The sequence below is a fragment of the Lithobates pipiens genome, unplaced genomic scaffold (genome assembly GCF_037356315.1).
Source record: "Lithobates pipiens isolate NorthernLeopardFrog02 unplaced genomic scaffold, aLitPip1_a1.2 Scaffold_23, whole genome shotgun sequence".
In the NCBI taxonomy this organism is placed as follows: Eukaryota; Metazoa; Chordata; class Amphibia; order Anura; family Ranidae; genus Lithobates; species Lithobates pipiens.
Window position 1 is genome coordinate 75,429,827 of NW_027507785.1, and position 72,089 is coordinate 75,501,915.

Consider the following 72,089-nt stretch of genomic DNA (forward strand, 5'->3'; position numbering starts at 1 on the left):
TTGGCAGGGGGCGGGCCTCCTATATATGCTGAGGTAACATGCCACGGGGGCGGCTGAGCATACCTCCCAGCTGTCCCTGATTTCGAGGGACCATCCCTCTGTCCCTCATTCCTCCTCATTTGTCCCTCATTTTGGTCTGATCTATATAGTTGTATATAAAATTCACTTTTTATCTTTCCCAGTGCTAAACCTTTCATCCAGTTTCTAAATTGCTGCATTTGTACATTTTAAAAGCCAATTTAAATGAATAGTAGAGGTAAAAAAAAGCACTTGTGGATTTAATTACCTTTTTTTGGTTAATTCTCTCTTAAGGGGGTGTGGCAGGGGCGTGTCCTATGCCTACATATATTTGCTAGTAGGTGTTCCTCATTCCCATCTCAAAATGTTGGGGAGGTATGGCTGAGTGAAGTGATTAATGGAATACTAGGCAGCAGCAGGAGGGCACCCCCATCTGGGAGGTGGGGTGTACGGATCACAGGAGGCGGCCCAGGGAGAGCTGTGAGGGAACTTTGCCTCTACACGGTCATTGGCAATGTCTTTGTCACCACATGGTCGGTAGTAAAGAACTCCTGGAGCAGAGAGGCAGATGAAACTGTCAGAACGTATGGTCTGGTGAAGTTCCTCATCAAGGGCAGTGGAAGGTCAGGGAGTGTTACCACAGTAGAGGGCTGGATGTGGCAGGAAGTCTACTTCTACACGGTCATTAGCAAAGTCTTTTTCATTTACACAGTGAATGATGCAGAGTCCTGGATCAGAGGAGAGACTGTGGGGATCTGTGTCAAATCGATGTAGCCTGAGGGCATGGGATTTGCAAGTTGGGCAGGCTGGGAACAGTAGTCCACCATCCATATCAATGCTTTTAAACTACTAGGCCTCTGGGGAGAGATATTGCAGGCCTCAGGCCTAGAAGCAGCAAGCATCCAGAGCCTGTTTAGGGGCTTATTCAGAGTGGGTCCTTATTGCCCAAAGGAAGAAGATGTGACATTAACTTACCTAAGTATTAATAAGTTTGTGCAGGAGGAGGAGTTCTAAGACCATCGCTGTTACATGGTCAATAGTGATGTCTCCATTCATTACACGGTAAAGGATAGGGAATTATTGGAAGTAATAGTCTGTGGGAGTTAAGCAGAGCAAGAGCAACAGTCTGCATGGAGATGCAGCAGGAGATTCATACTCAGTATAAATGTACATCCAATCTTCTGGCTCTAACTATGTGCTGTTAGTGCTTAATTTTAAAATATGATGGCAATTAAAAATTCTATGGGCATCCCATATACCCTTTCCCCAACCAGGTTGTACCCCCCAATAAAAACAAACAAACAAAAAACAGCAAAAGACTGTGCATCGTCTCTGGAAGTGATGTATGAAGTCTGGCAGCGGGGTGAATTGGTGGATTGTTTGTTACTAGCGTTAACTACATTGCTACACTAGGTAAGGAGTCCAAAGAATGTATGAGTAGATTCCAACACCAGAAGCTCAGTGCTTGCGGTATATCTTTTGGCACTGATTATCTACTCTTCACCGTAGAGCAGTGGTCTCCAAACTGCAGTCTATGGGTCAGATGTGGGCCTTTGTTTGCCTTTATCTGGCCCTTGGAACACTATCCCTCCCACTGACACGAGGTACTAGTCCTCCCACTGATACCAACAAAGAGGGACCATTACTTCCACTGACTCCAACGGTAGGGTATAATTCCTCCCACTAATACAAACGATGAGGCACTATTCCTTCCACTGACACCAACAGTAGGGTATCTTTCCTCCCACTAACACCAACAATGAGACACCTTCCTTCCACTGACACCAATAGTAGGGTCAGAGTTGCCAACCTTCCAGTCAGAAATTTACTGACATGAAACCCAAAATTTAATGGCACAGCCAAGTTTTTACTGGAATTTCCAAAAGTTACAAAATTACAGTTTTAAGCGAAAATTTTGGTATTTAGGCTGCAAACCAGTACAATATGAAATTAGCATTGTGATTTAAGGTAGATATTAACCACTTGCCGACCAGCTGCCGCAGTTTTACTGCGATAGAATGGCATGACTGGGCAAAACCAAGTTATGCAACGTCACTTCGCCCTGTGGCCACTAGGGGCGCACACTGCTCGCCCTCGGAGCCGATGCAATGTGACCGCCGGGCTCCCGCCGGGCTCCCGCCGGGCTCCCGCCGGGCGGCTCCTGCTATCGCATCGTGACACACCGAGAACCGGGATCTGTGTGTGTAAACGTAAAGTTGCAATAATTTTTGAGATTTTTAATGTAAAAAAAGGTCACCTTTAAAAACGCTTATAAGAGTTTGAACGTGGGTTAATGTCAGGATTGGAATTGCGCAGAATGTAAGAGGTAAAGTGATGCCGCGTACACACGATCAGAATTCTTGTCGGAAAAAGCTCTGATGGTTTTCCCAGCGGAATTCCGACGGAATTCCGCTCAAACTGTCTTGCCTACACATGGTCACACCAAATTCCGATCGTTTAGAATGCAGTGACGTACAACACGTACGACGGGACTAGAAAAAGGGAGTTCAATAGCCAGTAGCCAATAGCTTCCATCTCATAGTATCATAGTATCATAGAATCTGAGTGTGCGTGATTTTTGGCGTGTCGGAATTGCATACACACAATCGGAATTTCCCTTCGGGAAAATTGAGAACATGCTATCAATTTTTGGCTGGCAGAAATTCGGACAGCTAAATTCCGATGGAGCATACTCACGGTCGCATTTTCCGATGAAAAGCTCTCACCAGTCTTTTTCTGGCCAGAATTACGATCGTGTGTACGCGGCATAAGAGTAATGCCCTGTACACATGGTCGGACATTCCGACGGCAAAATCCGTCTGATTTTTTTCTGATGGATTTTGGCCCAAACTTGTCTTGCATACACACGGTCGCACAAAGTTGTCGGAAAATCCGATCATTCAGAACGAGTTGAAGTAAACCACGTATGACAGGACTATAAAGAGGCCAGTAGCCAATAGCTTTTGTCTCGTAATTTATTCTGAGCATGCGGGCACTCGGAATTGTATAGACACGATCGAATTTTAAACGATCAGATTTTGTTGTCGGAAAAGTTTAGATCCAGACCTCAAACTTTGTGTGTCGGAAATTCAGACGGAAAAGTCCAATGGAGCCCCCACATGATCAGAATTTCTGACAACACAGTCCGATCGTACATTTTCCGTCGGAAAGTCCGACCGTGTGTACAGGGCATTACAGTTAACATTATTATAGGGGTTGGTGTTAGGGCTTGAAGGTGGGTTATCATTAGGGTTGGGATTACAAGGAGGGCTTGTGTTAAGCTTAGGTTACAAGGGGAGTCAATGTGAGCATTGGCGATTGGGTTTGCAGGACTAGTGTTGGGATTGGTATTACAGAGAGGGTAATGCTGCGTACACACTATTCCAACAATTCCGACAACAAAACCGTGGATTTATTTCCGACGGATGTTGGCTCAAACTTGTTTTGCATACACACGGTCGCGCAAATTTTGTCAGAAATTCTGATCACCAAGAACGCGGTGACGTACAACATGTATGATGGCACTTTAAAAGGGAAGCTCAATAGCCAGAGCGCCACCCTTTGGGCTCCTTCTGCTAATCTCGTGTTTATCTCAGAAGTTTGGTGAGAGACGATTCGCGATTTTCGGCCTCAAACTTTTCGGTCTGGTTCGTATCTGTTTTTCAGTGCGTTCTATTATAGTTCACTTCTGTTTTTCAGTGCGTTCTTGTCCGTTCATTTCTGAGGATTATATTAAGGTAAGTTTTCTTCTTTAACATCACATTCTATGTAGTTAATGTTTGCTAATGTATTGCATTTCTTTCATCATTCCCTAATTACCATGACTGTAATATGCTGTGACTGTCCTCTTTGTCTTCATGTATGCTGGAAGTTTTTAAAGTTCCTTTTTTGTCCTTCATGCATATTTGCCTTCACTAACCTCCCCAGCATGCCCATACACACCTAGCCTAGTCACTTAATGTATTTTGTCAGATCCATAGTAGTGTTTTATCCTAAAGACAGGGGGTGTGTACAAATGTTATTTGTGTCCTTAAATTCAGGCAGAGTGCAAGAGGCTTTTTTTTGGGGGGGGGCCCAAACTCATTTGGGACCCCCCCCCCAACTGCTAAGTCAACCGATAACAAACCTCTATCTGCTGACTTTGCCAAACCCATACATACTACACTATACCTACCTCTTTTGTGTTCCTATTTATGAATGAATTCACCAAAGCATATAGTGCAAGGGCCTGCCTGAATACTTTCAAATGGTACCGTTTAAAGTTTTGTTAAAGTTTTGTTCTCCCATTATCTTTATAGATAATTGCAGAATGTAAAATTGTGCTTCAATTTGGACAGTGTGTATTCATATTTTTGTATTATGACACTTCTTACCTGTCCAGTGGGCTGCCTATAGTAGTAACACACATTATGTATGCATTCAGCTCTCAATGAAGTGGAGAGAGTTACCTGTCCAAAACATCTCCCCCCCCCCCCCCCTCCTAAAAATTTTACAATGGACCATCAGAAGGGGTGAGGAATCTGATAAGTGGACCTTATACTTTTGTCTTTAAGACCCCTTTTACACTGGGGCGTTTTTCAGGCGTTTTTCATGCGCTTTAGCGTTAAAAAAAGCGCCTGAAAGAAGCCGCAACTGCAATCCAAATGTAAAAGCCCGAGTGCTTTCACACCAAGATCTCTTTCACACTGGGTCGTTTTTCAGGCGCTTTAGCGTTAAAAAAAGCGCCTGAAAGAAGCTGCAACTGCAACCCCAATGTAAAAGCTCGAGTGCTTTCACACCGAGGCGCTGCGCTGGCAGGGCGTCAAAAAAAGTCCTGCAAGCAGCTTCTTTGCAGCGCTTTTGTTGGAGCGGTGAATACAACGCTCCTAAAGTGCCCTTCCCATTGAAATCAATGGGAAGCGCCTGTAAAACGCCTGGAAAAACGCTATTGGCAGCAGCGTTTTGTGGGCGCTTTTAACCCTTTATTTGGCCACTAGCAGCGGTTAAAAGCGCCGCAATAACGCTCGAAAAACGCTGGTAAAGCGCTGCTAGTTTAAGCAGCGCTTTACGAGCGTTTTTCGGGCGCTGACATTGTGAAAGGGCTCTTAAAGCACTTGGGCTTTCACATTGGGACTGCAAATGACACTTCTTTCAAGCGCTTTACAGGCGTTTTTTGTAACGCTAAAGCGCCTGAAAAACTCCTTAAAAACACCCCAGTGTGAAAGGGGTCTAAATACTCCTTAAAATAAATGTTATACTAATGTTGGCAAAGGATGTTTGTGTCTAATCTGCTTTCAATGTTATGTGCAAAAGAACTATTTTTTTTTCTTGTTTGTCTCCACAGTTTCCTTCAAACCCACAGGAATGGCAGACTGTGGCATCTCACTTTGCCCAACGGTGGGACTTTCCCAACTGCAGAGGGGCAATCGATGGGAAACACTCCACATTGTCCCACCCCCCAACTCGGGGTCATACTATTATAATTACAAAGGGTTTAATAGTATTGTGATGTTTGTGGTGATGTCGGCGACATGTGAGTTTTTGTATGTGGACGTGGGGAAGAACGGCCGGATGTCAGATGGTGGAGTCATCACCCAGATGGAGTTTTACAGATGGCTCCAGAATGGTGGCTTAGGCTTGCCACCTGCGGAAGACAGTGCGGCTGGTCTTCCGTTTGTGTTCCTCGCCCTCCACCCAGGAAGAAGATGTGGAGGAGCCCAGCTCGAGTCAACTTTAGCATCGTTCAATGTATTTATCAAAATTGTGTGTGATTAATGAACAATAAACTAAAACTATGTCCCATTTTCATACACAGGAAAGTCTCAGCCAGGAGGAGGCTGTAGAAAGTGGCAGCTGGGAGGTGACCAGGCCCAGTAGCCTGACCGAATTGCAGGGTTCCTCCACTCTGCCTTCCAACAAAAAGGCCCAGGAAGGGGAAGAATGTGGAGGAGTTAGCGCTTGGTTTGATTCGACAGGCTACTGCGGTCCTCACAACAACCCCCAATGTTCAAGAGGCTTTTGCCCTTATGACTGACAGCAAGATGCAGGAAATGGAGGTGGGCCAATGCCTCATCAGTGAGCAGCTCATATTTCAGGTCCTAAATAAGGGGGTGAGGGGAGAACTCACAAAAAAAGTCACATATGGGAGTTGGACAATACTCAGCCTGGAAGCAAGCGTGGAAGGAAGAAAAGAGTGTGATGGCCTGGGTTCAGTTTGGTCTGACAAAAGACGCAGGCTGTTGTATGACCACAGCCTCGGGACATATATGTCATCTGCTGCTGTCCTGATCTCTCCGAGTCCTGGACCAGATTGTGCTCCCTATTAAATGGACTCCTCAGACTTCCAATTTTGCCTGTCAAATAATGAATGTGTGCCCTGGAGTACAAAGGCTTCACAAATTTCAACAGTTTATTCAGCGTTTCATTCCTCTTTATTTTGTTATGACCCCTAATAAATTCCTATTTTGTTTTGAGAAATACTTGGCTATGTATTTTACTTCAAAAAAGGACAGTTTGTGGCAGGTACATTTCAAAAATACAATATCAAATAAACAAGGGACACCAACCAACCATTTTGAGGTTAAAAAATACAAGATAATAATGGTGTTGTGGTAACTTGACATACAAAATGAGAAAAAATATTATGGAGATCACTAGAAAAAATAAAAATAAAAAATCAGGAGATCTTGATTAAACAAAAAAAAAAAGTCGATCACTATAAAAAAATATTCTAAACTTTATTTTGGAGATCTGCCGTAAAATAAAATAAAGATTATTCAGATCACGAGAAATAAGAAAGAAATCAGTTTATCAGAACTCTGTGTGATTATCAACAGCAAAACAACCTCATTATTCTAGCATTATAAAGAAGAAGATTTAAAAATTTGCAGCGTGACGAATGTGCTATATCCATTACGAACACTAGTTTTACCAGACCGAGCGCTTTCATCTTGCACTTGATTCAGAGCATGCATGCAATTTTGTGAGCCGGAATTGTCTACACATGGTCGGAATTTACGACAACGGATTTTGTTGGCGGAAAATTTGAGATCCAGCTCTCAAACTTTTGCTGTTAGAAATTCCGACAGCAAATGTCCAATGGACCCTACACACGGTTGGAATTTCCGACAATGAGCTCACATCGGAAATTCCAACTGTGTGTAGGCGACATTAGTGTTAACGTTAGGGTTACAGATAAAGCTAGAGTGAAGACTGGTGTTAGAGTCTAAAGGTGGGTTAGTGTTAGTGTAGAGATTACAAAAAGGGAATGTTAAGGGTATGGATATAGTCAGAATTAGTGTGAGGATTGATGTTAGGGGGTTGAAGGAGATTTACTGTTAGGGCTGGGATTACAAGGAGGGTTAAGATAAGGGTTGGGGGTTACAGGGAAGTTTACAGCATATTGAATTATTTTCTAAACATTGCTCTGTGCTTCAACAGATATAGTCCCACAGTGCTTCAGGCACATTCAGGCAAGACCATCTGGTATATCACACAGAGACTTTCAGTGTTCATGCATCACGGCAGGAAGCACATGTGACAGGCAGGGTATTCTAATCATACATAAAACACACAGAGTGCACTGGCCTTGTGAAGTATGTAAAATTATTTATTAAATAGAATGTGAATACTACTCACAAATATAAGGAATCAATCCACATATTAAAAAAAAACATCCACTAGGCAACATGAATATATGTATTTATGCACGGGGTATTTAACCGGTTCCCGACCAGCGCACGGCGATGTACGTCGACGGAATGGCACGGGCAGGCATATTGGCGTACAGGTACGTCCTATATTCAATGCCGCCCAATGCTGCCGGCGGTGCGCTCCCGCGCTGGTCGGGACCCCCGTGAGTCTGGTCGCGGGACCTGCGGACTCAATCGCCGCGGGCATCCCCGCGATCGTCTCACGGGACGGCTGAATGGAGGAAATGCCGTGTAAACAGCATTTCTCCATTCTGCCTAGCAACTAGTGACGCTGATCTCTGCTCCATGTGATTGGAGCAGAGATCAGTGTTCACTAAATGAAAGCCCAACCCCCCCACAGTAAGTAACACACCCCTAGGAACACTTAACCTACACTGCCACCCACTGGTTAACCCCTTCACTGCCAGTGTCATTTACACAGGAATCACTGCATTTATATAGCAGTGATTACTGTATAAATGACAATGGTCCCAAAAATGTGTCAAAAATGTCCGATGGGTCCCCCACAATGTCGCAGTCACAATAAAAATCGCTGATCGCCGCCATTACTAGTAAAAAAAAAATAATAAAAAATTATTAATAAAAATGCTATAAAACTATCCCTATTTTGTAAACGCTATAACTTTTGCGCAAACCAATCAATAATCGCTTATTGCGATTTTTTTACCAAAAATATGTAGAAGAATACGTATCGGCCTAAACTGAGGGAAAACATTTTTTTTTATATATTTTTGGGGCATAGTTATTATAACAAAAAGTAAAAAATAATGCGTTTTTTTCAAAATTGTCGCTCTATTTTTGTTTATAGCGCAAAAAATAAAAACCGCAGGGGTGATCAAATACCACCAAAAGAAAGCTCTATTTGTGGGAAAAAAAGGACGTGAATTTTGTTTGGGAGCCACGTTGCACGACCGCGCAATTGTCAGTTAAAGCGATGCAGTGCCGAATCGCAAAAAGTGGTCTGGTCTTTGACCAGCAAAATGGTCCGGTCTGTAAGTGGTTAAGTACATGAATTTATGCACAGGGTAAACGTCCAACAGCTACCAACATTATCCAATAAGTTGCTATCCACAACTAATGCTGAAAATGTTTGAAGCATTTCCAGGGTAAATAATCAACTGCTACATCTTTAAGTGCCTTTTTTTTTTTTGGGGTGGGGGGATTTGATTCAAATATGTACTGTGCCTTGAAAAAGTATTCATACCCCTTGAAGTTTTCCACATTTTATTATGTTACAAACAAAAAACGTAAATGTATTTTATTGGGATTTTATGTGGAAGTTAAATGATAAATGGTCTTAAATTTTTTTTTAGAAATAAATATGTGAAAAGTGTGGTGTGCATTTGTATTCAGCCCCCTTTATTCTGATACCCCTAACTAAAATCTAGTAGAACCAATTGCCTTTACCCAATTAGTAAATGGTCCCCCTGTGTGTAATTTAATATCAACATAAATACACTGTTCTGTGAAGCCCTCAGAGGTTTGTTAGAGAACCATAGTGAACAAACAGCATCATGAAGGTCAAGGAACACACCAGACAGGTCAGGGATAAAGTTTTGGAGAAGTTTAAAGCAGAGTTTGGTTATAAAAAAATATCCCAAGCTTTGAACGTCTGAGCACTGTTTAATCCATCATCTGAAAATGGAAAGAGTATGGCACAACTGCAAACCTACAAAGATATGGCCGTCCACCTAAACTGATAGGCTGGTCAAGGAGAGCTTTAATCAGAGAAGCAGTCAAGAGGCCCATGGTAACACTGGAGGAGTTGCAGAGATCCACAGCTCAGGTGGGAGAATCTGTCCACAGGACAACTATTAGCTGTGCTCTCCACAAATCTGACCTTTATGGAAGAGCCACAAGAAGAACGCCATTGTTGAATGAAAGCCATAATAAGTCCCATTTGCAGTTTGCGAGAAGCCATGTGGCAGAGCAAACATGTGGAAGAAGGTGTTCTGGTCAGATAAGACCAAAATTGAAAATTTTGGCCAAAAAGCAAAACGCTATGTGTGGTGGAAAACTAACACTGCACATCACCCTGAACACACCATCCCCACCATGAAACATGGTGGTGGCAGCATCATGATTTGGGGATGCTTTTCTTTAGCAGGGACAGGGAAGCTAGCCAGAGTTGATGGGAAGAAGGATGGAGCCAAATATACAGCCAGAGCTACAATGGATTGGTTTAGATCAAAGCATATTCATGTGTTAGAATGGCCCATTCCAGACCCAAATCCAATTGACAATCTGTGGCAAGACTTGAAATTTGCTGTTCACCGAGGCTCTCCATCCAACCTGACAGAACTTGAGCTATTTTTCAAAGAACAATGGGCAAAAATGTCCACACTGTAGATGTGCAAAGCTGGTAGAGACATCCCCAAAAAGACTTGCAGCTTTAATCGAAGCAAACGGTGGTTCTACAAAGTATTGACTCTGGGAAGCTGAATACAAATGCACACCACACTTTTCACATATTTATTTGTAAAAAGTAAAAAAAAACATTTATCATTTTCCTTCCTATTCCCAATTACCGTATTTATCGGCATATAACACGCACCTTCATTTTAGGAGGGAAGTTTCAGGAAAAAAAAATTTAATTCAGAACTTTGAAGCAAAATAAGGGTCAGTACCCATCAATGCAGCCTCACCATTGCCCATCTGTAGCCTGATCAATGCCATCTGCAGCCTCACAATTGCCCATCGATGCAGCTTGATGAATGCCCATCTGCAGCCTCACAATTGCCCATTGATGCAGCTTGATCAATGCCCATCTGCAGCCTCACCATTGCCGATTGTTGCAGCTTGATGAATGCCCATCTGCAGCCTCACAATTGCCCATTGATGCAGCTTGATCAATGCCCATATGCAGCCTCACAATTGCCGATTGTTGCAGCTTGATCAATGCCCATCTGCAGCCTCACCTTTGCTATGAATGCAGCCTGACCAATGCCCATGTGCAGCCTCACCTCAGATTACTGCTGCCTTGAAGAGGAAAGGAATGGGGGTGGGATGAGTGTCGTCAGATTACATACAGCGCAAATCTCCTGTTTACTCTGGAGCCTCTTTAATAAAAAGTTCTATGATAGACAGAACACTGGTCCAATGCTGGCCCAGGAGACAGGACTTCATATTGGAGAGGCCGCTGAGTAAACAGGAGATTCTCGCTGAATGTAATCTAACGTCTCTCGTCCCGTCCCATTCCCTCCTAGGCAGCCCAAATTGCAGTATTGGCGTATAACACGCACACACTATTTGCACCCGATTTGCAGGGTGAAAAAGTGAGTGTTATATGCCAAAAAAAATACAGTATGTTCCACTTTGCGTTGGTCTATCACATAATATCCCAATAAAATACATTTCTGTTTTTGATTTTTACATGACAAAATGTGGAAAATTTCAAGGGATATGAATACTTTTTCAAGGCACTATATCTATACTGTATATGACTCTGGCGATAATGCATGCTACGTGTTTTCTAAAATCAACCCAAGGTAAACAAGCCATCTCATTATACATCAGATATGTCAATCTCTATATGGTAAACTAAGCCCACAAATGTCTTGATAAACTATCTGCTGCACATTGGATCAAAGTTTCTCAGTGTGATGTCAGGGGGGATATAACACAGGTTTTGGTGAATTAGATGGAAATTCTGCTGTTATTTTTTCAGCATCATTAGTGCTTTATATAGAAAACAGACCCAGATGTGGGAATAACATGGGCTTTTAGATGACAACTTCAGCATGAAGGAGCTTATAATTCAGGACTAGTTGAAGGAATAATATGTCTGAAACCTGGTAGCACAAATACCTGCAGTCACAATGTGATTTTTAATGAGTCACCTTTATCACAGGGACAACTGGTAGATCAACTACAATCCTAATATGTATAGATATCTATTTGGCATGTATAAACAAAATAACTGAAGATAACACCTGAAAATGTATAAAAATACAGCAAAAACAAGGACCAGTAAACAGCTCTATAACAGAGGAATTAATAATGACTTGCATTAGTATCCTCTCTATTTTCCGTTGTATAAGCTTGGCAATTCTGATCCAGTTCCTGCCAATTTTGTTACTGCCAAAATTTGGCACTTTTGTTTTGAAGTTTGAGGGGCTGCAAACCACTGCTTTGGAAATACCTGGGAAAAGGTTTATGAATTGATCTGAAAAATTGGTAAACTATGAAGTTGAAAAGCTGAACCAGCTCCCACTTTCTCTACGATAAAATAGATGGCTGAGTTTCAGACAATGGCTCATATTGGCTAAACTGAGAACTAAAAAAGTATTGATTAGAAGGGAATTTGAAGGGTTTAAAATGGTATGTTAGGGGTTAGGTTAAAGTAGAACAACAGTTGGAATTTTATTTTAGGCTTTAAATAGAGGGAGGTTGGGATAGAACCTCTCCATAAGACTTAGATGAGCAAGTTTGGGGTGCAAGAACTTGATCGACCTGCACAGAGTCCTAACTTCCACCCGACAGAATACTTTTTGGCGAATCAGAATGAAGACTACAAACCAGGCCTTCTCATTTACATCAGTGTCTGACCTTACAAATGCGCTTCTGGAAGAATAGTCAAATATTCCCATGGACACACTCCTAAACTTTGTGGATAGCTTTCCCAGAAGAGTTGAAGCTGTTATAGCTGCAAAGGGTGAGACAACTCAATATTGAACCCTATGGACTAAGACTGGGATGCCATTAAAGTTCATGTGCATGTGAAGGCAGGTTTCCCAATACTTTTAACAATATAGTGCATATACTTAAACATACTTTACAAATTCCACCCCTAGCCCAAGTCCAACCCTCTTAAATAAAGAGCAGACCACAACAGGGAGACTATGGGCACCATCAAAGGTCACAGTCTGGGCCCATGTGCACACAAACCACCTACCTCTCCACAGTCCTGCTCTGCTCCACGAAAAAGCCAAACTCAGCATTATTCCAGTCCACCCACAGATAACAGTCTATGGTCCATTGATTTTTCTCAAAAATATACACTACCTACCTCCTATCAGTACCCTATTATCTATTACTTATCAGTGCCCCTATCAGTACCCTCATTATTAAAAAGGGTAACTATCATTTTTTTCCCCCCATACATTGTACAGGTTTTCAGTGTTATTGTTTTACACAATTTATCTTTTACAATGAGTGTCTGGATGGAGGGGGACTCAGCAGCGGAAGCTGCTCTTCACTAAAAGCAATAGTTCCCCCACCCCAATATCCCTATAACATTTTGTGCCACCAAAAAAAAAGAAACCCACACACTTATGCTCTGGTCTGCTTTCCTTCCTTATTTAGAAAAGTCCTGTTTGGGATAAGGGCCTAACAAACATCAGTCCTCATTTCTTTACACGTTGCCCTGTTTGAATAACCACTCTATATCTCTGACAATTGGATACTGCTCCACCATTAAAGTGAGATCTGAATGCATGACATTGTAGGGTATGGCACTGGATGCAGTTCCCCATTTTAACCACAAGACGCCACCACCAATAATGCGGGGCATGCTGCTTTTTTTTTTTTACAAATTGGTGGATGAGGGCTCGGATATACTTTAACTCTAGTTTCAAAATTTTAAAGGGAATTTCTTCCTTTACAATCTCTGATTGGAAGCAGAACTACTAAATCCTGGGTGATAAATACACCTGTATTACCACTGGTTCTTCATATCTGTCATCCGATAGTCAATACAAATGAATAATTCCTGTACTTTTATGTGAATCAACGTATTTTACAAAGTAACTGTGTGACTGGAGCAGATTGTTCTAGTTTTCCTCACTCATATTCATCACAGTGGAATTGAAAGGAAATTCGAAGAATAATTATCCCCCTTGAGCATAATGCTGTTAATCTATATCAGCTATTAAACGCACGGATGTGATGGCTGGTGAAGGATCCAATCTGTAAGTTTTCTCCTCTTGCAGGCAGACCCTGATATAATGCTCTGACTGCCCATCCATCATAATTAATTACTGTGTCATAATTCTTGGTCATCCTGCGTGGCCACAACAAGATAAAGGAGCCATTTAAGATAAAAATGCTTTTTACGCAGGAAGTTACATCCAACTATAGAACATGTCTTATTTATTTACTGTTACACAGCGTCTGGTTATTTGAGGGCAATCTCTTAACACTAGATTCTACACCATTAAATGTAATGTAAATATATAATGTCGATTACAATTTCAAATCAGATACTCAAAATAGGCAATAGATCGATAGAATTTTGAATGAAAATTCTTAGGAAAAAAAGACGAAAATTCTCAGAACCGTCTCAGAGCATTCAAATGTCATTCGAAAGATTTTGTTTGCTTTTAACATTTGATTTTGCAATGAATGTACATTACTGAACGTAAACCACATACACTTAGAAATGTGTTAGTTCGAGATCAAAATTTTCATCCTGCTCCTTCAAATTTTCTCATCACTGCAATCAAAAAAAATTTGATTTGACCCATTAATGATTAGAAAAATGTATAAACTTTCTTAAAGCATTATTTTCCTAAATATTATCGTTTGAAATTCTACCCATCTATGGCGAGCCTAACCACTTTCTAACTGGGCCATAGCCGAAAGACAGCTACAGAGCAGCTCTGTTGTTCCAGAAGGGCCTCCATGGATGTCTTCACAGAACCAAGCCTCTCATGTGCCACCTTTGGACACAGCCGATCACAGATCGTGGTAAAGGGCCAATCATAGTGGCCCTTTATCACGTGATCCGCTGTGTCCAATCAGTGATGATCAGAATGTAAACAGAATTGCTGGTTATTGGCAGTGATTTCCTCACATGCTATCACAGCGTGAGAAGAGGAGAGCCGGTAACCGGCAATCCTGACAGGGGACAAGCACACAGATAATTATGCACTGATCATCAGTGCAGCCCCCTCAGTGCCATCAATACTACCCATCAATGCCATCAATGCTGCCCATCAGTGATGTCAATCAGTACTGCCCATCAGTGCCTCCTCATCAGTGCCACCTATCAGTGCCGCCTATCAGTGCCGCCTATGAGTGCCACCTATCAGTGCTGCCTATCAGTTCCCATCAGTGCCACCTATCAGTGCAGCATATTAGTGCAGCCATATCAATACATTCTAATCAGTGTCTTCTCATCACTGCCACTTATAAGTGCAGCCTCATCAGTGCCTTCTCATCAGTGTCCATCAGTGCCGCCTCATCAGTGCCTTCTCATCAACGCCCATCAGCACAGCCTATCAGTGCCCATCAGTGCAGCCTCATCAGCGCACATCAGTGAAGGAAAGAAATTACTTTTTTGCAAAATTTCCTAACAAAGTTTTATTTTTATTTTTTTATTTTTTTTAATGTTTGTTTCTTTTTTAGTTTGTTTAGCGAAAAAAAAAAAAATGTGGTGACTAAATACCACCAAAAGAAAGCTCTATCTGTCCAAAAAAAGATAATTTAGTTTGGGTACTGTGTTATATGGCCAGGCAATTGTAATTTAAAGTGCGACAGTGCTGAAAGCTGAAAATTGGCCTGGGCAGGAAGGGGGTATAAGTGCCCAGTAAGCAAGTGGTTAAGAAGAAGCTGGAGCACTATGGGGTGGATTTACTTTAAGTTCAATTGTATTTGTGATAGAATTGTCCTTAAATAAATTTTCCCAAATCCCTGAGAGCTCCCCACCTGGACAAATGCCTTACTCCTTGATCCAATGACCTTTCTTGTGCAGCCCTGTTCGGGGACACACAGCCTGTCCAGCAAAAACAACCCCTAACCTCTCAGAGCACAGTTTGCTGTGACCCCATTGATCAGTATGGGTAAGCTCTACTCTGCAAGACCATTGGAGGCATACATGAGTACCTGTACTTGCCAGGGTGGACAGCACTTGCAGGGCAGGGGAAAGTTATTAAAGGACGGTTGTATCAAAAGTCTGAAGGACCTGAGTCAATGGGCTTTGGTCTTGTGTCAATGGCTTCAGTGTGACAGTTTGAGACAATTCTAAAATTATTCCCAATTCATTCACAGGGGCATTTGACCTGCAGTTGATATCCTTCTATACAGCATTTAACCTGCTTCAAGTGCATTTTGCATTCCTATAGACCCATATACGTATATGTTAGACTAGACTACAGTTGTTCACAAATTATCTGCCCAATTGAGATGGAAACTGACCTTCTGGTTTTCACCTCTGGCAGTGTTGGAAGAAGTATTCATATTATATATATATATATATATATATATATATATATATATATATATATATATATATATATATATATATATATATATATATATATATATATATATATATATTGATGACCCTGTACTGCACTAGTGACAGTATGTAAAAAAAAATTGTATTAAAAAAATAATTAACTTCAAATAAGTGGCTGTGCCTCTTACTAAATGCCTCAGGCTATCTAGTTTTCCAAAAAGGGGTCATTGGGGGGTATTTGTATGTGCTGGCATTTTAGGGGCCTCTGGAAATTAAGCTGTCAGTACATCAGATTTGATACATTTTCAAATAAATATGCCATCGTTTGTAAATGTTATAACTTTCACACAAACCAATTAGTATGCACGTATTGGGATTTTTTCTTTTTTTTTTCTTTTTTTTTTACCAAAGACATGTAGCAGAATACATTTTGGCTACATTTTATGAAGAAATTTGAATTTATTTATTTATTTAGATATGATTTATAACAGAAAGTAGAAAATATTTTCGGTCTTTTTCCATTTATAGTGCCGAAAATAAAAAAACACAGTGGTGATCAAATACCACCAAAAGAAAGCTCTATTTGTGTGAAAAGAAATGCTAAAAATGATATGATAGAAATGATGAAAAATTGTACTTGCGTGTGTTGCATGATAGTGTTGCATGACCACGCAATTGCCAGTTAAACAAGCGCAGTACTGAATAGCAAACGATGCCCTGGTCATGAAGGGGGTAATACCTTCCAGAGCTGAGGTGGTTGAACAGGTTCCTACTTATGAACAACGTTCAAACCACAGAGACCTATTTATAAAAGGCGCTCAAACCACAGGGTCTTACTTCTTTTTTTTTTTTTTTATTCTTTATTTAAATTTTTCATTTAAGTTGCGTACAAAACATAATCAAGTATTATAAAAGAAAACCATAGGACCAAAATACATTCATGCCCTTAAATTTTTCACATTATCCTGGTTTTCTTTCTTTACTTCTCGAGTTCTTCTAAAATATCTCCCTCCCACCCCTCTCCCCACCCCTACCGACCCATTACCTCGTTAAAAATCATAGATTGTCTAAAGATTTTCCAGTATTTCCATTTCACATGGAATCTCTTTCTTTCTCTTTCTTCCTCCATTCCCAGCCCTTCAATACTATACATTTCCTCAACTTTTCCTAGCCATTCCTTTACTTTGGGTGCTTCTATTTCTTTCCATTTTTTCGGAATCAGGCTTTTTGCCACGTTTATTAATGAGCTTGTGAGGGAATTCCTATACTCCTTAATTGGGGTATCTACTGCATGGAATAGGCATAACCATGGGTTCTCAGGTAACTGTATTTTAGCTATTACTTCTATATATCTTATTATTTCTCTCCAATATTCTTTAATCTTGGGACAATCCCACCATATATGGGCCAAACTTCCCGTTTGTCCACAATTCCTCCAACATTTCCCAGATTGTCCCTCCTGGTACTTTGCCATTATATCTGGGGTCCTATACCATCTTACTAAAATTTTATAATTTGTTTCTATCATCTTACTATTTTCCGTGGATCTGTGCACCATCTTCAATATTTTTTCTATATTTTGGTTTTCACCCCGTGCTCCTATCTCTTCTTCCCATTTTTGAATGAAAGTTGGTACCTCCGCTTCACATTCCCGTCTCAAGACCTTATAAAGCTGGGCAATACCTGCCCTTGGGGATTTCCCCTCACATATCCGCTCCAAGGCAGTCAAATTTTCTCCATCTCTAAGCGGTTGTGGTAGTCTTGAGACGAAATGTCTAAGCTGCAGGTATCGCCACTCATTCAAATCCATCCAATCATTTTCTTTCTGTAATATTGCTAGTGTTTTCAATTTCCCCTCTTTAATTATGTGTCGTAATTGCATATTATCTTGTTTTATCCATTTCCCTCCTATTGTACTTTTACCAGGTGCAAAAAAATCATTATCTTTTAAATAAATTAAAGGGGAATTATATTTCCACTTATTATGTTTGTGTATTCCCTCCCATACTCTAAACACATTTTTTGTGACCAAAGGTGTTGTCTTCCCTAGTGATCTATATTTTAAAGGAGTCCAGATTTCTCTACCTAAATTTGTGCCTGATAAACTGTGTTCTATTTTTCCCCATCTTTTTTTACTTTCTAATTTTGCCCATTCCACCACCCGTGTTAACACTGCTGCTTCGTAATATTTTCTAAAGTCTGGGACATTCAGACCCCCCTCGTCTTTTCCCTTTTGCAAAGTCTTCAGTGGGATTCTAGGTTTCTTGTTGTTCCAGATAAATTTAGAAATTAAAGAATTTATCATTTTAAAATATAGGGGGGGGATATATATTGGTAATAGCTGAAATTTATAAAGGATTTTAGGTTGAATAATCATTTTTAAGGCATTAATTCTTCCTAACCATGACAGGGGCTTTGTTCTCATTCTCCTTATTTCTTCTCTCAATTCTTCTAGAAGGGGGATATAGTTTATTAGGTACATTTTTTCTATTGATGCAGTCAGTTTAATCCCTAAATATTTAATTTCCTTTTGCCATAGAAATGGGAATTCTCTCTTAATGTCAAGTTCTTCTCTCGGATTTATATTTACGTTTAAGATTTCTGACTTGCTTGGGTTGATTTTAAAGTTAGATAATTCTCCGTATTCCTGTAAAGCCTTTAACAAGATTGGCATGGAGATTCGTGGGCTGGATACATAAAACAGAATATCATCCGCGAATGCGGCTGTCTTATGTATTTCCCCCTCTATCTCAACCCCCTTTATATCTGGGTTTCTCCTTATCGTCTCCAGGAGTGGCTCCAATGCCAGAACGAACAATAGGGGGGACAGCGGACACCCCTGTCTAGTCCCATTGTTCATTCTGAAGGCTGTTGATAGTACCCCATTAACTCTTACCACTGCCTTGGGGCTGTTATATAGTGCCTTTATCCACTTCAAAATTTTGGGACCAAACCCCATTCCCCTTAGGGTACCCATCATGAATCCCCAGTCTACTCGGTCAAAAGCTTTCTCAGCATCTATTGATAGGAGTAGACTGGGGATTCTACTCTCCTTCATCCTCTGAAGCAGTAATAATGACCTTACTCCATTATCTTTTCCTTCTCGCCCCTCAATGAATCCCACCTGATCTGCATGGACTAAGCTAGGCATTAACTTCTTTATTCTAGCGGCCAATATTTTTGCGAACAATTTAATGTCCGTATTGAGTAGTGAGATCGGTCTATAGTTTGAGCATATTGTATTCTCTTTTCCCTCTTTCAATATCGTGGAGATTGTCGCAGTGGAGGCCTCCTCGCTCAGTCCATATTTTGTACCTAGTCCATTATAATATGCACATAAAATTGGGGCTAGTATGTCTCCAAACTTTTTTAGATATTCTATTGTATAGCCATCAGGCCCTGGACTCTTTCCTCCTTTGGTCTCTTTTATTGCCTGTATTACTTCTTGGACTGAGATTGGATTCTCCAATTCCTGCGCCAATTCCCCCGGTATTTTAGGGATATTTGCTTGAAATATATAGTCTTTGATTTTTCCCCTTCTCTTCATCTCTTGCTTTTCTGTCTCTTTTTTTCTCACGGAATATAACTGCCCATAATATTCTCTAAAAACTTCTGCTATTTCCTTAGTTTTATAGACCGACTCTCCCTCTTTATTTAATATTTTCTCTATATAATTCTTCGATCTTTTTTTCCTCAATATCTTTGCTAAGATCTTACTATTTTTAATGCCGCTATAATATCTCTCTTTATTAATCCTATTATATATCGTCCTCATTTCCTGTTCCATTAATTCCCCGAGTTCCTCTCTTTTCATAGCCAGTTTATGTAATAGGTCCACTACCTGTCCACTTTCCCTGCCATTTGCCTTTTTATGTTCTTGCTCTAATCCATGGATTTCCTCCCTCAACTCTCTACTCTTTTTAATACCTTCTCTCTTCCTATTTGTACCTAGTGAAATATATATCCCTCTTATATAAGCTTTATGTGTCTCCCAAATAATATTTTCCATATTCTCTTCATTTAAATTAGTGGTAAAAAAAAACTCCAATTCCTTTCTAATTATTTCCTCTCCCTTCTCGTCCAACAGTTCCCTATTCAATTTCCAGGAAAAAGGAGATTTCTGAAATCCTGGGATTCCAGGGTCTTACTTCTAAACTGCGTGCTATTTAGAAAAACTGTGTTCAAATCATGGGTTCCAGTTCTAAATGGTAACTTATTTAAAGTGGTTGTAAACCCTTACAACACACTTTGACCTACAGGTAAGCCTAGATTAAGGCTTACCTGTAGGTCCAAGAAATATCTCCTAAACCTACACGGTTTAGGAGATATTTGCCGAAAGACAGGCACCGCTGTCTACGGCGCATGCGCACTGAGCGCGCCGCGGTCAACGACGATAAGCCGCGAGTGGCGGCTCCCGTGCGCATGTGCGGGAGTGACGTCATCGCGGCTTCGCTGAATGACAGTGGCGGAGCTGCGAGACCCCACCGAGAAGATGGATGCGGCGGACTACAGGGGACAGCGGTGACTTTGCTGGCTCCTGTGTCAGGTAAGTGACACATAATGGACTACTATGCGATGCATAGTAGTCCATTATGCTTTACCTTTGCAGGGAATAAAAGAGGAAGCAAACTCATCAGGGTTTACTTCCTCTTTAAAAATGGGGTTCCTATTTATAAATATAATTCCAACCATGAGGTCCTTTTTGAAAAAAATGTCCAAATGTAATTGATTTTAATCCACATTTTATTGATAGTGGCCACTGCTTATGCGTTTTCATCATTTTTTCCTCAATTTTAATTAATCCTATTTGTTAGTTTTTACATTTTTATTTTGTAAGCTTTACTGGTGCAGGGACTAATGTTTGTTGTAAACATACAGTGTATTCTGCAATGTGTGCAATACTGTGTAATCTATAGATCAGTGCAAATTGCAATATAAATTAAGAAAACAAATAATAAAAGCAGTGCGCTTTCATGCTCTACGGGTAAACACAGGTTAAATAATTTTTTTTTTTTTTTTTTTTATAGGCTTTGTTTAATATTAATCCCAAAAATAAGTGCCTATATGTTAACCAGTCAATTTTTACATATTATTTTCCAACGATTTACATACCTTGGGGTGCAGCAGGGATTGTTTCTTCTGCCGACATACCTTCTGCTGAAAGGCTCTCCTGTTTTTTTATCTCAGAAAGTTAGGAGGTAGTGCAATGTACAGATATAAACAGGTTAAAATCATCTCCATGGAGGTTTTTTTTAAATATTAATCCCCAAACATCCTGTAGAATTCTTTGAACCGCTAGACTTGTAAAAATACTGCTTATTATTTTATAATGGTCCTCGCCTCTTACTATGAAGAAAAGATCTTTCAACAGTAATGCAGTGGCCTTTTGCACAGGAACGACAGCGGTAAATATGAAATGATGCCTTTTATTTAATAGCAGTAAAAATTCAGAAATGCGAAGTCTGAAGTGATTAGGCTTTAGCAAGGGAAGTGACAGAATCATCTCTCATGAGTATTGATAAGTGTGAGGTTTCAATGGAATTGACAGCTCTGCAGTCTTCTATTTATGGGAGGCTATTTGGGGCACTGGTTGGCTGTGAGATCAGCCAAATCATCTCAGGCTGATAGTCTGTAACTTTTCAGAATATATATATATATATATATATATATACATACACACACACACACACACATACACACACACAATATATACAGTATCTCACAAAAGTGAGTTCACCCTCACATTTTTGTAAATATTTTATTATATCTTTTACATGTGACGACACTGAAGAAATGAGGAGAGACGAAGAACAGCGCCTTCTAAGTGCAGCAAGTTCAGAAATGTAATAATAAACAATAGATATGGATACACTCACAAACGAGCGATATATTCAGGCATGGCATGTAATGTGTTTATCTGTTCTGTCTCCAGGTGAAGCTTTGCATCACTGGCTGTGATGGATGTCCGTGATCTGGCCATCCTCTGGCCGCACTGTTGGCTCACAGCACTTCCGGGTGGCTGGAGCAATGATCGACAGTGCACAGTGAAGACGTCACTTCAGGGTACCAGGTCATCGGGCGGTGCTCGCATTGGGAATGCGTGCTCCTTCTCCAAGCTTAGCTGGTGGCCATCTTTGAGTAGGGTTAATACATATGCTAGGAAGAGATACTATAGGGCTTATGCAACAGATAGAAACATAAAAACAATAAAAAAAACCAATATAAACAATCAGCACAGACTCCTCTGTCAGGAGAGCCGTAGACCGCTCTACTCGTGTCTGTCAGACGCGAGTGAGGAAAAGCCGATCAACAGCTCTTCCTGTTTAGATTGTGATCAGCCATGTTTTGACACGGCTGATCACGAGGTAAAGAGCCTCTGTCGGGGGTTCTTTACTGAGATCGGTGTAGCAGTGAGTCAGACTGACACCCCGCACCACCGATCGACGCAATCCGTGAACCCCCCCCCCCCCCATCGGCAAGTGGTGGCTGTTATCTTGCTGGATGTCATATGACTCCCAGTCAGGATAACTGAACCACCGCCCGGCTGCCGTTCTGCTATAGGCCAGGCGGGAAGGGGTTAAATCTCCACACTACCTAAGCTCTAATGACGGGAGAGTGTTATGAACCTCAGAAACTAGTTGGTTGTCCTGCTTAATCACAAATATATCTAATAAAGCTTTTTTGAAATCATTGACTAATGGCCTACTGCTCCTGTTGCATTTATTACTTTTTTAATCTTCACAATCTAGGAGGTTTACCTAGATGTACTTTGTTTCTAGTAGAAGTCAATTGTCTGCAAACATGACACAAAAATCAAAACAAACACATCGCAATATACACCAATAAAATTATGACCACTTACCATCACCTTTCGAGCCATGGACTAGATGGCTGAAGGTATGCTGTGGTATCTGACACCAAGCCATCAGTAGCAGATCCTTTAAAGTGGTTGTATACCCACATTTTTAACTTTTACCTACAGGAAAGCCTATAATAAGGCTTACCTGTAGGTAAAAAAAATATCTCCTAAACCTGTACGGTTTAGGAGATATTCCCCTCGGTATGCGCCGCTGACTGCAGCGGCGCATGCGCACAAGGGGTTTCTCGCCGTCAAAATCCGGCAGCAGCCGAGCGGCCGGACTGAAATCTCCCGCGCGCATGCGCAGGAGTGACGATATCGCAGCTCCGGCCACTCACAGCGCCGGAGCCGCGATACCCGGAAGAAACGCCGAGGGAGCATGTCAGCTCCCTCAGCGTGGATCGGGCCAGATGTCGGGGCCTCGTTCTAAGGTAAGTATTTCATAATGAGCTAGTATGCGGTGCATACTAGCTCATTATGCCTTTTGCTTTGCAGGTTTAAAAAAAAAAAAAAAAATGTGCGGGTTTACTACCGCTTTAAGTCCTGCAAGCTGAGGTGGGGCCTCCATGGATCAGACATGCTTTTCTAGCATATCCCACAAATGCTTGATTGGACCGAGATTTTGAGTATTTGGAGGCCAATTAAACACATCAAACTCCTTCTTGCCTTCCTCAAACCCTTCTTGAATGCATCAGACCAAACTTGGTGTTGCGTTCCTCAAACCCTTCTTAATTTTTTTTTTTTAAACAATAAATTTTTATTGAAAGTTATTAATTAACAATACAGATTGTCATTTACTTTAGTCATATGTATTCAACATAGTTACATTGAATTAAAAAGGTTTTGCGTAAATATATAATACTTGATAACCTGTACCAGTCTACCCATAATGGGTTCAAACTGTAGTCTCGGACACCAAAGTAACTAGATGGCCCACAACAGATGGCCCTCCATCTGTTGCGAAACTACAAGTCCCATGAGGCATTGCAAGGCTGACAGTTACAAGCATAACTTCCCAAAGACAGAAGCATGATGGGACTTGTAGTCTCGCAACAGCTGGAGGGCCACCAGTTTAAGACCCCTGAACTAGATAGTTAGGTTCAAAAAATGAAAGCAGAAACAAGACTTGCAAATCAGATTGAAACGGTAGGTCCAAGATCACATCAAAGATATGCACATATATGACTTAAAGGTACTTCAAATGTAAGGATAAGTTACAAGTCACACTCTTTTAAATAGTTGGATGCTCTAGGATGGGATAGCCAGGTATTCCATATTTTTTTATGTGATGGTGAAGTAGTTTTTTATCAGACCAAACTCGTTGTTGCGATCCTCAAACCCTTCCTGAATTAATCAGACCAGACCACCTTCTTCCATTGCTCTGTGGTCCAGTTATAATGCTTATTTGCCCATTATAGGCACTTTTAGCTGTGGGCATGGGTCAGCATGGGCACCCTGACTGATCTGCAGCTATGCAGCCACATACATACCAAACAGTGCTGAATTGTGTGTTATGACACCTTTCAATTGGAACCAGCATTTTCTTTAAACATTTTAAGCTACAGTAGCTCTTCTATTGGATCAGACTACATGGGCCAGCCTTTGCTCCCCGCGTGCATCAATGAGTCTTGTCTGCCCACGCAGAGCCACTGATAGGGCAGTACAGCCAGCCCTCCTGTACTGGGTTGGGGCCCCATCAGTTAAAAAAAGGGGGGCCAGGCACCTGCTGAGCAGGCGGGCCAGCTGTACTGTATTATTGTAGACACTAAGGCTTAATGTACATGGGACATTTTTACAACCTCTCCTGAACGATTTTTTATTTTTATTTTTTTAATTCTTTATTTACGGATTGCAGGTAATACAGGGAAAAACTGTAAAAGACATATATCACTCAGTTTTCCAGGGTAACAAAAATACGTACATAATCAACCAACACTTTGTGGGGGATCAGGGGAAACCATTCAGTTTGCGATAGCAGTGGCCCCAGCCGTGTCTAAACAATCACGTTATCTTAGTCAAATTATCTGGCCTCCCAGTGTCCACTTAGAAATGAGGGCAAACCACGGGGCAATGCCCTTCCAGGCCCAGGCCGAGGGGCATCCGACATCTATCACCGTCATTTTATCGGACAAAGAGCTCAGCCGGGACCCTCCCAAGGGTCACCAACCCCTAGCTGGGAAACCGAGGAAACAAAAAGGAGAGGATTGTGCAATCACCGTGCATTTTAATTATATGAGGGGGTTGGGGGGTAGGGAAAGAGGGGGGAGCAAGCAGTGAGGAGAAGGGGATGGGGGTAGACAGAGTGAAAGTTTATAGGGGGTTAAGAGTGCTACGGAGCAGATGGGGGAGAGTGAATCAGAGTGGAATATGAGAAGGGATGGAAAGGAGGGGGACTCCGATGGATTCCCACGGCCAGGGCCCTCCCCCTGTGTACGTGTCAGAGCCTACAGATAGGATCTGTAAGCGTCAGAAAACCGGAACAAACTCCAGGGCAACCATCGAGCAGTGTGTTCCTCCTCCTTGTCGCCCAATGCCGAAGTGAGCTGTTCCATACGGTAGATGTCGCAAACTCTCGCAAACCAGTGAGACACCATTGGAGCGGCCCGCTGCTTCCACACGCTAGGTATGCATGCCCTGGCTGCACTCAAAAGATGTTTTAAGAGAGACTTGTGATACCTCCTGCTCGAGAGTGGGGTCAGATTGAGGAAAATCGCCGCCGGGTCGTTCTGCAGATCGACAGCTGTGAGGTCAAAAATGATACTGAGAACCTGTCTCCAGAAATGGGTCAATTGTGAGCATTCCCAAAAGATATGTAGTAACGTGCCAGGCTGTTCACCGCATCTCCAGCACAAAGGGCTGTGACCAGGGAACATAGCTGCCAGAACAGTGGGGGTCCTGTACCATCGGGTCAAAATCTTATAAGCTATTTCCTGGTATTTACTACATAGGGAGGACTTGTGCGCAAATAGAAGCGCGCGACTCCTCTGGTCGGGCGAGAGCCGGATACGAAGGTCCCGCTCCCATTTTTCCAAGAACACCAGATGCCCCTGGGAGAGTTGATCCAGGAGGATGTGATAGGACAGGGAGAGAGACCCTCGGGTCGGGCCCTCCCCCGAGCACATTTCCTCAAACGATGTTAGGGGTCTGCGGAACTCGCTACTGTTCGGCAGGGATTTCAAGAAGTGGGAGAGTTGGGCAAGTTTCCACTGTCCCAGGGCCGTGGTTGCTAACACCTCGTACATAGTGGGGACCGCTGTCCACGTTCCAAGGCCAAGAAAAGAAGAGGCCCGCACCAAGTCCTGGCCAAGATCGAGGCGGAACGATTTTTCCGTCATGCCTGGTTCAAAACATGGGTGTCCAATAATAGGAGTCATGGGCGACGGGAAACTGGGCACGCCCGTCAGCTTAAAATATCTGTCCAACTTCCGTAGCGTTGGCTCAATGAGAGGGTGCGCCCGTACTGTTCCCGACCAGCTCGGACCACTCCAGGGCAGACCCTCAAGTGGAAATGGTACGGATTCACGTTCTAGTCGAACCCACAGCTTATCCCCCAGATGTCTGCACCAGTCGACTACTCTGTTCATGTGTATCGCCATACAATACCATGCCGGGTCTGGGAGGCCAATCCCCCCCTTGTCTTTCGGTCTGAGCAGTAGTGTTCTGCTGAGTCTTGGAGGCCTACCTTGCCATACGTAGCGAATAAAGACGGTGCGCATGGCTTTAAAAAATGATGGGGGGATTTTTATCGGTAATGCTTGTAATAGGTACAAGAGTCTGGGCATTACATTCATTTTGAGCACGTTACATCTCCCAAACCAGGAGGTCGCCAACTTTGACCACCTCTCTAGGTCTACGGCAAATTTTTTTAGGAGCGGCTGAAAATTCAATTGAAAAATCAGATGCGGATCCGGGGGGATCTTGGTACCTAGATATTGTATAGCTTCAGCAGCCCAACGAAAGGGAAAATTAGAGCTTAAACTCGTCTGGGCGTTGGTAGACAGGGAGACATTGAGTGCCTCCGATTTCTGTAAATTAATTTTAAAATTTGACAGGGAGCCATATCGTCTTACTTCCGCTAAAAGATTCGGCAATGTAATGTGAGGCTCCGAGACATAAAACAAGAGGTCATCAGCAAAAGCTGCGACCTTGTGGTGGTATGAGGGCGTGTCCAATCCCTTGATGTCTACGTTCTGCCTGATATGATGCAGCAATGGTTCAAGCGACAGGACAAATAAAAGGGGGGACAACGGACATCCCTGCCTCGTTCCATTGCCAATAGTGAAACGCGACGAGGCAAATCCATTGACCCTAACCACCGCTGTCGGTGACGAGTAAAGGGCCGAAACCCATGTAAGCATGGGGGGAGGTATACCCAGACTTCGCAGGGTGGCTAGCAAAAAAGGCCAGCTCACCCTGTCGAACGCCTTTTCTGCGTCCACAGAGAGCAGCATAATCGGCAGTTTAAGGCGTCTAGCACGTTCAATAACATTGATTGTCCTGGTCGTGTTGTCACGGGCCTCCCTATTGCGAACAAACCCTACCTGGTCCAGAGGTATCAGGCGCTGGAGAATGGGCGCCAACCGCTCCGCTAATATCTTAGTGAATAGCTTGAGGTCGCAGTTTAATAAGGAGATGGGCCTATAGTTTGCGCAGAGAAGAGGATCCTTCCCCGGTTTGGGTATGACCGATATGCTGGCCTGTAACAGCTCTGGAGGGAAGGTCTGACCCTCCAATAGAGCGTTAAAGGCTGACACAAATGGCGCGGATAACAGAGAGAGGAAGGCCCTATAGTAGGGGACCGTGAACCCATCCGGGCCTGGTGCCTTGCCCTTGGGTGATTCTTTTAACGCAGCCGACAATTCCCCCGGGGAGATTGGCTGCGAGAGAAGCTCCATCTCTTCCTGTGTCAGTGATGGGAGGTTTGCCGAAGCAAGGTAGTCGTCAATGGCCGCCGTGTTGGCCTGGAGGGCATCTCCCGAGTCCCGGGGGTGCAAGTTATAAAGGCCTTCATAGAAAGCTCGGAAGCTTTCTGCTATCCTCCTGGAATCATGAAGCTTAGCCCCCGAAGGGGAAGCTATGGTCGGGACGAAAGACGTGTTGCGCTGGGTGCGCAGGGAGTTCGCTAGGGACCTACTGCATTTGTCTCCATATTCATAGTACGTCCTGCGGACCCACATAAGTCTGGTTCTAGCCTAAAAAAGAGAGAAATCTCTGATTTGCTCTCTAAGATCTCTCACCTCCACCTCCAACGCAGCAGTCGGCTGGGATTTATGCCGTCGTTCACATGCATGGAGCTTGGCAATAAGTGTGGAGAGAGCCTCTGTGTTGGCCACTTTAAGTCTATGACCATGTTTAATAAGAATGCCCCTAATGTAGCATTTATGAGCTGCCCAAAGCATGAGGGGGTTGGAAACGGAATCTCGGTTATGCTCAAAGTAACTTTCTAATTCCCTAAGTAGGTCTGCATGGGTCTCAGGGTCTTTCAGGAGAGACTCGTTCAGTCTCCACCAGGACTGACCCCGGGACTCCTGTTGCAGCTTCAGCGTCAAAGAGATCGGAGCATGATCGGATAGGGCTATGTGGCCTATCTGAGCGTCTGTGACCGCCAGGATAACATTGTGGGCGACTAGGAACATATCTATACGCGAGTAAGAACCATGAGCGGAGGAAAAGAACGTATAGTCTCTATCCTGTGGGTGGAGCGTACGCCACACATCAATCAGTCCGTGAGAATGCAGCAGATCTCTTATGTGCAAACGCGTTCTCGCAGATATTGCAGAAGTGCCCGAAGAGGAGTCTCTGTGGGGGTCTAGGGTGAGGTTAAAGTCCCCTCCCACGATCAGAGTGCCCTCTGAGAATGCAGCCAGAGCATCCAAGCAGGTTTCCAAGGCCAGCAGCTGGTCCACATTCGGCATGTACAGATTTGCCAGAGTAAAGGTTTGCGAATGGAGGGTTCCCTTAACGAAGAGATATCTCCCCTCACTATCGGCTTGCACAGCTAACACGTGCCACGGCAGGTTTTTAGCAAGAAGAACACATACTCCTCTCGATTTGGAGGTAGGCGACGTACTGTGATAAGCCAGGGGGAAGTGTTTACTATAAAGCCGGGGTATTTGGCCTGTCCTGAAATGGGTCTCCTGGAGGAAAGCTATTTGGGGCCTCAGCCGCCACAATTCTGTGAGACAGCTGGACCTTTTTTCAGGTACATTCAGCCCTTTCACATTCCAGGAAACCAGCTTCAGTGCCATGACGGCAGCGGTACCCGGCCGAAGGGCCCCACCAGAGTCGGAAGTAGAAATAGAGGTCAAACACCAAGGAAGAGAAGAAGAAAGAGGAAAAGCAGTAGTTAGGGGGGAGGGAAAGGGTAGAAGGGGGGAGGATAGGTCGGGGAGTTGCTAAGGCTCCTAACGGAGAGAACCTGCCGGTTAGGGCAGAAGGGCCTATTGGGGGAAGAGGTAAGGCACTGCAGGGGGAGGAACTCGTCGGTGCAGTACCCCTCCAGCAGCCCATGGTCCATGCAGCCCCAGTTGGGCATGCACGGAGCTTCTTTGGCATCTTAACTTCGACATCCAACACATCATAGAACATCACCGTAGCTAGTAACAGGCAGTCAACAACAGTAGAACAGTGCATAATTAGACCAACCTATTTAACTTTGCAACACAGAGTATAGATAACATTATCCATTAGCTAGTAGCAGGCAGTCAACAACAGTAGAACAGTGCATAATACGATCAACATATTTAACTTTGCAACACAGAGCATGGATAACAGTATACCACCCAGGTACCCGCCCCCCCCCCCCCCCCTAAAAAAAAAAAAAAAAAAAAAGGAGGGGGGGGGGGTGGGGGGGAGAACAAGGGGAGGGAGTAGGAACACCGTCCAGGAGCATCCGGGGGCATCCGGGGGGCACCCCCAGGAATTCCAAAAACAAAAAGAGCTCCGAGATTCGGGCACCTAAAGATAAACAGTGGCTAGAATGTTAAACAGTACCGCCAGCATCCCAGGTCACCGTCTAGTAAGCGCCATGTCCATCACTGGTCTTGCAATGTCCCTCCTCTCCCCGTGTGAGGTCGCCGGGGGCAACGATCCGTTGCAAGGTGTATAACACTAAGCTGGACGCTCCAGCCACCTATATTGATAGAGAAAAAGTAAACAATAAAGAAAAAAAGAAAAAGGGGTGTAACACAGGTACAGTGGGTAAACTACTGTGCTCTTTCAGAGTTCACGATCTTGAGGGGCCTGCGATCGTTGACGTTGGGATCGACGGTGGCGTCTCCCTCTCTGCGGCCTATTTGAGGGGTTGCTCGTCGGGGCCACGGCTCCCAAAGGAACAACTGGAGCCAACCAGTCTGGGATCGGAACCGGGGGCAGGTCCAAAGCCTCCAGGAAGGACGGGACCTCAGAGGGGTGTCGTAGTGCCAGAGGTCTCCCATTTCTGCGCACTATGAGGTGGAACGGATGACCCCACTTGTATGGTATCCGCCGTTCAGTGAGGTGTTCCAAGAGGGGTCGCAGACAGCGTCTCATCTGGAGGGTCTTGCGGGAAATATCTGGCAGAAGGGTGACTTGGGCCCCGTCAAAATCAATGCTGCCTTTGCGCCACGCCGCTTGCAGGATATCCTCCCTAACCGAGTAATTGTGGAGACAGCATAATACGTCACGTGGCCGGTTCTCTGTGGGGTTCCTGGGACCCAGGGTCCTGTGGACTCTATCAATGGCTATTACTGTGTCAGCAGCGCGGTCCAGACAGGCGTTAAATATAGCAGTAACTGTGGCTTTGAGGTCTGCTTGGCCCGTGGCTTCGGGCAAGTCTCTGATCCTGATGTTACGTCTGCGATTGCGATTCTCAAGGTCATCTCCTAGGAGTTGCAACTGTGCGACTCTGTCAGCAAGGGTATCATGAGCGACTTTCAGGTCAGAAACGTTAGTGGTCAGTGAGGTAACATCTGATGTCAAGGTGGTCACCCGCTCGTTCGTAGCCGACACATCACGTTTGACCCCTGCGATTTCCTGACGCAGGGTCGTTTCAATCCTGGCTGCCATACAACTAAAATCATCCTTAGTGGGAAGGTTTTGCAGCAAAGTCAGTATGGTTGTGTCTCCTAACAATGCCTGAGAAGTGGGTAGCAGATTGGCCCCCTGTGTGGCTGAGGCATGAGTAGCCTGGTCATGCAGTCCGGGGGTGAGGCATCCACTGCTAGCGGGTCTCTGGGACAGTTGGGAGTTATGGGGGAGCCAGGGTGGCAGGCTGCTGCGGTCCGGGCTGTCCAGCGAGGCCATAGATAGTGAGCGGGGGAGGCATGGGGACAAGTCACTCGGTGGGGAGAACGGCGGCAGGTCGTGCCCCTGCATAGTCATCCGCTCACCTGTTCTCTGTGCCTCATGTCCCAAAGTGCCGGAGGCCACGGGCGCCATCTTGGATGGATCCGGCGTGGAGACTGGAGGTTGTAGCGGGACTAAGTACTTGTCCATCGCTACAGCGGAGAGCTCCGCTCGGCTGGCAGGGTTCCGCTGTCGTGCGGTGATGTCGGCGATGCCGAAATGTGCGATCGTCTTGTGGTACAGGCGTGCGGAGGGGTCACGGACCGGGAGCTCCTGAAGAAAGCGTCCTCACTCCTGCATGCCTAGGCCACGCCCCCTTCTCCTGAACGATTTAACTTGACAGATAAAAACCCACGTTTAAAACATCAGTTTTTCCCGCGTTTACATGCCGAGTTTAGCCTCTTTTGCTTTTAGAAGCATTTGAAAATTGAAATATTTTTTTTTTCAAAATAGCCAAAAATGAAAAACGCCTAAAAACTAAATGCAGCTAAATGTTTAGCAGCGTTTGGTGTCTGAAACGGTGGAAACTTTGGCGTTTGAACTCATTTTTTTGCCTTCAAAGAAAAGCCTCTAAAGCAGGTATATGCAATTAGCGGACCTCCAGCTGTTGCAAAACTACAGATCCCATCATACCTCTGCCTCTGGGTGTCATGCTTGTGGCTGTCAGAGTCTTGCTATGCCTCATGGGACTTGTAGTTCTGCAACAGCTGGAGGTCCGCTAATTGCATATCCCTGCTCTAAAGGCAACTGCCTAAAAACGACGTTAAACAAACTTGTGTACATGTACACATAAGATAACATTGGATGAGTTCAGGGGCAGCTGAAAAAAGCAGCCAACTGCCTCTGAACATCCGTTTACTAGGGATGAGCCGAACACCCCCCGGTTCGGTTCGCACTAGAACTTTCGAACGGACCCCAAATTCGAACGAACTTTAGAACCCCATTGAAGTCTATGGGACTCGAACGTTCGAAATAAAAAGTGCTAATTTTAACAGCTAATATGCAAGATACTGTCCTAAAAAGGGTTTGGGGACCTGGCTCCTGCCCCAGGGGACATGGGTCAATGCCTAAAATGTTTATAAAAATGTCAGTTTTGGCGGGAGCACTGATTTTAATGACGATTAAAGTGAAAAAAAAGTGAAATATTCCTTTAAATATGGTGCCTGGGGGGTGTCTGTAGTATGCCTGTGAAGTGCCACGTGTTTCCCGTGTTTAGAACAGTCCCTGCACAAAATGACATTAAACGGAAATAACACCATTTAAAACTGCTTGCGGTTTTAATGCTATATCTGGTTCCTGCAATATGGTTGAAAATCATTGAGAAAAATGGCATGGGTAGCCCTCCCTGCCCATTACCAGCCTATTTGGGTCTTGTACGCATATTAAGGGGAACCCTGTACCCATATTAAAAAAAGGAAATGCGTGTGGCCCCCAGGCCCTATATACTCAGAACAGCAGTATACAGGCGGTGCAAACAAGACAGGGACTGTGTAGGTTTGTTGTGTTAAGTTGAATCTGTTTGTAATTTTCAACTGGTACATTTTTAAAGTGTAGCTCCAGTCAAAAAAACTATTTTTAAGCTTTTTGGAAAACATAGGGAAGGGTTATCACCCCTGTATAATTTGTTTTGTCGTCCATCTTTTTTCATCTCACTTGCTGTTGTCTCCTTCCGTTTGCAAGTAGAAGTTGTTTGTAAATTGGATGTTTGAAAGTAGGGGCCTGCCCTATATGCTCTGCAGAAATGGCAGAACAAGGTGTTGGTTTTGCCACAACATTGTAAGCCCTCAAAGTGACTCTTGGTGGGCGCTGGAGCGCCCTCCTGTGAACGATTATATCAAGAATTGTAATTACATGCCATTGTGGAACAGTGGTAGAAAAATTTACCTTTGGTGGTTGTGGTGCTGGTGCCACAACACTATAAGTCCTCACCGTTACTCTGGGTGGGCACAGGAAGGGGCCCTCCTGTGAAATATTATATCAAGAATTGTAATTACATGTCCCTGTTAAACAGGGGCAGAAAAATTTGGCCTTAGGCACTGCTGCTGGTGCCACCACACTGCAACCTCTTCCTTATACTCTAGTTTTATTGCAGGAATTAGCCCTGCTGCAAAGCATTGCATCAAAAATTGTAATTAAACGCCCCTGTTAAACAGGGGCAGAAAAATTGGGCCTTAGGCACTGGTGCTGGTGCCACCACACTGCAACCTCTGCCATATACTCTAGTTTTATTGCAGGAATTAGCCCTGCTGCAAAGCATTGCATCAAAAATTGTACTTAAACGCCCCTGTTAAACAGGGGCAGAAAAATTTGGCCTTAGGCACTGCTGCTGGTGCCACCACACTGCAACCTCTCCCATATACTCTTGTTTGATTGCAGGAATTAGCCCTGCTGCAAAGCATTGCATCAAAAATTGTACTTAAACGCCCCTGTTAAACAGGGGCAGAAAAATTGGGCTGATGGCATCAACCAGAACCAGAAATGTTCTTCCAACATATCAGCGGAGGAGGAAGAGGATAGACAATCAACATAACAGGACAGTCACTCAGCATCAGCATAGGCAGTCTTGAAGGGATGTGATATTTAAAAAAAATTATTCTGTTACATCAGCTTCAGGTGCTTGGTAGCTGTGGGTGATCCAAGACTGATTCATCTTGATGAAGGTCAGTCGATCAACTGATTCGGTGGACAGGCGCACCCTGTGATCGGTAACAAAGCCACCAGCAGCACTGAAGGTGCGTTCCGAAAGAACGCTGGATGCAGGACAGGCTAGTAGCTCAATTGCATACTGTGCAAGCTCTGGCCAGTGATCCATCCTCAAGACCCAGTAAGCCAGAGGATTTTCGGTGGGAAAGGGGTCCAAGTCTGACCTTGCCCCTAGGTATTCTTGCACCATGTAAATCAGACGCTGGCGATGGGTGCTGGAACCGATCATACCTTGGGGCTGCGGACTAAAAAATTGTCTGAAAGCATCAGTCAGACGGCCACCTTCTCCACCGCTCCTTCTGACCGATGCCTCAGCAACAAGTTGTCCAGGACCAGGAGTTTGTAACCTCCCAGTCTCTGGGAACGCGTTGCACAGACCTTTCTGCAAGGCCTCCCGGAGATGTCTCATCCTCTGCTCCCTCTGCGATGGCAAGATAAGGTCAGCAAACTTACCCTTGTACCGTGGATCAAGGAGAGTGGCCAGCCAGTAATGGTCCCTCTCCTTGATCCGAAGAATACGAGGATCCTGCAGGATCAGGAAGGCCATGCAGCGTAGGTTAGCTGAGGCATTCGGGCCGGAGTCCTCTGGGTCACTAAGGTCAACATGATCCGCAGCTACCTCCTCCCAGCCACGTACAAGTCCACGTGTTTCTTGGGACTGTAAATCATCCCTACAAGACTGCTGCTGCTGCTGCTGCTGCTGATGCTGAGTGCCAGCCTCCACCTCCATGCTGACACAATCATCCTCCTCCTCCTCTTCCTCCTCCTCATCCTCTTCCTGTGTGATGGGTGGCACAGCAGGAACACTGTCTGGATAAAGGGGGCCTTGAGAGGCAAGGAAGTCCTCCTCTTCCTGCCTCTGTTCTGCCTCAAGTGCCCTGTCCATTATTCCACTCAGCGTATGCTCCAAGAGGTGGACAAGAGGTACAGTGTCACTGATGCATGCACTGTCACTGCTCACCATCCTTGTGGCCTCCTCAAACGGTGACAGGACAGTGCATGCATCCCTGATCATGCCCCACTGGCGTGGTGAGAAAAAACCGAGCTCCCCTGACCCTGTCCTGGTGCCGTAGTCGCACAGGTACTCATTGATGGCCCTCTGCTGCGTGTGCAGCCGCTGCAGCATGGCCAACGTTGAGTTCCACCTGGTGGGCATGTCACATATAAGGCGGTTCTTGGGCAGGTTCAACTCCTTTTGGAGCTCAGCCAGCCGAGCACAGGCATTAAATGATCGGCGGAAATGCACACAGACTTTCCTGGCCTGCTTCAGGACATCCTGTAAGCCGGGGTACCTGCCCAAGAACCGCTGCACCACCAGGTTAAGGACGTGAGCTACACATGGCACATGGGTCAGTTGTCACTGTCGGAGGGCGGAGAGGAGGTTGGTGCCATTGTCGCAAACCACCATTCCTGGCTTAAGCTGGCATGGCGTCAACCACCTCTCGGCCTGCCCCTGCAGAGCTGACAAAACATCCGCCCCAGTGTGGCTCCTGTCCCCCAAACAAACCAGCGCAGGCACGGCATGCCATCGTTTTGCCTGCGTACTTGCGTAGCCCCTGGAATGCCTACGGAGCACCGTTGGTTCTGAGGACAGAGCACTGGAAGAGGCCATGGAGGAAGAAGAAGAGGAGGGGGTGGAGGAGAGAGGTGTGTCACAACCAATAGTAGCATTTTGGAGGCGTGGTGGCGGAACAACCTCCAACACTACTGCACCTTGTCCTGCATCCTTCCCAGCTGCCAGAAGAGTGACCCTATGGGCCGTGAAAGACAGGTAACGTCCCTATCCATGCCTGCTGGACCATGAGTCAGCGGTAATATGCACCTTACCGCTGACTGCCCTGTCCAGCGAGGCAAGGACATTGCCTTCCACATGCCGGTAGAGAGCCGGAATCGCCTTCCGTGAGAAAAAGTGGCGTTTGGGGACCTGCCACTGAGGAACCGCACATTGTACAAACTCACGGAAGGGGGCCGACTCTACCAACTGAAAAGGCAGCAGTTGAAGTGCTAGCAATTTAGCCAAGCTAGCATTCAACCGCTGGGCATGTGGATGGCTGGGAGTGAACTTCTTTCGCCGGTCCAGCAGCTGGGGCAGGGACATTTGCCTGCTATAATCGGACGTGGGTGTACCGCTAGCAGAGTTCCCGGAAGCACTTGGCTGTGACACACCTAATTCTACACCTTCATTCCTCTCAGAGCAGGTTTCAGAGAGGACTGAAGGTCTAGTGGGGTTGGAGATGCCAGCTGATGAGGAGCAAGGAGAGGTCCGCTTTGTTCTTTGGTGTGGGTCTTTGAGGTACGCTTGCCAACAAGGTGCATGGCAGGTCAGCATATGTCTGGTCAAGCATGTGGTGCCCAAGCGGCTGATGTTTTGGCCACACGAGATACGCTTGAGACATATGTTGCAAATAGCAGCGGTGCGATCTGATGCACTTGTCTCAAAAAAGGCCCACACCAAAGAACTTTTAGAATAACGCGCAGAGGCAGCGCCCTGCACAGGCGGAGCTCTGCGGTGTGATTCAGTCGGTGTGCTGCCCCTAAGCTGGCCCCCGGAGGGCATTCTGCCTCATTGGACATGTGCCTCCTCCTCCTCCTCTTCTCTCCTTCCAGGCACCCACGTGGAGTCAGTGCCCTCATCATCCCCTCCTTCTTCATCGCTGTAGCAAACCTGGCAGTATGCTGCAGCTTGTGGAACATGACTGCCAGATTGCTGTCCTTCTTGAGCATCCCCTCTCTCTGCGCTCACGCTACTGCCTTCCTCTAGCTGAGTGTCATCATCAGAGCCCACAAAACACTGGGCATCCTCCTGGAGCATGTACCCAACACTGTGCTCAAAGAGTTCAGGAGACTCCTCAGGAGGACGTGGTGGGTCTAGGGAAGGAGTCACTGATGATGACATTGAGAGGAGGGAAGACGATGCTTTGGCAGCTGCTTTGCTAGTACCCTGAGACAGGGTGAGAGAGGATGAGGAGGATGAAGAGGGCTTGGTCATCCACTCTACCAAGACGTTGGCATGTTGCGGTTCAACATGTCCAGCTGCCGAAAAGAAGGACAAGCGTGTCCCATGGCCACGTGCTGATGACAATGCACCGCGTCCACGACCAGCACTGTTGTCTCTAGACACAGAGCCTGCTTGCCCTCTTTTATCGGCTCGCTCCTGTCTGCCTCTCCTTGCTGGCCTTCCAGACATGGTAATGGCCTGAAGGGAGTTGGGTAAAAAAGCAGTTGGGTAGTGTATATTGTGCTGGAGGCATACAACACCCACTAACTCCTGCAGATGCCTTTTTTATAGAACAGCAGAGATAAAGGGGTATATACAGATGTATACTGTGCTGTGCTGGAGGCACACACAACTTCCAATAACTCCTGCAGATGGCTAGTGGTCTCAAATAGAGAAGAGCTATGTAGGTGGATATAGCGGTATGTACTGGGTACAGAGCACGCAGACAGCACGCACTATCTCCTAACACTACTGACTGCAAGCTCTATTATAAAAGATAGATCACTAGCTATATAGGTGAGGTGAATATAGCGGTGTATTCTGCGGTCAGGGCACGCAGACAACAACCACTACACAACAGCAAGATCAAAAATCGTCCGAAAACGATCGGTGTGTACTGTGTTGAAGGTACACAGAACACCCACTAACTCCTGCAGATGCCTTTATTATAGAACACCAGAGATAAAGGGGTATATACAGATGTATACTGTGCTGTGCTGGAAGCACACACAACTTACAATAACTCCTGCAGATGGCAAGTGGGCTCAAATAGAGAACAGCTATGTAGGTGGATATAGCGGTATGTACTGGGTACAGAGCACGCAGACAGCACGCACTATCTCCTAACACTACTGACTGCAAGCTCTATTATAAAAGATAGATCACTAGCTATATAGGTGAGGTGAATATAGCGGTGTATACTGCGGTCAGGGCACGCAGACAATAACCACTACACAACAGCAAGATCGAAAATCGGCCAAAAACGATCGGTGTGTACTGTGTTGAAGGTACACAGAACACCCACTGCTTCAGGCGCCAACACACTACACAAGGCCGCCGCGCTGGCGGCCTTATATAGTGTGGGGCGTGCACTACACAGCCTGAGCTATGATTGGCCACAGGCATCCTGCCTGTGGCCAATCATGGCTCTCCTCGCTGCTGGCGCTGCGATTGGCCAAGCATGCGGGGTCACAGTGCATGCTTGGCCAATCATGAGCCAGCAATGCACTGCGCCATCGCAGTACATTGTGGGCCGTGAGCGCCACAGGAATTTGGCGCGAACGGACCAAAATGTTCGGACTTCGCCGAACGGACGAACAGCCAATGTTCGAGTCGAACGTATGTTCGACTCGAACACGAAGCTCATCCCTACCGTTTACCAGCAGCAGTGTACATGAGGCCTTTTCCTGTTCTGTATCCCCCTGCAGCACTCTCAGATTCTCCTTCTCTTTCTCCCTCTGGCTTCACTGCAGGGGGTTTGGTTCTAGCACATGCGCCCCTTCCATCTACTGTACCCCCCACCCAGGCACTTCCGGCTTCCTTTCTTTCCTTTCCCGCCGGAAGCTGCTGCAGTCACATGGGGGGGATTTGTCAGGATGGAGAGCGGGGGAAGGTAGGCTGTATGAGGCCCCGTGATTTATAACAGCAGCTCTGTGCCCATGATCCTATCGCTGGTTCTCCAGTTTTCCTTCCTTGGACGACTTTTGGTAGGTTCTGACCACTGCAGACTGGGAACATCCCACAAGAGCTGCAGGTTTGGAGATTCTTTGACCCAGTCATCTAACCATTACAATTTGGCCCTTGTCAATGTCACTCAAATCCATAAAGTGTGAGTAAACTCCAATGCATGAATTTTACGTATAATAAGGCTTGCCTATTGGAACTGTAAATATCTCCTAAATGTGCATCGATTAAGAGATATTTACTGTAATTGCAGCTGGTGACATTACCAGTGCATGTGATCTGAAGGAACGGCCACCCGCTCCCACATGCATGCACAGTGACATCATTGTGGTTCTGGTCACTCACACAGCCGGAGTCCACGAACTTGGAAGGAAGACCAGGTGAAGATGGAAGAAACGTCAGTGGGGACAGCGTGTCGCTGGAGAGCCTCATTCTAAGGTAAGTTTCACATAACTTTGCCTTGCAGGTTCACAAAAAAAAATCACTGGCAGTTTACTACCACTTTAAGCTTGCCCATTTTTTCTGCTTTCAACACATCAACTTCATGGGAAACATGTATACTTGCTGCCTAATATATCCCACCCACTTTTAGACTCCATTGTAACGAGACAATCAGTGTTATTCACTCTACCTATCAGTGGTCATAATGTTTTGGCTGATTGGTGTACAATATACTACCAAAAGTATTGGGATACCTGCCTTTATACACACATGAACTTTAATGGGATCCCCAGGGCCGCTGATAGGGGGGGACCACCAGCCCTCCTGTACTGGGCCCTGCCCTGTAGGGGGGCCCAGAGGCAGAGGGGGGGACTCCCACATTATAGGGACTATACTAATCCTGAGCTAGGGTCCCATGTAGTGTGTGTGGGAGGAAGCAGAAAGCAAATTATTTAAACACTTTTGGGAGTAATCTGCAGCCGTATGTCCAGACTATTACATACAGTACATTACACAAGTCCCAGTCTCTTCTATATCAATACGCCGGCCGGGACTTGTGTAATGTAATTGTCTGGACATACGGCTGCAGATTACTCCCGAAAGTGTTTAAATACTTTGCTTTCTGCTTCCGGCTGTTCAACTTCGTGCCCAGGTGGAAGGAGCAGAGGTTTTAGAGGAGCTCAGCTTCTGGCCTGTCCCCACGCTACCAGATCCAGAGGATCCAAGCCCCCCACCCCAGGAGAAGCACTGCATGAGGACCCCAGATAAAAGAAGCCAGCAGGACCAGGTACTTGTGAAGTTGGGGGATGTTAGGTGGAGGTAGAGACTGGGCCTGGGCTCTGAGCATAAAGTTGGCCATACTGCATACTGCTCTCCCACATATCTAAAATATTGTGGTTATTCACCGTGCCCAGAGTGAAAGTCTTTTCCCTGCTGTGTGGGGGGCCCCTTAGTGGGGGGCCCCGCCAGGTAGACTGTACGGGGCCCCATGATTTTTAACAGCGGCCCTGGGGATCCCAGTCAATACTGAGTTGGTCCACCCTTTGCATCTATAACAGCTTCAACTCTTCTGGGAAGTCTGTCCACAAGGTTTAGGAGTGTGTCTATGGGAATGTTTGACCATTCTCCCAGAAGCACATTTGTGAGGTTAGGCACTGATGTTGGGTGAGAAGGCCTGGCTCGCTGTCTCTGCTCTAATTTATCCAAAAGGTGTTCTGTTGGGTTGAAGTCGGGACTCTGTGCAGGCCAGTCAAGTTCCTCCCCCCCAATTTTGCTCATCCATGTCTTTATGGACCTTGCTTTGTACACTGGTCCAAATCTTTTGGTGGAGGGGGGATTATGGTGTGGGGTTGTTTTTTCAGGGATTGGGCTTGGTCCCTAAGTTCAAGTGAAGGGAATTCTTAAGGTGTCAGCATTCCAAGACATCATGGACAATTTCAACCTCCAGACTTTGTGGGAATAGTTTGAGATGCCCCTTCCTGTTCCAACATGACTGCAACATGACGATTTATATGTGATCCTGTGCAGCGCGGCCGCCCTGTAGCAACAAGTGTGCTATGGGGTGGTCGGCAAGTGGTTAAACCACAAATACAGCGCTGTTTATTACTGCAGTCTTTTTCTGTACTTTCTCTGTTTCTACTGTACCAGTATCATTCCCTAAACCCACATTGATTTCTTTGTTGAAATGATAAAACTTATAAGGAAGGAATAAAAACACCTTTTCTTGTCTATCATGAAAAAATAATGTGCTCGGAGCAGTAATCTGCATTAGTCTCGATAACATGACAGCTATAGAAAGGACTGGGTCTAGGGATCAATACAGTAATCTGTAAGTCAGCCAATCACACGCGGAGCTTTAGAAACAATCAATGTCTTATCATTTACTGGTAAAAAATATGTCTGGCTAAAGGTCTTAGTTCTAGAAGGATACCTCACTTGGTGCAAGCTGAGAATAATCTTAAAGTGCCATTTAACAAGATTACAGATAAGTTGTTAGTGACTCACCACCTGTTATATTATCCTAAGCCCTGTATAGTTGTAGCCTTCAGACCTTCACTTAAAGGGACATTTAGCTATTTAGAATTATACTGCAGAATCAAATTAGAGATAATCCCATTGGAAAAGTCTGCAGAAAACAATGTTCTATGTGAGTGGAGCCACATAAGAAGCAGAAAAGTAGAGAAAAATATATAATATGTCATCGGTTAAGTCTTTTTACTTTGTCATGGAGATATAAACAGAAGGTTAAAGCAGAACTATGGGCAAAACATAAAAATGTGATATTTGATGCAATTTGTCACCAGCATTAAAAGAGAGAGAGAGAGAGCAGGCGTAGAACAAGGGGGGGGGGGGGGGGGTAGTGAGTAACTAAGAGGGAACTAAGAGGGAGGAGAGCGATGAAAAGATCGAGGAGGGTCAGGGTAACCCACAGGACAACCTAAGGCTAAATCCCACCATAGGCGGTTCAAATCTCGGCTGGTTTAGCAGGGACCAGTGGAGATGCGAAACAATATGGGCAGGCTGGATGTACCCAAGTTAATAGATCAATCAACTTGTGTACAACCAGCCTATTGGATTTTACATGCAATTATTGCTAGTAGCTGTTTTGCTTTGCGTCTATCTCTTAGCCCTTGTACACACGGTCGGAGATTCCGGCGGAATGTGTCCTATCGGACCGTTATTGTGTGTGGTCTCCATCGGACTGTTTCCGTCGGAGTATCCAACGGACCAAGTTTTCCAACTTGTCCATAAAATTTTCCGACAAAATGCTCCGATCGGACATACTCCGATCATGTGTAGCCTACTCCGACGGACAACGTGCCACGCATGCTCAGATCAAATTCCTAGACCAAAGCTATTGGCTACTAGCCTGAACGTAGTCCCGTCATAATGAAATAACGTCATCACGTTATGTACAATCGGATTTTTTTTTGTCCGACCGTGTGTATGCAACAGTTTCGGACAAAATCCGTCTGACAAATTCCGTCGGACAAAATCCAACAGATTTGGTTATCAGAATGTCCGACCATGTGTACAAGGGCTTAAAGTTCTTGCAGTAAAACCAAGGAAGCTTAGACTTCTGTAGTATATCAATGCTTTACAAAACAGGAAAGCTGCACATACAACTGTAGAATACACAATACAACACAACTCATAGCTTACAAAAATATCCCTACAAATATAAGCAATAAGTAAACTAAACCGTTACTCTACTAAGAGTTTAAGATGTCCTTCATGGTTCCTTGCACTGTCCAACTCAAAACGTCTCCAAAGTTCTCGAGCCCCTCGCATCCATGTCTTCCTCTTTGTCCTTCCAAACACCTACCGAACACATGTTTCTTTCAAAAACTCCACAAGCCCCTCTCACCAACTTCCTGCATACACCAACTTCCTCTGCTCCGCTCCTAAACCTATCCAACTGGTTTATTTACATATCAATGAAGGGAATGAGCCTCTGTAAACATATGCTCTTAAATAATATAACTCCATATTATTGCAATAAGGTCACTATACAAATGGCCATAGCAACACAGTAGCTATAATAGTAAGCTGTTTTTTGCCAGCAGGACGGTTTACTGTGCAATCTCCTGTTGGGAGAACACAGGGGAATTAAGTGTTTTTCCCAACCACGGGTTGCAGTAAAGAAAATTGCTCCATCTATGGTCAGCTTTAGGCAGGGCATATATTATAAAACAAAAATTTTTAACCAGTGGGATTCCTCAATCCACACATGCTTGGTGCATTGGGGGAATCACTACCGCTGTGCTGATGGTGGGGACTTCCCCACCATCAGCACACAATGATCAGTGTTGCTGGCTATAGTAAGCAGCATTGATCATTTGGGAAAAACCTAACAGGCTGTTTGCACATAAGTCAATTGCTAGATCAGCTTCTGTACAACCAGAAAACATTACTCCTGAAAATACTCCTGAAGAAGCGGGTCACCGCGAAACATGTCGAGTCTCCAACTGGATTAAGACTGTTACCGCAAATTATTGAGGACATTTTATGCATCCTTCTTTTCTTTCCAGTTTATGTCAGAGAAATGTAATTAATTTAGGGTGCTCCCTTTTTGGGATATTCAGCATCTCGTGTGTATTACATGTCTACCAATGTTTTTAAATATAATTTGTCTATTTAATAAATGTATATTTTTTGTATGAAAATTGTGTCTATACCGTACCACGAAAGTCCTAGCTGCCTCAAAATCTTTCTAGTTTTCAATTCTGTACAACCAGGGTGACCATACATGGATCGAAATTTGACCGGTCCCAGCTTAAGAGCTGGAATCTAAAGATGAGCTGCCCATGATCTCTAATGTCATGACTTCTGAGGTGGGGATCATTGATCCAACTAGTCAAAGAAAAATGTACTCTGCACCAGCCAATCACAGCCAGTTAGGGGGAGGCAAGGAACATGGCAGCCAAAACATTATGCAATGGGGTTGATTTACTAAATGCAAGTCCACTTTGCACTACAAGTGCACTTGAAAGTGCGATTGGAAATGCAGTCGCTGTAGAGCTGAGAGGAAGCTCTGTTGATTTCATCATCCAATCATGTACAAGCAAAAATGCTGTTTTTTATTTTCCTTGCATGTCCCCCTCAGTTCTACAGTGACTGCACTTCCAAGTACACTTGCAGCGCACTTGGAGTGCAACGTGAATTTGCCTTTAGTAAATCAACCCCATTGGGAAACCAAAAACCAAAAAACCCACGAGGGTGTGGGCTCACCTTCCAGATGGGCCCCTATTACAGGGGCCAATCAAGCCTTGTAACAATTAACCAAAAGTCTCCAAAAGCAACGCCAGGTGGATATAAAATAGATATCCGTACACTACCTGGATTAAAGTGCCGATTGTGGCACCAAAGGGAGGGAGGGATCAGATGAGCGGAACTTCCACTTTAGGCTAGGTTCACACTATAGCGATGCGGGAACGCCGCGAATCCGCGGCGTTTTCCCGCATCGCATACCTCCCGCCGGCAGTTCACACTGCCCTATGCGGACGGCTGGGAGTGTCAATGATATGTTAATGACACCCCCAGATCCGTCCACATATCGCAGTGCGATCTGCACACTCGCACAGGAATCGGATCGCATGGTGTGAACACCCATGCGATCCGATTCTGCTGCGGACCAAAAAAAGGGTCCCGTGCGAGTTTGCTCCGGGAGCGATGCGAATTCAGCCATACTATCTGTATGGCTGAACTCGCATCGCTACGGAGATCGGATGTGATTTGCACTGCAGTGCGGTGCGAATCACATCCGGATCTCCCACCCGCAGCAGTGTGAACCCAGCCTTAGGGTGGAGAACCGTTTTAAAATAATCCTAATCCTGCCATCTAAGGCCGCGTACACACGGGCGGACTGTATGGCGTACTAAGGCCGCGTACACACGGGCGGACTGTTCGCCCAACTTTGTCCGCTGAACAGTGTTTCAGCGGACAGTCCGCTCGTGTGTGGGCTTCAGCGGACTGTTTCAGCGGACAGTCTGACGAACAAAGTTTTTCGGAATTTCCGTAAGACAGTCCGCTGAAACTTGGTTTTGTCCGTCCAAACTTGGTTTCAGCGGACAGTCCGCTCGTGTGTAGGAAAGTTGGACGGACTAAGTATCGCGCATACTCAGAAAGGGTTTACACGGCCGAAGGTTGCATTGCAGTGTATAGGACGTCGTTTTTCTAGTCCCGTCGTACGTGCTGTACACGTCATCATGCTCGTTTTCAGTGGACTGTTCGTTCATCGTGTGTGGTCAAGTCCGTTCATGCAAATTTTGAGCATACTGTTTGTCGGATTGTTTGACGAACTAAGTTGGGCGAACAGTCCGCCCGTGTGTACGCGGCCTTAGTCCGTCGAAACACATTTCAGCGGACAGTCCGCTCTTGTGTGGGCTTCAGCGGACTTTTTCAGCGTGCAGTCTGGCGTACTAAGTATTTTGGATTTTTCGAAATTCTGTCTGTCGTACTTTGGTTTCAGCGGACAATCCGCTCGTCAGTAGGCTAGTTCGACGGACTAAGAATGGCGCATGCTCAGAAAGGATTTACACGACGGAAGGGTGCTTTGCTGTGTATTGGACTTCCTATTTCTAGTCCCGTCGTACGTGCTGTACACGTCATTGCGCAAGCTTTCGACGGACTGTTTGTGCATCCGTGTGTGGTCAAGTCCGTTTAGTCGAAAGTATGACGGACTGTCCGTCGGATTGTATGACGGACTAAGTACGCCATACAGTCCGCTCGTGTGTACGCGGCATAAGACAGGCTCTTACTGTTATTGGATGATACTTTTCTGCCCCTGTCTTTCTATTGTTCTCCTTCATTGTCACAATGCCAATGGACATGGCACAGGCATGCTCCAATGAGAACTGATGTGTAGAAAGGACATGGCTACAAAGAACCTACAGAGGCACTTTAATGCATCATAGGATAAATAAAAAATGAAAATGGTATTTTCTTTAAAAAGAACGTAATTGTGTATGAAACACAGTGCTTTAGGAGAGAGATAGATAGATAGATAGATAGATAGATAGATAGATAGATAGATAGATAGATAGATAGATAGATAGAGAGATAGTAGGGATGAGCCGACGAATTTGCAGCGAATGCCCCATAATATTCACTGTTCGGTGAATGGGCAAATGCCCGATTTTCGAGTCGAACTTAGGTTCGACCTGAACATCGAGCGTATCTCTAAGCCCTTGTACACACAGTCGGACATTCCGACGGAAAATGTCCGATCGGACCGTGTTGTCAGATAATCCGACCGTGTGTGGGCTTCATCTGACTTTTTCCGTCGGAATGTCCGACCAACAAAGTTTGAGAGCTGGATATAAAAATTTTCCCAACAACATGATCCGATTGGACTTCGTCTGATGGATTTTGTTGTCGGAATGTCCGACCGTGTATACAAGGGCTTATAGATAGAAAGATTTATATAGTTTGATGATTTTTTAAATATAACAGACATCACCTTTACCATGTATGACTAGCATTATACTCTTACAGAACTTGTAAATTTAACCAAAATGTAAATCAAAGGTTGCAATCTTCAGCTTGTTTGGTTCCCTAATGCATTCTTTCCCGCTGATAAGCAGTAGGGGGATGAACAGCTAAAGTCGTTAAAATTCTTTGGCTTCCTAAATTCAGTTCTTCACAAGAATCCTTATAAAAAGCTCTACTCCATGCAGGTCTAAGTGACTGCAAAATGATTTCCATGCTATTGCTTTTCACAACCGGACTGGAACCTGAAAAAGAAGCAGAGGCAATCAGTCCGTATTTCAGCTGCTGATACTAACAAACTGTTCAAAGCAGTGTTGCAGGTCTTTGCAAAAAGTACATTTAAATGGGCATTCCTTCTGATATGGCAACTAAACAAGACAAGTCCTTTATAATCTTTCAGGTCAAAAAGTTTATTTTTTTCATATGGAAACAGTAAAAGTCCTTTTTATTTTCCTGTTAACACTTTTAGGTTTTGTTCAAAAGACATCAGGAAGAGAGTCCCTTCTTTAGCAGATAGTATCAAATCTTACATCCGAACCAAAGAATAAATATGTCATATTTTGCAGCTTACCAGTCCTTTGATGTGATGTCTGCATTTGTTTTCCTTTTATGAGGCTTTATTCCTGTATTTTATCTGAGCACAGTCCTTTCTGACCATGATCCCCCCATTTATGAGCTAACTAGGTAATATATTATGTTTATACCAGACAATTTATTAATGTGATGCTATTATGGCTCTTTTTAGGTATATGGGAGTTTATGCTATTTCATCCTTTTTCTTAGGGCCAGTCTGTATATAGGCTATTGAGTGTTTCCCTTCACTGCAATTTCTGAAAATATACACTTTCTAACACCTGGGAAGTGCCATTAAGGTAGCTACCATCCATGTATTTCATACTGAGCTTTAATGGATCTTGCAATACCAGATTCTATGGCAATGTATGATCTTTTTGATGTAGACTTATCATTGCTGTGATGTCCTGTCTGGGCTCTCCCTGTTGCTCTGGTGCTTGCCTGGGGATCATGTGCATTGCATTGCTAGATTGCTGAAGTATGTTCCATGCAGCAAAGTGACAGATTGTAGTATTATGTGTATAAATTGTTTTTAAGAACTGTTATGCCGCGTACACACGATCGGACTTTTCGAGAGAATAGGTCCGACGGTCTTTCCGACGGACTTTCGGCGGAGTTCCGATGGGCTTTCCGAATGAACGGACTTGGCCACACACAATCACACCAAAGTCCGACAGATTCAAACGTGATGATGTACGACCAAACTAGAATAAGGAAGTTCATAGCCAGTAGCCAATAGCTGCCCTAGTGTCGGTTTTTGTCCGTCGGACCAGCATACACATGAACGGATTTCTTGGTCCGGCGGCGTTCCGGTGGGAAAATGTAAAACATGTTCTATTTCTAAAGTCTGCCAGATTTTTGGCAAGCAAAGGTCCGATGGAGCCCACACACGATCAAATTGTCCGACGGACTCGTTCCGTTGGACATTTGCTGTCAAAAAGTCTGGTCGTATGTACGTGGCATTACTGTATTTTTCTTTAGAGGATTATTGTACTGTACTTATGCGTCCTGATGAAGCTTTACATTGATGAAACATGTTGACACAAGGACCTTCTCGCTGTCTTTGAACTTATCAAGCAAGATTATTGTAATCACTATGTACAGTTGATCTGATAAGCACCATGATATTCACTGTTATGAATTTCCCTTGTTTTTAAACATTATGTTTAATAAGCCTTATGATTTTATATATATTTTATATATATTTTATAAGATTCCTTATCTGGCCTATATAGTCCGACTTTTTTTCTAGTCTTGGTTTTTCCTGTATTTTAACTTGGTGACTCTAACACACTCTGCTTCAGTGACAAGGCTTAATCTGGGTACTTTATCTTTGGAGGAGAAATGTTGATAGCCCTCTTGCTCCTGATTTGGACTACAGCACAGGTTCCCCTTACTTCCATAATATAGGGGGTTGTTCCGTAGTTCACAGAGGAAAGCTGAGCAGTTAGACACGTCTGATATAACTGTTAACAAATTTCAGTGCAGCAAAGAGCTTCCTGTTATGTTAACTGCATGTTATGTCGTGAAAGATGCCTCCCAATTCGGCTCATGCATGGTCACCATGCCAAACTGATAAAGATGAGAAGTGTCTGTACCAATAATCCACCACTGTTATTATCAGAAAGTGCAGCCATCACTGTGTGCATATAGACATAAAATTGTTGCAAACAACGTAAAGGAGATAAGCTAGTTAGAATTTAGACCGATTTTAAATAAATTTAACCGAGGATCAGCTCTAGCGATCACTGGGTGATCTGGGTAGTGCTAGAGCTTACTGCTAAGCAGCATCCCACACATTACTGTTGTCCCATTACTGTGATAGGCAGATTCACTGGCCAATAAATATGTGCAGGAGGCAGTACGGCACACATAACGTGCAGCGCAATCAAAATTTGCAATAGTTTTATCTTTTAGAATGCCCATGGCAGCGTGCCTTGAAAAGATACTGCAGGTACCTCAAGGTGTTAAAACCCTTTTCCCCTTTCACCCCAGTGACTGAGTCTTTTTAAGGACAGACTGAATTGTGGATTAAGCAAAGGTTCTCCAATGTTCCTAGCAGTGGCTACTGGTGTTTTTTTTTTGGGGGGGCGGCAATCAATCCACTCGCTGCCAAGACCCCGGTCATGGACGGCAGCCCCCCAACCCCCCCCCACGATCAGTCAGCTGGGTGGGGTCAAGAGCGGCAACTCCTCCCGGTCAGTGAGTCAGTCAGGGCCCTGCATTTACCACATCTCAAGGGGCAGCGTGGCGGGTGGGTGGCGACCGCTTCTCTCTAGGCTGCTTATTTGCTACTTGGTTTTCCTGCATGCATCTTCTCCCTCCTCTCCTCTGTATGCTGTGTGTCTCCTGCCGGCCAATCTGATTGGATCTCCTTTTGGCCAATTGTGTGACGGGTCTCATGATCCGCTTTCTGATTGGCGGTATAAGATTCAGCATTTCAATAGAGAATATTAATTCAATATTGTAACACAACTAAGACCACCCTTTTTTGAAGCCTATTAGAGCCTCTGGCTCTAATCATAGTTTCATAGTTAGTAAGGTTGAATAAAGATACCAGTCCATCCAGTTCAACCTGAGTGTCTACAATTGTGCCTATCCCTGTACATTGCACACTCACGTCGGTCCCTACCCTCAAGGAGCCCACAATCCAAGGTCCCCATTCATATACTAGGGCCAATTTTTGGACAGAAGCCAATTAACCTACCTGCATGTCTTTGGATAATCACGTGCTTCCAAACCCCCCATTGGAATTCATGCATCAGGCGGCCGGACTCATGGGTAGGGGGGGTTGCGGTGCCTGTGTGCCCTTAGTGCACAGGCCGCTACTGGTTCCTAGGCACCTTAACACCTCATAAACTTGAATTGGAAGGTTCTAGTTTGTGATCACCAATGTTTAGAAAGACCTTGCTGGTCCCTTTCTGGACACATCTGTATGACTTAGTAAACCTACCTTGTGTGAGGAGTCAGATTCACTAAGCCCTACCTGACAGCTTAACCTAGTGAGATGGTCATTAACTACCTAATGACTTTTTGTTCTACCCCAAGGTTTCCTGAGCTGCCAATCCCCAGTGCTGTCACATGGAATGGGAGGGGGAGACACATGCTCCCCCACACTTGACTGTACCTACTATTTTTTATTTTTGGGCTCCTAATATTCAAAATGAGCAGCAGTAGAAAAATGGGAAGGTGAGTATGTTCTGCTGTTGGTACCACCAATAAAGTGAATCAGCAGCTTTGTCAGCACAGCTTCACTCAACTTTTTAAAGGAGAAATATGGCCAAAGCTCGTTTGGCTATACTTCTCCTGTAGATCACAGGAGTGCAGTTCGTTCTACACTCCCGTGACCCGTTTTCAGCCAACAGTGGGTTAAAATCTGCTGTCAGTTGATGTCACTCAGCCAGTCCAGGATCATTCAAGATCCCAAATTTACAGTCAGATGCCTGGAGAAGCGTCCCTAGTCCCCTGCACAGCCTAGCGATCCAGTCACCGGCTTTTTGCTCAGTGAAGACTGAGAGCTGGGCAATCAGCAGTCTTTGATCTCTCAGTTCTCATTCTTAGAAGTGGCAGGGGACAGATGCAATATCTAATAGATGCTGCTTCCACCTAGGTAAGTTTTCTTTTTTTTCTAAAAGCCAGACTTCTCTTATAATTATTATTAGAAGAGTTGCAGGCTTTTATTTGTTCTTGGCACCAAAACCCCCCTGAATTCCACACTACCAGAACAAACATGCTATAGTTTTCATTATATTTAATCTGTAAAAATCAGCAATTTTACAAGTCATAGTGACTATTTTAAGACTAAAACCTCATACACAGGATCATATTTCCAGCCGAGAATTGTGTGATGACAGACTGTTTGCCTAAAATCCAACCATTAGTAAGCTCCATCAGACAACTGTCCAATTTTCAGCCAACAAATGTTGGATGGCAGGCTAGTAAATTTTCAGCAGACAACGGTCTGTTGTCAGATTTTTGTATCGCGTGTAAACAAGTCCATCACACAAAAGACCAAAGTACAAACACGCATGCTCAGAATCAGTGCTCACCAAACATGACATTAGCAGAAGGTGCCCAAAGGGTGGCACTCAAGAGCTGAAATTCCACGTAGTACATCACTACGTTTGTGTTTGTTGGCCAACAATTGTGTATCATTTGTATGCAAAACAAGTTCCAAGAACACGCCCTTCGGACAAAAGTCTGACGCTCTGTTGGCCAACAATCCGATTGCATGTACGAGGCTTTAGAGCAAAGATTTTACACAGTTTACAAATTTAAGTCGGTCAATGTGTCTTATGCAAAATTTACTAGGGAACAAAAATAAAACTCACTATTTAATTAAGCAATGTGTGTCACTTACATTGTAAAGAAGAAAAGCATATATGATGGCATAGACATGTAATTAGAGTCATGCATTTGATCAGAGGGTTCAGTGAGGAAAAGATACCAGTGTTATTTTACTAAAGGTCCTTAGATAATACAATCACTTTGGTGAAAAGGAAATAAAAGCTGCAGAGAAATGTGTTCATGTCATCAGGAGAAATATTGTCATTCTAAGATAAAAAGAGATAAGTCTATTTTTATATGCCTAATTAACTACATTTGTTGCCAGATGAATCTAGGGAGACAGGACTATGGCTGTGCCTAATACTAATTACATAAATTATCAGATCAAAGGTCAGATTGTTGTATTATTTTTCTTCTATAGAATTTTCTTTGGGAAATATTTCAGAAAGGCAGCACAAACTAATATGAGAGGTGAAACTACGTGTACAGCAGCAATGCCATTTTGGAAGATAAAATTTGCTTAAAAAGTTGCTGTTGATAAATTAAATTTATCAACTTCAAATTTAAACAAAATTATATTTTTTTAGAGCCATGCTTTAAATTTTTGTTGATTCATTTTATAATATTTTATTTTTAACTTTTTTTTTTTTTCACTTAACCTTATTAATGTCACAACAAGGGGCTAAAAAACCCCCAACATGATAGTAATTTATTGTAAAAGGTCCTCATTATGGGAACATTAAGAGGAAGTAAACCCTTCCAAACAACTTGGACCTATAGGTAAGCCTAGATTAAGGCTTACCTGTAGGTCCAAGCAATATCTCCTAAACCTATATGGTTTAGGAGATATTTGCCCGAAAATGGGCACCGCTGTCTACGGCGCATGCGCCGTAGACAGCGGCGCGCAGGCGCACTAAATGCGGCAAATTCAAGAATGGATTTGCCAAATTTGTCGACTCCCGTGCGCATGCGCGGGAGTGACGTCATCGCGGCTTCGCCGTATGACAGCAACGGAGCTGCGAGGCGCGACTCCCGTGCGCATGCGCGGGAGTGACGTCATCGCGGTTGCGCCGCTGTCATTGGTCGGAGCTGCGAGACGCCACCAGCAAGATGGACGCGGCGGACTACAGGGATCAGCGGCGACTTCGCTGGCTCCTGTGTCAGGTAAGTGACACATAATGAGCTACTATGCGATGCATAGTAGTCCATTATGCTTTACCTTTGCAGGGAAAAAAAGAGGAAGTAAACCCATCAGGGTTTACTTCCTCTTTAGGAGTCTATTTGACCAATAATTCCTCCCTTATACTCTGCCCAAACAGATCAAGTACAGGCTGTACTTAATCTGTTATTCCAAACCCATCAGTCTAAGGTTTCATTTTTTTTCTTTCCAAGCATCACGGTTGGGGTAGAATATTATATTCCTTTCTCTCCTCAATACAAAAAGGAGAACATTAACCATAAGAGGGTTTTGGGGAACAGAAAATTGCATCCATTTCATTATAGTATTATAATGTTAAAAAATGATGGTAAATTAGACAGATATTGGATACTTTTTTTTTTTTTTAAGCTATGATTAGTATATTAAAGTGATTGTAAAGTCAGAAGGTTTAATGCATTCTATGCATTAAGATAAAAAAGCCTTTTGTGTGCAGCAGCTGCCCTAGCCCACCCCCCCTTATACTTACCTGAGCTCCATCTCTATCCAGCGATGTCCTTTCAGCCTTCCGGTCGCTCCTGATTGGCTGAGACACAGCAGCAGCACCATTGGCTCCCACTTCTGTCAATCAAAGTCAGTTAATAAATCAGGAGAGAGAAGGGGCAGGGCGAACCAGGGCTGAATGGATACACAGAGCTGCAGTTCAGCTCAGGTGCCCCATAGGCTAACAAGCTGCTTGTTGTGGGGGCACTCAACAGGGGGGAGGGGCCAGGAGAGCCGAAGAGGGACCCGAGAAGAGGAGGATCTAGGCTGCTCTGTGCAAAACCATTTCACAGAGCAGGTAACTATAACATGTTTGTTACTTTTATAGAAAACAATTGAGACTTTACAATCACTTTAATTTCATGTTAAAACTTTACAAGACCAGAAAGAAACAAAAAAAAAAAAATTGGCTTTTATGCATGAAGGTAAAAAACCTTCTGTGTGCAGCAGCACCCCCAGCCCACCAATCCTTACCTGAGCTCCCTCCAAACCAGCGACGTTCACGATAGCCTTGGCTGTCAAGGGGACTCCCCCGTCTCATTGGCTGAGACAGCAGTGAGAGCCCATTGGCCCTCACCATGGTCGACCAAAGAAGTTTGGTGCACATGCTCAGTGTCATATCCACAGGTTGTCTTTGGGAAATAGATGTATGAGTGCTTCCAGCATTGTTGCAGAGGTTGAAGGGGTGGGGGGGTCAGCCTGTCAGTGCTCAGACCATACGCCGCACACTGCATAAAATTGTTCTGCATGGCTGTCATCCCAGAAGGAAGCCTCTTCTAAAGATGATGCACAAGAAAGCCTGCAAACAGTTTGCTGAAGACAAGCAGACTAAGGACATGGATTACTGGAACCATGTCCTGTGGTCTGATGAGACCAAGATAAACTTATTTGGTTCAGATGGTGTCAAGTGTGTGTGGCGCCAATTAGGTGAGGAGTACAAAGACACGTGCGTCTTGCCTAGAGTCAAGCATGGTGATGGGAGTGTTTTGGTCTGGGGCTGCATGAGTTCTGCAGGCACTGGGGAGTTACAGTTCATTGAGAAAACTTTGAATGCCAACATGTACTGTGACATACCGAAGCAGAGCATGATCCCCTCCTTTCAGAGATTGAGCCACAGGATAGTATTCCAACATGATAATGACCCTAAACACACCTCCAAGGCGACCACTGCCTTGCTAAAGAAGCTGAGGGTAAATGTGATGGACTGGCCAGGCATGTCTCCAGATCTAAACCCTACTGAGCATCTGTGGGGCATCCTCAAATGGAAGGTGAAGGAGTGCAATGTCTCTAACAACCACCAGCTCCATGATGTCATCATGGAGGAATAGAAGAGGACTCCAGTGGCAACCTGTTAAGCTCTGGTGAACTCCATGGGACTGGTGAACTCCATGCCCAAGAGGGTTAAAGCAGTGCTAGAAAATAATGGCGGCCGCACAATAAATATTGACACTTTGGGCCCAATTTGGACTATTTTCACTTAGGGGTGTACTCACTTTTGTGAGATACTGTATTTACACCAATGTTGATGGAGAATACCTCTCCTCTCTATTTTGATCCGTGTACTTTATTTTATTTTTTCTCATCTTACAATAAAGTTATTGAAAAAAAAATAAAAAATAAGAAATGACACTTAGTGCTCTGGATTGAGTGCACATTGTAGATGAAAATGCTTTGTTCATATTTTACGTCAAAGGTTTATAACCACTTTAAGATAACTTTGAAATATCATTTACTTTCTTTTTTTAAGAATTCAGACAACATAACTGAAAGGTAGTAATGCTAACCTTTACTTCTCTATTTTGAAAACTTTGTCAGAGTAAGATTTTCCAAGGAATTTTAAATGAATGGTGCTATGACAAGTTGTCTGACATTGTTAAGGTTAATGATCTGCCGATTTAAAAAATGAGGCACGTTCATCAGTAAATTAATTTGATTCTAGTTCTAGTGAAAACTCCAATAACACTGTGTACATTGATCCAGCACAGCAAGTCTCAGGAGGAGATTCTAATTCATGCTTTAATAAGGGTGAAACACTTATAGCTAGGATTGTATTATGGGACTTGCTGAAATGGTTTTCTAGGAAAAAAATCTATTTACTTCTGAATTTAGCAAACATTTCAGGCTCTGTTTTCAGCAGAGTCCTGATTATACATAGTATCAAGCTATTAATAGGAGGTCACCTAGTAGTTGAGGAACAATCTGTATGCCTGTTCCGTGACCTTATGACCACTGAATGTAATACAATGGCAAAAAATGGAGACATGTCTGTATTATACAGAATTGTACTGACACACATTTTATTATACATTAAGCTGGAATCTAGCTTTCCAACAACCTCCCTCCTTCAAGTATCCCCTGGGATTTTTTTTTGTGATTTTTGCTTTTTTTGTTCTCATCCTTTCCCTAACACAGATGGCAGCCTGAGGTTCTTCAACGACTTCAGGAAGCTAAATGAAATATCCAGATTTGATCCTTATTCCATGCCTCGGGTGTATCAGTTAATGGAAAAGTTGAATTCTGCCAGGTACCTTACCACCCTCAATCTTACTAAAAGTTATTGGCGGGTTCCCTTAACAGACAGGGCAAAGGAAAAGACAGCTTTTGTAAAACCAGATGGGCTGCATTCTTAATCCCTAAAAATCGTATTTTTTGGCATATCTATGATGTTGCCATTCTTAGTCTTGGCTGGAATTTCCACCTACGCAAGGTCCAGATTCTATTTGTAAGGCTGGGTTAACAGCCAATCCATAAAAATGCACAACATGCCTGGATGAAGTCTGGTATGTTGGCTTTAGCATTGGGTGGGGGTCAAAAAGCTTCTAATAGACAAGCACTTAAAGCGGTTTTGTACAGAAAATTGCAAGTTCATCTTATTCAAATGGCTTTGGAACATAGATGCAGTTATGACCATTGAAATAAAATAATATGCAGTATTTACCTTTTATTTTTAACGTTTATGCCGACTTCCGGGCTCTCCTCCCGTGGGAGTAGGCGTGTTTATCGGCTTCGCAATGGTCCCTGGGAACTTTTTTAGCTATTTCCCAGGAATCCGTGGGGGACACAGTCAAGCCGAAATTGCCATTTTGAAAGTGGGCAGGCAGCTCTATCAGCCATTACCACTATAGCACACGAGACAAAAGGAAGGAAAACAAAGAGGACACTCAATGAGCATGTGCGAGATGGAGCAGTGGATTCTGGGAGCTCAGCGTCATCGCATCCAGGAAGTAAATGCCTGTGGGCTTCAAACGCCCACAGTGAAAATGGAAACTGCCGGACTGTTTTTTTAAAAGTTTTCCTTAGCAATGAAATCATCACGCCGGGGGTTAAAAAGACGCAGATCGTGGCTGCAAAGACACCGTAGGAATCGCCCACCAGTGACACAGGTAAAAAAAAAAAACGGCAGTGGAATCCCGCTTTAAAAATTGGCCCCAGCCAGGTTGGAGACATTATAGGGGGTTATAGGACTATCAGAGATTACCTACTAAATTTTCTCCTGTGCAGTTCAAGTTACTGGTCTCACCAAAGGTAGCAAGCAGGGCAGGGACAAGGGATGGGCAGAAGGGGGGCACGTGCCCTGGGTGTGGAGGCACTATGTGGAGAGGGGGCACTGAGAGCAGATGAGCACTCAGCTCTCCAGCTGCCTGAATGACACGACTGAGGCTGCTGTCACTCCTGTCATTCAGAACAGAGTACAGTGCAGGCTGTGATCTGCTGGAGGAAGGATTTTTCTCCCCCCTCCCTTCAGCAACAGGACTGGATCTTCTCCATCTACCTCCTCTGGCAGTTTCAGCTAGGCTTGTGCAATTTGTTTCGTAACGAATCAAAATACGGCCGAATTTTGCATCTTTTTCGGACATTCGGATGCATCCGATTGTCCTAATAAAAAAATAACGAATAACAACGAATACGCAAGAAATATAACGAATGAATTTGAATGAATTCAACACGATTCGGTAATTCTTTAAAGATCTAATGAAACAAAAGGCCAGCTCAAAGTAAATCTTATAGTCCAATCAGCTAATTAATTTTGTGCCGGAGGATGGATTACTGGCAAAGTGCATTCCTGAGAACTGAGTTAGAAGGGTGTTGTATTGTATTTGAGCCGAGGAGAAGAGACGTTGTCATTGTGTGTGTTAAAAGATTCAATAAACAAACGACTTTCCAAACTACGAATCATTATCACGAATGTATATACATACATAAATAACAAATTTCAACGAATACGAATTAATGAATTCGACACTCTACGAATAATAACGAATTATCCGAAAACGTATTAACGTAACATAACGAATATAACAGAATGAAATGATGTATTTTACGAATGACAACGAACCGAAACTAAACAAAATTTTCCGTTGTGCACAAGTCTAGTTTCAGCCTCTGGCTTGTTGTGTGTGTGGGATGGTGATGCGGCCATCTTTAGAAATCCAGACTGCCTACCTGCCTGATACCTGTGTTGAGGGTTATTAATGTGTCCACTGACACTAATGCTGGGAGTTATTAATGCATCCACTGATATCAATGCTGGGAGTTATTACTGCATCTTCTGATACCTGTGTTGGAGGTTAGTATGGCGTCCACTGGCACCAATGCTGGGGGTTATTGATGCATCCACTGACACCAATGCTGGGGGTTATTATGATGTTTACTGACACCAATTATGGGGGTTATTAATGCATCCACTGACATCAATGCTGGGGATAAGTCTTGTGTCTGGGAAGAGGCGACAAAATTTGGCATTTTAGTCCTGGGCATTGATTGACCTTGCCCCGCCACTGGTAGCAAGTCCATAATGCTGAAATGAAATGAAAGCCAGAAAGAGGTTTTCAAGAACTGAAGGCTCTTAAAAACATTAGTCAAGAATTTATTGTATAAACAGATGCCTCTGATATTTGCTTGGGAGCAGTCTTGTCCAAGAAAATGTATTCAAGGCAAGAATGTTTAGAAACCTACCTCTGCCAAAAATTCAAATCTGCAGAGGAACTTTAATAGTGGAAAGGGATTATGTAGCCACTCAATGATTTCTAGAATGACTGAAGCATTACATTTTGCTCAGACAGTTCAGATTGGCCACATACTGTTCTATATTACAGTGGGTGTCTCAAAACAGTAGGAATACAAGGCGTCACAAGATGGTTTCCGGCTCTGTCTGTATTTTAACTACTTTAAAAAATATATATAGCATAACCCAGAAATAAATAACAAATCAAAAATACATACATAACAGAAAAAAAAGGCATAAAGAGCATACCTAAATGCAATCAAAACAGTAAGTAAAAGCATAAAAACAGCCAGCAAGAAAACAACATTGCATATGGGCCGAACTTTAAATAAACAAAACAACACAGCTATGCCTGAAAGGGCCTCTAACCTAACTCGGTTCTGGGCTCATATAGGCCAACCAAGGTGACCAAATTGTATTGAACCTCTTTAAAGAAATTCTAAGAAAAAAGACGTGCCTCTCATAAGAAATTGACTTATTAAGATCAAATATCAGAGGATGTGGGGAGGTCCACTTAAGGGTGATTTGCCTTCAAGCCATGAAGTGAACAGAGCACGGACAGCAGTGATCCGCATCAACATAGCCCAATAAGCATGTAAGAGGATCCACTGGAAGGTTCACATCTAAAATCCCTTTAAGTGTGCCCACAACCTCCGCCCAATACCTCTGGAGTTTCGGGCAATTCCATAATAAGGGTATCAGGGACTCCTGAATTACCACATCTAAGACAATATCAGCTCTTAAGCCAATAGCACACAAAAATTCTGGTGTCTTATACACCCTATGGAGAATGAAAATCTGGGTTAACCTATGCAAACAGGAGAGTGAAACATGTGGAGTTGTATTTTAACTATAATTCAAACTTACAGTATACTAGTTGACCATACACCGTATGTATTTTTAGGCTGTCATTCCCTAGTTAGTGCAGTTTCCAACTACTGTGTACATTTGCCTTATGTTACAAAACATGTGTGGAAGGTCACATTCCCACCAGGGTTTGAACCATTTGTCCCAAGCATTTAACCTCACAGCACTATATTGGTAAATGAGTAGTGATGGACGAACTTCCGACGGGACGTTTCGCGAACGCGAAACGCGAACGGACACAAACGTTCGCGAAAACGACCGTTCGCCGCGGGCTCCATTGACTTCAATGGGAGGCGAATTTCGCAAACCTTTAGGTCGAATTTGCGGCCACGGGGTAATTATTAGGGGGTAGCACGTAGTCCCACCACCTGGACAATAGCATAATACATGTATGAGGTGAATTTGGGATCGATAACTACAAGCATTTTTTTTTTATTTGGGAAATTGTTCTGACAATTCAGGACTATGGAGCTAATGAAGGCAATGGAGGAGAGGGAAGGTCAGGGACCAGGGTAGGCAAACAAGAGGGTGCAGGAGATACAGAGCACTGACAGCAGCACCGTAATACAGAGCACTGACATCAGCACCGTGACATACAGCGCTGACAGCAGCTCCGTGACATACAGCGCTGACAGCAGCTCCGTGACATACAGCGCTGACAGCAGCTCCGTGACATACAGCGCTGACAGCAGCTCCGTGACATACAGCGCTGACAGCAGCTCCGTGACATACAGCGCTGACAGCAGCACCGTGACATACAGCGCTGACAGCAGCTCCGTGACATACAGCGCTGACAGCAGCTCCGTGACATACAGCGCTGACAGCAGCTCCGTGACATACAGCGCTGACAGCAGCTCCGTGACATACAGCGCTGACAGCAGCTCCGTGACATACAGCGCTGACAGCAGCACCGTGACATACAGCGCTGACAGCAGCTCCGTGACATACAGCGCTGACAGCAGCTCCGTGACATACAGCGCTGACAGCAGCTCCGTGACATACAGCGCTGACAGCAGCTCCGTGACATACAGCGCTGACAGCAGCTCCGTGACATACAGCGCTGACAGCAGCACCGTGACATACAGCGCTGACAGCAGCTCCGTGACATACAGCGCTGACAGCAGCTCCGTGACATACAGCGCTGACAGCAGCTCCGTGACATACAGCACTGACAGCAGCTCCGTGACATACAGCGCTGACAGCAGCTCCGTGACATACAGCGCTGACAGCAGCACCGTGACATACAGCGCTGACAGCAGCTCCGTGACATACAGCGCTGACAGCAGCTCCGTGACATACAGCGCTGACAGCAGCTCCGTGACATACAGCGCTGACAGCAGCTCCGTGACATACAGCGCTGACAGCAGCTCCGTGACATACAGCGCTGACAGCAGCTCCGTGACATACAGCGCTGACAGCAGCACCGTGACATACAGCGCTGACAGCAGCTCCGTGACATACAGCGCTGACAGCAGCTCCGTGACATACAGCGCTGACAGCAGCTCCGTGACATACAGCGCTGACAGCAGCTCCGTGACATACAGCGCTGACAGCAGCTCCGTGACATACAGCGCTGACAGCAGCTCCGTGACATACAGCGCTGACAGCAGCTCCGTGACATACAGCGCTGACATCAGCACCGTGACATACAGCACTGACAGCAGCTCCGTGACATACAGCGCTGACAGCAGCTCCGTGACATACAGCGCTGACAGCAGCTCCGTGACATACCGCGCTGACAGCAGCTCCGTGACATACAGCGCTGACAGCAGCTCCGTGACATACAGCGCTGACAGCAGCACCGTGACATACAGCGCTGACAGCAGCTCCGTGACATACAGCGCTGACAGCAGCTCCGTGACATACAGCGCTGACAGCAGCTCCGTGACATACAGCACTGACAGCAGCTCCGTGACATACAGCGCTGACAGCAGCTCCGTGACATACAGCGCTGACAGCAGCACCGTGACATACAGCGCTGACAGCAGCTCCGTGACATACAGCGCTGACAGCAGCTCCGTGACATACAGCGCTGACAGCAGCTCCGTGACATACAGCGCTGACAGCAGCTCCGTGACATACAGCGCTGACAGCAGCTCCGTGACATACAGCGCTGACAGCAGCTCCGTGACATACAGCGCTGACAGCAGCTCCGTGACATACAGCGCTGACAGCAGCTCCGTGACATACAGCGCTGACAGCAGCTCCGTGACATACAGCGCTGACAGCAGCTCCGTGACATACAGCGCTGACAGCAGCTCCGTGACATACAGCGCTGACAGCAGCTCCGTGACATACAGCGCTGACAGCAGCTCCGTGACATACAGCGCTGACAGCAGCTCCGTGACATACAGCGCTGACAGCAGCTCCGTGACATACAGCGCTGACAGCAGCTCCGTGACATACAGCGCTGACAGCAGCTCCGTGACATACAGCGCTGACAGCAGCTCCGTGACATACAGCGCTGACAGCAGCACCGTGACATACAGCGCTGACAGCAGCTCCGTGACATACAGCGCTGACAGCAGCTCCGTGACATACAGCGCTGACAGCAGCTCCGTGACATACAGCACTGACAGCAGCTCCGTGACATACAGCGCTGACAGCAGCTCCGTGACATACAGCGCTGACAGCAGCACCGTGACATACAGCGCTGACAGCAGCTCCGTGACATACAGCGCTGACAGCAGCTCCGTGACATACAGCGCTGACAGCAGCTCCGTGACATACAGCGCTGACAGCAGCTCCGTGACATACAGCGCTGACAGCAGCTCCGTGACATACAGCGCTGACAGCAGCTCCGTGACATACAGCGCTGACAGCAGCTCCGTGACATACAGCGCTGACAGCAGCTCCGTGACATACAGCGCTGACAGCAGCTCCGTGACATACAGCGCTGACAGCAGCTCCGTGACATACAGCGCTGACAGCAGCTCCGTGACATACAGCGCTGACAGCAGCTCCGTGACATACAGCGCTGACAGCAGCTCCGTGACATACAGCGCTGACAGCAGCTCCGTGACATACAGCGCTGACAGCAGCTCCGTGACATACAGCGCTGACAGCAGCTCCGTGACATACAGCGCTGACAGCAGCACCGTAAGCAGCCCCAGGAGGAAGTCAGCACAGCACAGGGATGGTGTGATCCCCTCATAATAAGAACCCCCAGGAGGAAGTCAGCACAGCACAGGGATGGTGGGAGCCCCTCATAATAAGAACACCCAGGAGGAAGTCAGCACAGCACAGGGATGGTGGGAACCCCTCATAATAAGCAGCCCCAGTAGAAATATGACACCGCTCAACCTCTTCAAAGAGGAGGGTAGGGGCATATAGTACGGTGTGCTTTTTTGGGTCAGGGAAGTGAGCCAAATGAATTAAGAAGGTCTGTGTGCTTGATTCCAAAAATTGTTTATAGACATATACATGGTCTACTGATCACATGTGTTGAATTCCTCCGAGATCCATGCCTCATTCATTTTTAGAAATGTGAGGTAGTTAACACTGTGGTGAGCTAGGCGAGTACGCTTATCGGTCACAATCCCCCCTGCTGCGCTGAACGTCCTTTCGGACAGGACACTGGATGAGGGGCAAGCCAACAGTTCGATTGCAAATTGGGCAAGCTCTGGCCAGAGGTCAAGCCTGCCCACCCAGTAGTCTAGGGGTTCATCACTCCTCAGAGCGTCCACATCGGCCGTTAACCCAATGTAGTCGGACACCTGACGGTCTAGGCGTTCCCTGATGCTGGATCCGGATGACACCTGTCGATGGGTCGGCTGAAAGAATGACCTCATATCCGAAGTCACCAACACATCTTCAAACCGGCCTCTTCTTGCAGGCGCTGTTGGATTGGTACCCGCAAATCCTTCTCTGGGAGTGGGAATTGCTCCTCTGCCAGCGCACGCAAAAGCAGAATGCAGCATTTCTCGAAGCAAGGCCTGGAAGTGCTGCATTCTGACAGCCCTCTGCGACGGCGGTAACATTTCCGCCATTTTGTGTTTGTACCGGGGGTCTAAGTACGTTGCCACCCAGTACTGGTCCTTGACCCTCATGCTTTTTATACGGGGGTCCCTATTAAAACACTGGAGCATGAAGGCCCCCATTTGCACTAAAGTGGAAGCGGTGTGGTGGCCTGGCTCCTGCTCATCATCCAGGATAATGTCGTCCTCTTCATTCTCCTCTCCCCATCCTCGCACAACAGGGATCCCAGAAAGGTTTAAAGCATGCTCTTCTTGCTCCTGCTCATCCGCCCCGGCACCATCCTCCTCTGACTCCTCATCAGACTCCTGTTGTTGACTTGTCTCAGATAGAGTAGCCCCCCCTGGGAATTCATCCAGCATTGCGACTTCCTCATCTTCCCGCTCCTGCTCCTCCACAGCCTGATCAATGACACGACGCAATGCACGCTCCAGAAAGAAGGCATAAGGTACCATGTCACTGATGGCGCCATGGCTGCGACTGACCAGTTTGGTGATCTCCTCAAATGGCCGCAGAAGTCTGCATGTGTCGCGCATGAGCAGCCACTGGCGCGGTGAAAAAAAACCCAGCTCCCCAGAACCGTTTCTTTCGCAGAGTTCATACAGGTAGACGTTAACTGCACGTTTCTGCTGGAGCAGCCTATCAAGCATATAGAAGGTTGAGTTCCATCGCGTCGGGCAATCGCAAATAAGACGTCTGACCGGCAGATGGTGTCGCCGCTGAATGTCAGCAAGGCGAGCCATGGCCGTGTAAGATCTTCTGAAATGGGCCGAGATTTTCCTTGCCTGCCGCAAGATGTCCTGGACCCCAGGGTATTTGACAAGGAATCGCTGCACGACCAAGTTTAAGACGTGTGCCATGCACGGCACGTGCGTGATTTTGCCCTGTTTCAATGCGCTAAGCAGATTGGCACCGTTGTCACACACCACTTTACCAACTGTCAAATTGAGCGGTGTTAGCCACTCATCTGCCTGTGAACGCAAAGCTGAAAGGAGTGCCGGGCCAGTGTGGCTCTTTGCTTCCAGGCACAACAGACGCAGCACGGCATGGCAACGTCTCACCTGGCATGTGGAATAGGTTCTGGGGAGCTTGGGCGGTGCAGTGGAAGAGACGCTAGCAGCGGAAAAGGAGGAGGCAGCTGAGGAGGAGAGGGAGGAGGATGGAGTAGGAGGAGGAGAAGAAGAGTCAGGCCTGCATGCAATCCGTGGCGGTAAAACCAAATCTACACGGGTGCCACGGGTTACATGCTTGACGGCCGTCAGAAGGTTCACCCAGTGGGCAGTAAAACTGATATACCTTCCCTGCCCGTGTTTGCTAGACCACGTGTCTGTGGTCAGATGTATCTTGGCACCGACACTGTGTGCCAGAGATACATTCACTTGCCGCTGAACATGGCCATATAGCTCTGGGATGCCCTTCTCTGAGAAATACTTCCTTCCTGGGACCTTCCATTGTGGTGTTCCAATGGCCACAAATTTGCGAAAGGCCTCCGAGTCCACCAGTTTATATGGCAGTAGTTGGCGGGCTATGAGTTCTGACAAGCCAGCCGCCAACCGTTGGGCAAGAGGGTTATCCGGCGTCATCATTTTTTTACGCTCAAACATTAGGCCCACGGAAGCCTGCCTTTTTGCAGAAAAATGTGAGCTTGGCGTGATGGAAGGTGGAGTGGAGGACAATTGTGAGGAGAGAGGAGAAGGAGAAGTAGAAGACGAGGCTGGACGGTGAGAGCCTGCAGTGTGGCTTTGTGTGTTCCGTTGCTCCCACTGGGCTCGGTGATGGCTGCTCATGTGCCTTCTTAAGGCGGTCGTCCCTAGGTGAGTATTGGGCTTACCGCGACTAACGCGTTGACTGCAAAGATTGCAGATGGCAACGCTATTGTCAGCAGCGGACACGTTAAAAAAAGCCCACACTGCGGAGCCATGTGCCGGTGTCCTGGGAGCGCCAGATGTGACCGTACATGGTCGATGACTCGCTCCTGATACATTTGCAGTCTGCTTTGTCCCTGCTGTGCAATGTAAGTCATTGCTGCTTCTCCTCCCTATCTGCTGGTCCATATCTCCCTCTGAACTCCCCTCCTCTTCCTCTCTTGTGGGCACCCACGTGACATCACTAGACACGTCATCATCAACGTCACCTTCCCCACCGCTATAAGTAGAGTAGGCAGCAACACCGGGGACCAACCTCCTCCTTGGGCTGATCTGGGTACTGGCGTCAGACTGCTGAGTAGCGCTTGTTGCTACCTCCTCTTCCTGATCCAATACCAAGAGTGGCTGCGCATCAGAAATGTCCTCTTGATATGGATCGGAAAATAATTCCAGTGACTCAAGCGGAAGGTATGTGGTGGTGGTGGTGGTGGTCGTGTTGTTGGTGGTAGTGTCTTTGGGGGTGCACATAGCAGAGAGTGAAGAAGAGGGTGCAGATCGAGAGGATGAGGAGGGTGCAGAAGAGTAAGGCTGAGCGAGCCACTCAACCAAGTCTGGTGCATCCTTTAAAGTAATTGAACGCACCTTCTGCAACTTCCCACTTTGGCTCAAGCCTGTTGCTCCTGCCCTACCCCTACCACCCCTGCGGAAGGGCCTGCCTCTTCCTCTGCATGTCATTTTTTAAATGACCCTGTGACAAAACTCTTAGTCCCTATACCGCTGAAGGACTGCTGCAGTATAGGTGAGCGGTCAGCAGTGGTGCACGTCAACCCTATCTATTGTGGACCTATAGCGGTCCTTACAGAACAGCAGACTGTACCGCACTCAAGCCTATGTACCGTAGCACCCTATACCAAGTTACCAGTCCTTATAAGAACTTTTGTGGACCAAGCAGGTTGTGTATTAGTGTTTAGCAGACTGTACGTCAGTCCCTATACCGCTGAAGGACTGCTGCAGTATAGGGCAGCGGTCAGCAGTGGTGCACGTCAACCCTATCTATTGTGGACCGATAGCGGTCCTTACAGAACAGCAGACTGTACCGCACTCAAGCCTATGTACCGTAGCACCCTATACCAAGTTACCAGTCCTTATAAGAACTTTTGTGGACCAAGCAGGTTGTGTATTAGTGTTTAGCAGACTGTACGTCAGTCCCTATACCGCTGAAGGACTGCTGCAGTATAGGGCAGCGGTCAGCAGTGGTGCACGTCAACCCTATCTATTGTGGACCGATAGCGGTCCTTACAGAACAGCAGACTGTACCGCACTCAAGCCTATGTACCGTAGCACCCTATACCAAGTTACCAGTCCTTATAAGAACTTTTGTGGAACAAGCAGGTTGTGTGTTAGTGATTAGCAGACTGTACGTCAGTCCCTATACCAATGAAGGACTGCTGCAGTATAGGGCAGCGGTCAGCAGTAGTGCACGGCAACCCTATGTATTGTGGACCGATAGCGGTCCTTACAGAACAGCAGACTGTACTGCACTCAGGCCTATGTACCGTAGCACCCTATACCAAGTTACCAGTCCTTATAAGAACTTTTGTGGACCAAGCAGGTTGTGTGTTAGTGTTTAGCAGACTGTGCGTCAGTCCCTATACCGCTGAAGGACTGCTGCAGTATAGGGCAGCGGTCAGCAGTAGTGCACGGCAACCCTATGTATTGTGGACCGATAGCGGTCCTTACAGAACAGCAGACTGTAACGCACTCAGGCCTATGTACCGTAGCACCCTATACCAAGTTACCAGTCCTTATAAGAACTTTTGTGGACCAAGCAGGTTGTGTGTTAGTGATTAGCAGACTGTACGTCAGTCCCTATACCAATGAAGGACTGCTGCAGTATAGGGCAGCGGTCAGCAGTGGTGCACGTCAACCCTATGTATTGTGGACCGATAGCGGTCCTTACAGAACAGCAGACTGTAACGCACTCAGGCCTATGTACCGTAGCACCCTATACCAAGTTACCAGTCCTTATAAGAACTTTTGTGGACCAAGCAGGTTGTGTGTTAGTGATTAGCAGACTGTACGTCAGTCCCTATACCAATGAAGGACTGCTGCAGTATAGGGCAGCGGTCAGCAGTAGTGCACGGCAACCCTATGTATTGTGGACCGATAGCGGTCCTTACAGAACAGCAGACTGTACTGCACTCAGGCCTATGTACCGTAGCACCCTATACCAAGTTACCAGTCCTTATAAAAACTTTTGTGGACCAAGCAGGTTGTGTGTTAGTGTTTAGCAGACTGTGCGTCAGTCCCTATACCGCTGAAGGACTGCTGCAGTATAGGGCAGCGGTCAGCAGTAGTGCACGGCAACCCTATGTATTGTGGACCGATAGCGGTCCTTACAGAACAGCAGACTGTAACGCACTCAGGCCTATGTACCGTAGCACCCTATACCAAGTTACCAGTCCTTATAAGAACTTTTGTGGACCAAGCAGGTTGTGTGTTAGTGATTAGCAGACTGTACGTCAGTCCCTATACCAATGAAGGACTGCTGCAGTATAGGGCAGCGGTCAGCAGTGGTGCACGTCAACCCTATGTATTGTGGACCGATAGCGGTCCTTACAGAACAGCAGACTGTAACGCACTCAGGCCTATGTACCGTAGCACCCTATACCAAGTTACCAGTCCTTATAAGAACTTTTGTGGACCAAGCAGGTTGTGTGTTAGTGATTAGCAGACTGTACGTCAGTCCCTATACCAATGAAGGACTGCTGCAGTATAGGGCAGCGGTCAGCAGTAGTGCACGGCAACCCTATGTATTGTGGACCGATAGCGGTCCTTACAGAACAGCAGACTGTACTGCACTCAGGCCTATGTACCGTAGCACCCTATACCAAGTTACCAGTCCTTATAAAAACTTTTGTGGACCAAGCAGGTTGTGTGTTAGTGTTTAGCAGACTGTGCGTCAGTCCCTATACCGCTGAAGGACTGCTGCAGTATAGGGCAGCGGTCAGCAGTAGTGCACGGCAACCCTATGTATTGTGGACCGATAGCGGTCCTTACAGAACAGCAGACTGTAACGCACTCAGGCCTATGTACCGTAGCACCCTATACCAAGTTACCAGTCCTTATAAGAACTTTTGTGGACCAAGCAGGTTGTGTGTTAGTGATTAGCAGACTGTACGTCAGTCCCTATACCAATGAAGGACTGCTGCAGTATAGGGCAGCGGTCAGCAGTAGTGCACGGCAACCCTATGTATTGTGGACCGATAGCGGTCCTTACAGAACAGCAGACTGTACCGCACCCAAGCCTATGTACCGTAGCACCCTAGACAGACCAAGTTACCAGTCCTGATAAAGAGCTTTGTGGAACAAGTGAGTTGTGAATGATTAGCAGACTGCAGCAGAAGGGCAGCAGTCAAGTATAATATTCTTTCTATATTTGGAAGAAAGAATATTATACGTGTACAAGCCTATTACCGTACCACTGATACCAGTCCTGAAAAGAACCTTTGTGGAACTAATAGTAACAGCAAGTCTTTAAAATTATCCTCACTGCCTGACACACTGCTTCCTGCCTGTCCCTATACAAATTGGCAAAAAAGAGTAGGCTGGAACGATTAGCTGGAACAGCTCTTTTGTGGACCTGATAGTAACAGCTAATGATGATGATGATGATGATGATGAAGAAAGACTAATCTGGCTGAGCTGTCCCTAAAATAGCAGCATACAGCGCTCTGTCCCTTTATCTAAACTGACAAAAGAAACTCAGGCTGCTGACCTAACACCTATACCAGTCCTGAAAAGAACTTTTGTGTACCAAATAGCTAGCGTTTTCTCTGTCCCTACTCCACACAGGATCCTTTCCCTACAGTGACAGAAGAAAGAATGTAAAATGGCCACCGGATCGGGTGTATTTATAGGTTAGGGGGAATGTCCAAGTGTCCATGAGCTGTCATGTCTCAATTGGTTGTCCTGTAACACATGATAAACGTGTCACGAAAGGTTAAAGTTCTTGTATACATTAAACACGTAAGTCCGCCGGGGCGAACGACGGAAAAAGGCGTTCGAACCCGCGGACGGCGAAAGTCGGAAATTCGCCGCGAAACGACCGCCGGGCGAACCGTTCGGCCATCACTATAAATGAGTTCTGCATTGCTGCCTTTTGTTACGTTATGCTTCTCTCCATTTTATTTAATCACTATATCAATAGCACTCAATTTCAGTCACTTCTTGCTGTATGCATGGCAGTGTTTTGGTGTATTTCCTATTTAGAGATTGTAGTTCATTAAATACGTCACTTAGTCACAGTTCTAAATGCTTCAGTTAAATTTTTCTTCAACAGAATTCTATTAGCCAACTTTGAGGAAAGCAAATGGCAAGGGAGAATTATTTGTACACAGAAAACCTGTGCTCTTGTTAAGGATGTCAAATTTTGAAGAACGTGGAGTATTGACACCAGTTTTTATTTATTTCCAGTTTTTCTTTTCAGATCTGCATGTTGTGATATTACATGAAACAAAGAGCATATGAGAGACCCAGAGCGAAATGACATTGTAAAATTTGCAAGTCACTTTATTTAAAAAAAACATTTAAAAACATAATTAGAGGTGAATACCAAAAAACAGTGCTGCTCTACTAAGTGACTCAAGACATCTAAAACATAAATGCATTCATAATATATATATATATAATATAAGTCCACTGAATGTGAAAAAAATATCTCAATATGAATAAATCAATATGACTGATTGAAGAGAATCCAACTGTACATCAATTCACCAAAGTGCAGACAATAATATGTGCTCTCCACCACCGGTTTCACAAGCTGCCCACCTCATACAAGAGTAAAATCAGCAGTTTTCCCCTCTGGGAATAATAAAGACACCTGGCATAATATGGATGCCAAAACCTCCTTTGAAAAAAGTCTCCTTTTTTAGGTTCCATGGAACGCTGATCGTTTTGCTCGCTGGAAATTATATGCAAGAAAACTGCAACATCTAGTGCTCTCTGTTTGGGATCATGTAATCATATAGAAAAGTAGTAAATAAACTCACAAATAGGCACAATCAGCCTGTGCTAGCTGCAAAGGCATTCAAAACATCCCAGTATCGATATGGCCATGCTGTGAATGTCAGTACGCAGCCATCTCACAGTCACAGTTGTGAATGCTTCAGTTAAAATTTCCTCCAACAGAACTCTATTTGCCAAACCTTTAGCTATATCACTTACATATAGATTAAATATAACGGGACCTAGTATAGAGCCTTTTGGGACCCCACTAGTGACTGGTCTCTGTTCTGAGTGAACCCCATTTAGAAACACACTCTGGTATTCATCTTTTAGCCAACCAAACCACCCTAGAATGAAGTTCTAGCTTGCATAACTTTTGTACTAGATCATTATGTGGAACTGTATCAAATGCCTTGCTGAAATCAAGACATGCTATGTCCACATCACCACTCTGGTCCAAAACATTGGTTATATAGTCAAAAAATTCAATCAGATTATTCGGACGTGATCTGCCCTTACTTGACTACAACGGATGTTAAACTCACTGGCCTGTAATTGCCAGCTTCTACCTTGCTGCCCTTCTTGTGGATAGGTACAATATTAGCTGTCTGCCAATCATGGGGAACTTCTTCTGTTAGAAGAGATTGGTTAAAAAGAGCCGTTAATGGTCCAACAACTATATCTCAAAGCTGTCTTAGAATTCTGGGATGAATACCATCAGTGCCCATTGCTTTATTAAGCTTTAATCGAACCAGTTCCTCTGATACCTCTTTCTCCAGAAATCTTAAAAATGAACCGTCATTACTAGAACCAATATGATTCCCCAACGTGCTATTGTTGGTGCATTTTATTTCTGTGAAGACTGAACAGAAATGATTGTTTAAATTGTTTGCTACAGTACATCCAGGTCTCCTTTAACATAAGTGTTGTGCCCATTTAATGATCCCATTGTATTATTTTTTACTTCTATCACCAATGTACCTAACAAAATGTTTTTTGTATCTCCTTTCTATATAGATTTAGCAATTCCATCCTCTTTCTGTGCTTTGGCAGAACTGATAATGTGTTTGGCATCTTTTTGTCAATGTTTTATACTTTTCTCTGTCAGCTACACCTCCTGTTTCCTTGAATCCTCTATATGTTGATTTTTTTCCAGTACTATTCTACTTACCTGTTTAGTGAGCCATATTGTTTGTTTTTTGTTTTTTTCTTCCATTTATTTTTACCAACTTGCCTGGCTTGTAATCTAGTTGCCTCCTGGATGGTAGACTGCCCACTGATTACTTACTCGTTTCGTTTTATTTCAACCTTTCAATAATTTTTTTTAGAAATGTCCCCATTTTGGCAAAATGTATCCATTTGAAATCTAAAATGTTTTTGTATATGATTTTTCAGTTCTTGGTTTAATATCAAACCAAAGACATTGGTGATCACTAGAACCCAAAATTTTCTTTCACCTCAACATTAGACAGGCGACTTGTCAGTAGTAGGTCTAGAATATGATCACCTTGGGTTGGGTTGTTTCTATGTTTCTATATATTATATAAAAAGCTAATTGGACATAATGTCACACAGAACTCCAAAAATGGGCTGGTCAAAATTCTTGGCACCCTTAACTTAATATTTGGTTGCACACCCTTTAGAAAAAATAACTGAAATCAGCTGCTTCCTATAACCATCAATAAGCTTCTTACACCTCTCACCCGGAATGTTGGACCACTCTTCCTTTGCAAACTGCTCGAGGTCTCTCTTATTGGAAGGGTGCCTTTTCCCAACAGCAATTTTAAGATCTCTCCACAGGTGTTCAATGGGACTTAGATCTGGACTCATTTCTGGCCTTTAGAACTCTCCAGCACTTTCTTGCCATCCATTTCTGAGTGCTTTTTGATGTATGTTTGGGGTCATTGTCCTGCTGGAAGACCCAAGATCTTGGATGCAAACCCAACTTTCTGACACTGGGCTCTACAGTGCGACCCAAAATCATTTGGTAATCCTCAGATTTCATGATTTCTTGCACATATTCAAGGCACCCAGTGCCAGAGGCAGCAAAACAACCCCAAAATATCATTGAACCTCCACCATTTTTCACTGTAGGTACTGTGTTCTTTTCTTTGTAGGCCTCATTCTGTTTTTGGTAAACAGTAGAATGATGTGCTTTAACAAAATGCTCTATCTTGGTCTCATCTGTCCACAAGACGTTTTCCCAGAAGGATTTTGGCTTACTCAAGTACATTTTGGCATACTATAGTCTTGCTTTTTTAAATCTCTGTGTCAGCAGTGGGGTCCTCCTGGGTCTCCTGCCATAGCATTTCATTTCATTAAAATTTTGATGGATAGTTTGCGCTGACACTGATGCTCCCTGAGCCTGCAGGACATTTTGAATTTCTTTGAAACTTGTTTGGGGCTGCTTATCCACCATCTTGACTATAGTGCGTTGCAACCTTTCATCAATTTTTCTCTTCCGTCCAAGCATAAGAGAGATTAGCTACAGTGCCATTGGTTGCAAACTTCTTGATAAGTTGCGCACTGTGAACAAAGGCAAATCTAGATCTCTGGAGATGGACTTGTAACCTTGAGATTGTTGATATTTTTCCACAATTTTGGTTCTCAAGTCCTCAGACAGTTCTCTTCTTTCTGGTGTCCATGCTTAGTGTGGCACACACAGACACACAATGCAAAGACTACGTGAACTTCGCTCCTTTTTATCTGCTTTCAGCTGTGATTTTTATATTGCCCACACCAGTTACTTGCCCCAGGTGAATTTAAAGGAGCAGCACATGCTTGAAATAATCTTATTTATCCACAATTTTGAAAGGGTGCCAAGAATTTTGACCAACCCATATATATATATATATATATATATATATATATATAATTTTTTTTTTTTTGTAACAATTTACCATTTGAACTTTGAGTATAGG